Source organism: Amblyomma maculatum, chromosome 1 (assembly GCF_055883805.1).
Source record: "Amblyomma maculatum isolate TAMU_Amacu chromosome 1, ASM5588380v1, whole genome shotgun sequence".
NCBI classification, from domain to species: domain Eukaryota; kingdom Metazoa; phylum Arthropoda; class Arachnida; order Ixodida; family Ixodidae; genus Amblyomma; species Amblyomma maculatum.
The window spans coordinates 45,845,209-45,912,524 of record NC_139344.1 but is presented as its reverse complement, the minus strand read 5'-3'; the positions used below and the strand labels follow the sequence as shown (position 1 = coordinate 45,912,524).

Here is a 67,316-nt window from a genome sequence, read left to right as displayed (position 1 = left end):
ACCGACTCAGGCTATAAGAGACGCCGTAGTGGAGGACTCCGGAAATTTCAACCACCTAGTGTTCTTTAACGTGCACTGACATCGCACAGCACACGGGCGCCTGGCATTTTGTCTCCACCAAAAACCGACCTTTTCCGGTGGAGGCGAAAAACCAGGCGCCCATGTGACTAGCACGTTAAAGAACACCAGTCGAAATTTCCGGAGTCGTCAATGACTGTTCTTTGTTACTTTTCTCTATCTATCGTCTATTTTTTGTGTGTGCATGTGCTCTACAATTCTTACACCGTGCCTACAAGACATTCTACTCACTTATTTCATTCTCTCCGTGACTCGTTTTGTCAACATTTCATTTCATGTGTTTTTTGTTTGTTCTTCTGTGTTGTATCTGTGTGTGTAAAACTGCGTGTGCATTTTTTCTACTTATTTGTTCTGCAGCACACAAACCATACAGTCGTTCCTCCACACATTAAATAACGATTGATAATTATTATTATTATGATTATTATTACATTATTATTATTATTATTATTATTATTATTATTATTATTATTATTATTATTATTATTATTATTATTATTATTATTATTATTATTATTATTATTATTATTATATTATTATTATTATTATTATTATTATTATATTATTATTATTATTATTATTATTATTATTATTATTATTATTATTATTATTATTATTATTATTATTATTATTATTATTATTATTATTATTATTATTATTATTATTATTATTTCTCTCACTGTGTATATAAGTGATGCTACTCATTTATTGATAACTTTCCGTGATACTTTTCGTCTCAGTTTCATTTCATGTATTATTTATTTCTTCTTTTGCGTTCTCTCTGTGTGTGTAAACATGTTTGTGCATTTTCATTTTTGCTTTTTTTTTTATTATTTGTGCTGCAGCACGAAGACCATATGGTTGTTCCTGCGCACATTAAATAAAGATTGATTGATCGATTGATTATTATTAGCACTACTTCCTTCATTCCTCGCGAAGGCGTGCAAGTATGCTAACAACCCATCGTCTTGGAAACAGGCTAAGCAAAACAAATAAAAAAAAATGGAAGAACTCCAAAATGCGCAAGCTGTCGTCAACGAACACAGTTGTAGCCATTAGGGTTACTAAGGGGGATGGCATAATGTTTATCGTTATTAATGTAATTAGTTAATGCTTCAACGGCTTTATATTTGCCACAATGGTATCACGATGTGGGTTTGGGCGGAATAAGTTTAAACAGGGGGATATTATTGCGTTAGCGCAGTCTTTAATTTTGATCGATAAGTGTGCCAGAAAGTAAGCTGTCATATTCAAATCTCCGTTATGGTGGCTAGCTACCTTAGCTCCGTGTTCTCACAGGAAACATGCTAAAACCAAAGAATCAATTAAGATGTCTATCAAATGCCAAATGGCATTGTAATGAATGACAAGAGGAACACCAAAGGGACAGGCGTCACAAGGACACTCCTTTCTTCATTGCGCTTCCAGATCGTATACGTAGCACTCACCGAGCTAAGTGCAACCACGGTTAGTATCAGCGCATTAGGAGCATGTTCGTTCTTGTCATTAGAAAGGTTTCCTGATGTCAAATGCAGAGTGATAAACTATGTGTAAAAACAATTCAAACTTGTAATGAAGCATCACGTCCCGTCGTACTTTTTAGCTTAACTCCTTGTTGCATGCTGTCCACTACAGTGGACAAATTTCTGCGACTTTTGAAGAACGTTCAGCGCTTTACAGGTATACCATGTGCATACTGGCAACAACAGTGGATAAAAAAGCTGTGTTTCTACCGCTCTAGATAACGCTGAGACACCGCCGATTTTTGAAAACTTAGTTCTAATAATGGGTGCATCCTGCTCGAACGGATAAGTGACGTCTCTCTCCAATATTTTCTTATAACTCGCCTTTACTTATAAATTGAAGCATATATTTATATAAAAGTGATACAAGAGGCACTCAGAGACAAGTGCTATAAATACTGTGGCTGAGGAAAACGGAGATAATTTTCCATAATTTTTGTAAAATGTCCACTACAGTGGACCCCATGCATGGCGGGATAAACCGCTCGTACAGAGCATGGGCCGTATTCCGAGTGTGCGTCGTTATCGAAAGAGCCATGATCTTAGTGACCTCGAGTCATCCGATTGCTTAAAACGCCAGAGGCGCATTTTGCCAATTCGAAACCGGAAGTAGTGTCAACATCCTATTTCGTAGCTTCCGTAGCTGTTAGCAGCTTCTGCTGAAGTGAAACCAAGAACGCCTGTGAAATCAAGCACTGTTTGCAACGATGTACATGCTGTCTGTGTCATTTTTGCTGTCAACAGCAATATACTGCTCAATGATGTGATATGAGCGACAGAAAGAGCACGACTACGTATCTCTGCGGGAGGTGCAAGGTGTACATGTGCGTTGGCGAAAAAAGTGTCTCTTTCTGTTTTATGAGACAGAGCAACACCGCATCTAGCCTATTGCCGTCACGCCTCCGTGTGTGTAGCAGCAAACTTTGTCTGCTGAATAAAAAGAATACTGCTCGGAACTTTCGCCCGCGCAGCTCGGTGCATGATGTCCACTGTAGTGGACAATCTATACCTTATGGAATAAACACTTTGAAAGGAACAAAATTTTTTCTTGGTATTTTTTGGATACAAAAAGACGGAAAACACCAAAAATCACACTTTTCACACGTAATCTTTTATCATGCAACAAAGGGTTAAAAGCGTTAAGGGTCCGCAGTAAAATCGGTGTCGTGGTCGGACGTGAATAAAAAGAAATCTCGTGGAACAATAAAATTCAGAAACAGCTCCAAAATGTTCGGATTGATGTCAGATCACTGGGGAGGTCGCTGCAACTAACCAACAGCAATAATTAAGATATAGGGAGAAAAAATGAGCATAATATCTACTGCTACTACCCCGTTTCAAAGGGGACGCTCCTATATTCCACCCATCCTTCCATCCACCCAGCAATTAGCTGGTTAGAGAATGATGTCAATTTAGGCGAGGGTAGGAATCTTGTCAACTCGCACATCAACTACACAAGAAAAGTTTATTCTTTTTTTTTTTTTGCTCACAAAGCAAGGATTTGCACCTTTATCTACTCTTAATAGGTTGGAGGTGCTAGTGTTCTGAAATATTATTCTTATCGCGCCATAACCCCACAATAACAAGTAGGGTGTGGTTTCGCAAAGTATTACAATCTAGTGTCTATTTTACTTTTTCAATGACTGTAATGAGATTGGCGGTAAGGAAAAATAGTCAGACGTTCTACCAGTGACGAAGGACGAGGTCAAGAAAGCATTAGAAAATATGAAAAGGGGGAAATCAGCTTTACAGGATCAGCTAACTACAGATTTGTTGAAGAACGGGGGGGGGGGGGGGGAGGGGGGGCATATCGAGCTAGAAAAACTGGCCACCCTGTATACGCAGTGCCTGATGTCATCGACGACACCGGAACCATGGAAGAATGCAAAAATTGCCCTCATTCATAAGAAAGGGGACTCTAAGGGTCTCAAAGATTACAGAATAGTCAGCTTACTGTCTGTTACGTATAAGGTATTTACTAAGGTAGTCTCTAATAGCATCAGGACAACCGTAGACTGCTATCAAGCAAAGGATCAAGCAGGTTTTCGAAAACGGTACTCTGCTAGCGATCATATCCATACCATAAACCAGGTGATAGAAAAATGATCGGAATATAACCAGCCCTTATACATAGCATTCATTGATTACGAAAAAGCATTTGACTCAGTTGAAACCTCAACGGTGATACAGCCATAGCTAAATCAGGGGTTAGACGAGCCGTACGCAAAAGTGCTGGTAGATATATATAGTGGCTGCACAGCAACGATAGTTTTGCATAAAGAAAGTAACAAAATTCCTATAAAGAAAGGAGTTAGGCAAGGAGACACAATCTCCCCAGAACTATTCCCAGCTTGCTTACAGGAAGTATTCAGAGACTTGGAATGGGGGCAGTTAGGGATAAGGGTAGATGGAGAATACCTCAGTAATCTGCGATTTGCTGATGACATTGCCTTGATAAGCAACCACGGGGGATCAACTGCAAGTAAGGATCGATGACCTAGACAGGAAAAGTAGAAAGATAGGCTTGAAAATCAATATGCAGAAGACTAAGGTAATGTTCAACAGCCTCGGGAAGGAACAGCAGTTTACGTTGGGTAGCGAAGTACTGGAAGTAGTAGGCGAATATGTCTACTTAGGACAGGTAGTAACCGCAGATGCGGACAATGAAAAGGAAATAACAAGAAGAATAAGATTGGAATGGAGCGCAATTGGCAAGCACTCGCAGATTATGACTAGCAGCTTACCGGTATCGCTCAAGAGGATACTATACAACAGTTGCATCTTACCTGTACTCACATATGGGGCTGAAATGTGGAGGCTAACCAGGAGCGTTCTACTTATATTGAGACAACCCAGAGGTCTATGGAACGAAAAATTGTAAGGGTAACATTAAGAGATAGGAAGCGTGCAGAGTGGGTCAGAGAAATAAATCAAGTTACCGACATTCTAGCGGAAATTAAGATGAAGAAATGGGCTTGGGCATGACATGTAGTGCGAAGAGATGATAACCGATGGTCGCTTGGGGTAACAAACTGGATTCTAAGGGAAGGAAAGCGTAGCAGGGGGCGGCAGAAAGTTAGGTGGGCGGATGAGGTTAAGAAGTTTGATGAGCTAGCACAGAACCGGGTTAATTGGAGAAATATGGGAGAGGCCTTCGCCCTGCAGTGGGTATAGTCAGGTTGATGATGATGATGAAGTTGGTCGGGGCGGCCCAAATGTTTTCATGGGATGACATCACAAGCACAAGGATGAAATTGCCATCGCAATGTACACGACAGAATGACTGACACAGTGAGCAGATAAAAAAAGAATTCAGACTTCTAAACATAAATGTGCGGAGCATTGTCAATAAAAGCGAACAGCTTGACTCTATTCCTCTTGATTACAATCGCATGTTGTTGTCATCACGGAGACGTGGCTACGCGAGGAAATAGAAATTAGACATTTTTCCCCCATCTTATCAAGTATTTAGCCGTGACACATTATCAAGAAGGGGAGGAGTGGCGGTCCTCGTTAAAAAAAATATTCAGACGTCTTTAACTCGACAATTCGAAGATCACGAAAGCATCTCGCTCTAGCTACTTTTTTGGGGCCGTTCCATCTTTTTTATTCGTGGTTTACCGTGCTCCAGATTCTCATAAGTTCTTACACGATTTGTCGGATCACATGTCATCCTTCCAACAAAATAACGTATTTCTCGTTGGTTATTTTATCTTACCCGGTATTAATTGGGATCTAGCTTCTGCTGTCTCACGACACTTCGCACACTCTGGCCATCTGTTTGATATCATGCTGTATAACAATTTAAAACAAATATTAGGACAAGCTGCACGTATCTAATTCCGTTCTTGACATGATTTCTGTGAGCCGTTCTCTTTACACATTTACTGTTTCGATCCATCAAAGATTGTCTGATCATGAGATGGTGTACATTACTTGCGATTTTGTTGCTGATTAACTTGCCGGACAGTCGAAAACCGTACTTGTAAAAGATTTCTCGCTTGCCAGGGCTGAGAGCGTACTAGACTATTTAGATCTGTGTCTTAGCAGCTTTGAAGGAAATGACCCGTCTGTTCCGTGGTCTAAATATAAACACATGACCACACATTGTATCAAACAATTTATTCCATCAAGAATAAAAAGAACTGGAAAATCTAATCCCTGGATTACGCGAGATATCTTGCATCAAAAAGGAAGACTCAAACGCTTAAGAGCACGTGTTCCCAGCAGTAGCGGCTGCTAAGCGCCATTACTTCCAAACTATTTTGCTGAAGTTTATACATAATGCCGTTCAGAAATTCTGGAAATTTCTCAGCAAACAGAACACATTCCTACCTTCGATGAGGCACGAGGGGGCGCTACTCAGCAACACGACAGATATTGCTGAAAAGTTTAATTTATATCTTCACAGCTTGTTTTCCACACATGCAGATAATTTTGTAACTTCTGTTTCTTGTTCACAGCCCATACATGATCTTGTGTCTCAACCTGGTGTGTTTGCACTGTTGTTGAATCTTAAAACAAAAGCAAGTCGTGGCCCTGATAATTTACCTAATTCATTTTACATCGTTATGATGAAATGATTTCCCACTTCCTTACGATCATTTTTCGAGCTTCTCTCTTGTCTTCAAGTCGGCCTTCCGACTGGAGGATGGCCCGTGCAGTACCCATACATAAGAAAGGCGATGCCGCATTGTTTATTATCGCCCCATATCGTTGACCGCATCATGCTGCAAACTTCTTGAACGTATTATAGCTAATTACATAAAAACCTTTCTTGACGACAACAACATATTGCCGCAATGTCATCGTACTGGCGCCGCCATGTGGCGAGCTCGAGAGACTGGCACGCGCTCGTCTTCTTTGCTCTCGGTGCTCGCCCGCCAGTCGGTTCCGTGCCTGATCTTGCCGGTGCTTTTACTTAATCCTAAGTAAACCTGCTGAACCAGTTTCACTGGCTTCTGTGACATTTTTGGTGGAGGTGCTGGGTGCCAATTGTTCAGGCGCAGGGGTACGCAACACGGCGCTGTACGTCGTGATCTGTGGCGCAGGCGGCTGGGGTGACGGTACTGATGGCACTGCTTGGCGGAGCTCTTCGCGCACAATATCCGAGATGCCCCCAACACGTGGATGTTGTTCGAGAGAGGGCAGCTTTTGCAGCTCTTCGCGCACGATGCTTTGGATAAGCTCGCGAAGGGCTTCCCTGTCATTCCCGGCCATTGGCAAGCGGAAGTCTACAGCAGCAATGTTCGCAGAGCGATCGAAATGTACAAATCGCTGATTCAAGGCACGCTCGATGCTTGTTGCTTCTTTCGTAAAATCAGCAACAGTACGTGGAGGGTCACGTACAAGGCCAACGAACAGCTGCTCCTTGACGCCTTGCATAAGGTAGCGCACCTTCTTTACCTCCGACATGGACGGATCCGCCCGGTTGAAAAGCTGAGTCATTTCTTCCACAAACATGGCGACGCTTTCATTAGGCCGCTGTGCTCGGGACTGCAGAGCGAGTTCGGCCATCTCTTTTCTTGCATCGTTGCCGAATGTTGCGAGCAGCTGCCGCCGGAAATCCTGCCACGTAGAAATGGTAGCCTCATGGTTTTCGAACCACTTCTTGGCGGCGTCTTCTAGTGCGAAATAAAATTCTGCAATTTTCACTCCTCGTCCCACGCATTAAACACAGCGACCCGGTCGTAGCTGGTCAGCCAGTCCTCAACGTCTTCGAACTTGTCGCCATGAAACGGCGTGGGCATACGTGGAGTATGGCAGATCAGCTGCTGTGCACTCACGGGAAACTGAGTGGTGGTCTGAATTGCCGCTGTAGTCATCGTGGTTCGCGGTGGGGAAACAAGAGGACCACACTCGGGTGCTAAGCCTCTCAAGCGACGGCTCGCCTTGTGCGCAGGTGTCGTGTCCGCGGTGTGTATATGGGCGTAGGGGGCAGCCAGAGGCTCTTCGTACATGGAATCTACCCAGAAGCTCCACCAAAGACACTTACCGTGACTGCTTTGCCGTCAGTTCCAAAGTGAAGCAGACGTCAGTAACCAAACATCGAATTATAGTTGATCCCACCGAGCGCCCTATCCGCCAACACCCCTACCGAGTATCGCCGAAAGAACGAGAGGCTATTCGGGCGCAAGTTGCAGAAATGCTCCGCGATGATGTCATCCAGCCGTCCACAAGTCCATGGGCCTCACCAGTTGTGCTGGTCGCTAAAAAGGACGGAGCACTCAGATTCTGCGTCGACTATAGGAGGCTTAACAAAATTACGAAAGAGGACGTCTACCCATTGCCTCGAATCGATGACTCGTTCGACCTACTTCGCCACGCCCGATACTTTTAATCGCTCGATCTACGCAGTGGGTACTGGCAGATCGAAGTCGATGAACGTGATCGAGAGAAAACCGCATTCATTACTCCTGACGGACTGTACGAATTTAATGTGCTTCCATTCAGTTTGTGTTCTGCTCCCGCAACCTTTCAAAGAATGATGGACACTGTCCTAGCCGGCCTGAAATGGCAGACGTGCCTCGTCTACCTTGACGACGTTGTCATTTTCTCTTCGACTTACGAAGAGCACCTCAAACGATTGACGGCCGTGCTAAATGCCATCCGCGGGGCCGGACTCTCACTAAAACCAGAAAAATGCCACTTTGCATTCCAACAGCTCAAGTTCCTGGGTCACGTCGTGAGTGCTGAGGGAATTAGCCGTGATCCAGAGAAGACGGCTGCCGTAGCTGCTTTCCCGACCCCCACTGATATGAGTTCCGTGCGTCGGTTTTTGGGCCTCTGTGCATATTACAGGAGATTTGTGCACGACTTCTCCCGAATAGCGGAACCATTGACTCGTCTAACAAAGGACGACCAGCCTTTCATCTGGGCCGACGAGCAGCAAAGGGCCTTCGAGGAGCTTCGCAAGCGCCTTCAAACAACGCCCGTACTTGGCCACTTCGACGAGGAGGCCGACACAGAATTGCATACCGACGCCAGTAACGTTGGCCTCGGTGCAGTTCTCGTTCAGTGGCAAGAAGGCGTTGAGCGGGTGATTGCTTACGCCAGCCGCACCCTGTCTCGTTCCGAAGCGAATTATTCTACTACCGAAAAGGAGTGCTTTGCAGTTGTGTGGGCGGTAACAAAATTTCGGCCGTATTTGTATGGTCGGCCGTTTAGAGTGGTCAGCGACCACCACTCACTCTGTTGGTTAGCGAACCTTAAAGATCCTTCAGGCAGGTTAGCCCGCTGGAGTCTCCGCTTACAGGAGTTCGACGTCACTATTGTGTACAAGTCCGTCAAGAAACACAGTGACGCTGACTGCCTATCCCGAAACCCTATCCCGTGCTCTTCAAGTGAAACAGATGACTCCGCCTTTTTCGGCGCTCTCTCGACGCCAGATCTCGCTCAACAGCAGCGAGACGACACCGAACTGCGGCCCCTCATCGATTACCTCGAAGGAACCGCCTCATCGCCGCCTCGCCTTTTCACGCGTGGCCTGTCGTCATTCTGCTTGCGTGACGGCGTCCTCTACAAGAAAAACTACGCTTCCACAGACATTCAGTATCTGCTGGTTGTCCCAACGCCGCTCCGTACCGACGTTTTGCAGGCATGCCACGACGAGCTTTCTGCCGGAGATCTCGGTTTTTCGCGCACCTTGGCACGAGTACGACAAAAGTACTACTGGCCCAAGCTTGCCGCTATGGTTCAGCGCTATGTTAGGACGTGCCGAGATTGCCAACGTCGGAAGATACCACCTGTCAAGCCGGCCGGCCTGCTGCAGCCTATTGTTCCTCCGCGAGTACCTTTTCACCAAGTCGGTATGGACTTGCTCGGGCCATTTCCTACGTCATCATTGGGCAACAGGTACATTATAGTCGCCACAGATTATCTAACCCGCTTTTGTGAGACGAAAGCTCTTCCCAGCAGCACGTCTACTGATATTGCGAACTTTTTCATCTTTAATCTGGTCCTTCGTCACGGTGCCCCTGCGATCGTTTTAACTGAGGCACGGCATTTACTTCAGCTCTGACCCAGGAAGTGATGCGGCTCAGTGGCACTTGTCATTGCAGAACAACAGCTTACCACCCTCAGACGAATGGCCTTACTGAGCGACTCAATAAGACCATCGCCGATATGCTTTCTATGTACGTCAACGAAGATCAGAAGAACTGGGACCAGATACTACCGTATGCAACATTTGCTTATAACACCGCCGTCCAGGAAACGACCCGCTTTATACCGTTTCGTTTGGTGTACGGTCGCGAAGCTGTCACCATGCTGGATGCAATGCTACTGCCAGATATTGCCCAACCATCGATTGCCGGTGCCGACCAATTCGTCCAGCATGCCGAGGCCGCTCGCCAGCTGGCTAGACTGAGAGTCCAGACACAGCAAGGTAAAGATGCTCGACGGTATAACCTTCGTCACAGGGAGGTAATTTACAACCCTGGCGATCAGGTTTGGGCGTAGACACCTGTTCGCCAGCGGGGTCGCTCCGAGAAGCTTCTGCGCCGCTACTTCGGCCCGTACGAAGTACAACGCAAACTCAGCGACGTCACCTACGAAGTGACCCCGCAAAGAACTGTTCGCTCATCCCGACGGCAAGCACAATCGAAAGTCGTACATGTCGCCAGGATGAAGCCCTTCTACTCCCGCTAGGTCAAGCTACATGTGTTTTTTTTTCTTTGCTTCCTTTAACTACTTGATGTGAACGCGCATCCTCGCCGACTACGGTTATCCTCGACCTCGCCACTCGGCATCGGGACGATGCCTTTTCCACCGGGAGGGGCAATGCAATGTCATCGTACTGGCGCCGCCATGTGGCGAGCTCGGGAGACTGGCACGCGCTCGTCTTCTTCGCTCTCGGTGCTCGCCCGCCAGTCAGTTCCGTGCCTGATCTTGCCGGTGCTTTTACTTAATCCTAAGTAAACCTGCTGAACCAGTTTCACTGGCTTCTGTGACAATATTATCGCCATTTCAGCATGAATTTCGGAAAGGCTTTTCCACAGTCACCCAGCTCACATACGTCGTTCACAATTTTGGTCAGGTTCTTGAACATTCTGGTTAAGTAGACGTCATATGTCTAGATTTTAAGAAAGCCTTTGATTTAGTTCCGCACAGTAAACTAGAAACTATTGGTCTACCTTTATTTATTATTAACTGGATTCCAGCTTATTTATCCGACTGATTTCAATATGTCAGTATCGATGGTCACTGTTCCAGCCAACTTCCAGTAACCTCCGGTGTCCCGCAGGGCAGTGTCCTTGGGCCACTACTCCTCCTTATCCATATTAGTATTACCGACGTCATTACTCAACCTGTTCAAATTAGATTGTTTGCCGATGATTGTGTTCTGTATAATGAAATTAATGTTTCAGGCGACCAGATTTTACTTAATTCTAACTTATATTGTATTAGCGAATGGCCTAATAAATGGGGAATGGAATTAAATCCTGACAAGACAGTATTTATGCGGATTACGAACAAAAAGAACCGCCATTCTTTTTCATACAGTCTTCCCAACCGGAACCTTTTAGAAGTCGAAAATTACAGATGCCTCGGCGTAACACTAACGAATAACCTTAGCTGGAAGTACCATATTGACGCTGTATGCTCGTCTTCCTTCCGTAACCTTTGTTTCCTTAGACATAAATTAAAATAAGCTCCTTCCGACGTCAAACAGCTAGCATATAACACCATTATTAGACCTTAAATATGTACGCGTGCAGTGTTTCAGATCCACACACAAGAACTAACATTAATGTTCTCGAAAGAATTCCACGCAAGGCTGCTCGGTTTATATTTTCTAAATATCGCAGCACTGACACACCATTAGCCTAATGCTTAAACATACCATACAGTCCCACAAATCTCGGCGCAGAATGCAAAGGCTAAAATTCCTCTTTCTACGAAAAAATAATAAATTATCAATGGCTCCTGATTTCTATCTTAAACCGGCATCGTCTGGGGCAACAAGAAATACGCACACCGAATGACTAACACCTTACTTTGCCAAAACTAACATCTTCAAATTTTCTTTTTTCCCGCGCACCATAACCGAATGGAATAACCTGCCATTATCATCACTTCAGGACTTTTATTCTTTAGAACAGGCCGTGAATTGATTTGCTGTTTTTCTACATCTTGCTTGTACTTGCGTAAATTTTATGTTCATGTTTTGCACTTTATGCTTTTGTGCTTTCTTTTCGAGTTGTTGCCCCTCTTCAGGACTCTTCACTGGGTCTGCAGCATGATCAAATAAATAAATAGATATCTTGCACATATTTCACGCCCCCGTCAATTCTGAAAGCCATGCCCTGCATGGGCAGGGCATGTTGTACAAAGAGAGGATAACCGATGGCCACTTAGGGTAACAAACAGAATTGCAAGGGAAGGAAAGCGTAGCAGGGGGCGTCAGAAAGTTAGGTGGGGAGATGAGGTTAAAAAGTTCGCAGGAGTCCAGTGCATGCAGTTAGCACAGGACCGGGTTAATTGGAGGAATATGGGAGATGCTTCGCCCTGCAGTTGGTATACTTCAACCGATGATGATGATTAACATGTTAGGCAATGTTCCTGAGGTATGTTTGGGCAAAGGAGTACTTGGTGCGGCGATATCAATTGTGGAGATGAAATGTCACTTTGAGATTTTAAAGATAGATCTAATTTGTTTACGCGACGTTAAATATCAGATCCAAAGCATACGCTGAATATAATCATCACAGAGAAAATTTCTCATATAGCCGTTATTGCTCTCTCGCCACGAATACAAGAGAAGAAAGAAAACGAATGTCGTTTTGCAGTCTCGTGGCACTCACTTGTGCCGCTAGGTGAAAAAGAAGGCGGTTATCAAATATTAGTCATTCCCTTCGGACTTCGGATTCCCACTTTCTTCGCCACCCGGTTATTGGCTTTACTAATGCGCCGACACGAATGCTGGCGCACGTCATACAGGCCTAAAGTCGCAAGCGCCGGCAGGAAGACTGCTCTACTTCGTATCCATGCAGCTTTTTCAAAGCACGACCACCGTCAGGCTGCTGCTGTACCCAATGTCACTCCGCTCGCCGCTCATGGCGACACCGTGGGACCAGCGTACGGCGTCACTACGCCATTCTTAGCCAAGGAGCTTCATACTGAGGAAAGAGTATATGCTGGCACTGCGCGAAGGCCGCCATTTGGAGAAGGGAGCCTCGAAGTACTCTCAAGGACGCCATTGGGAGGAGGGAGCCTCGAGGTACTCACAAGCAGGCCAGGCAGACGTTCTGGCGATGCGGCTGTGTTCAGGCAAGAACACCGTTCGGCGGCTGCTATACCCGAGGCCAATCCGTTCGCGGCTCATGGGGCCGCCTTGGGACCAGCTTACACCGTCACTACGTCCGTCTTCGCTAAGGAGTTCAATCCTTCGGAAAGGGTATCTGTGTGCACTGCGTCAAGGCACCCACTGGGAGGAAGAGCCCTTTCAAGGCGGCTTGCTCAGCATCGGGGCAGTGCGGCTGGGTCGGGGCTTCTGGCTGCCGCAGCTGGTGCCACCGCCGTTGCGCGCGGTGAGATCCTGCCGGAGTCGTATAGAAGCATGGCCATTCTCTGCCTGCCGCTGAGCGTGGTCAACACGCCCGGGGCTGAGAACTGGGACTACACACATGTGAACGTCATCAATATATCCTTCATGTGGACGATCAACAGCTTCAGTTTCCGCCGAGAGAAAGTGGGACAAATTATCAAAAGCTCATCATTTTCTGCAGCGGCCAACGATAGCCTGAAGTGGTGCCTAAGGATGAACCCCAAAGGCCTGGACGAGAAGAATAATGATTACCTATCCCTCTACCTGCTGCTTGGGGGACAGCAATAAAAGTAAGGTACCCGCTAGGTTCAGATTTTATATCTTCAATGCCAAGCCGGAAGAGACCAAGCTTATGGCGAGTAAAATGGCATACCACTTTTTCTACGGCAAGGACTGGGGCTTCAAGAAGTTCATTCGGAGAGTTGTCTTCCAGAGAATACGAACGAACTCCTCTTTGACGACAAGCTCACACTCTATTGTAAAGTGAGCGTTGTTTCAGACTTGGTGAATATTTCGGGGCAGAAGAACACAAAAGAGTTCAAGGTCCCTCAGTGCCGGCTGTCTGATGGCTTTAGTCACTTGTTTGAAAGCCAGAAGTTCAGCGATGTCGTCCTGAGTGTCAATGGGCGGGAGCTGTACGCCCACAAAGCTATCATTGCCGCTCGCTCTCCTGTATTTGCGGCCATGTTCGAACACGAGCTAGAAGTGCAGCGGAATAGAGTGGATATCGCCGACATGGACCACCAGTTTTTCCGGGAATCCTTTAATGTGCCCCGTGATACAATTTCTGAAAGCGGGAAAACAGCCTACCAAAACGGCGTGGGAACTGGCAGTGATTCGTTCCTTGCCATGTCGGAATTCTACCTTGCATCAATAGCTATCATTTCAGAAGGCCATTTTTATATTAAAAAAAGAGGCACTTGTATCGGTTCTGTGGTTGTACCTGTGTTATGCAAAATATTTTTATCCGCTGTTTACAAGCGCATTCAAGCCAACCTCTCTACCCTTATGTTGTAAAAGTTTTCAGATACGTTGACGATTTCTTAATTATTTTTAATCATCACGGAGCCGCACACAAATCATGCACGCATCGCATGGCCGATAGCAATCAAGATCAGTTCAGACATTCTTCAAGAGGCAAGTTTTCTCGTGGACGTCGTACTAGCAGTTTGTGAGAGTGTTTTGCAAAAACGGAGAGCCCCAAAGGGTCACTGTATTGAGCAGGGAACAGAAGCTAATAAAAACAAGACTCTTGTTCAAGTAATGCCATATTTTCATAGCTTTTCGCATAATTTCAAAAAGCTGGCAGCACGTTATAACGTAAACGTCGTTTTATCGGCCATATACAAACTTTCCCAGGTCTGCACTAAGGAAGGGAAAGAACAGGATGCTTGCACAATTCACGGTATGCAAGGCTAACGTTGTGTACACGTTCCTATCAGCTGTGGGCCTCATTACACAGTCCAAACAGGAAGATGCTTTAATGAAAGGGTGAGAGCATAGATTATGCGTATGTAATAAATCAGGAAGCAGCCTTGTCGACCACTGCAATGCACGTGAAACGCGGGGAGATAATGGATGCTATCCAAGGATAGATAATAGAGAATTTATAACATCCGCTTAAGGGAAACAGGGCGCGAAGTCATGGAGGAGTATTTCATAAGAAAGGCCGGGCAGATGTGGGTCAGCACGCCTTCTAATAATTTAATTGACTCCGCATCGAAATACATAGTTACAGATTCCCAGGCAACTTATAGACACTAGATGCGTGGCAGAATCATACCACTGGCCTGCAAACTTCTGAGTCAATGTAGGACTTCAGCTGCACAGAAGGAGCTAATATGGGTACCAGGTCACCAGGGAGTTGAAGAAAACGAGCGCGTACACGCTTCGGCCCGAGCTTTTGTTCCCCGGAATCCTTCTATGTCCTCCCTTGATGATTTAGGCTCCTCCTCTCCGTTAACAACATATTCAGAGATATTACAGAATTTGCGCCTTGAAAGGCAGACATTCCGGAAGCCCGCTAAGGGTCTTAGTAAATCAGAAGAGTGTCACCTTCAAAGGTTACAAACTATGTCATTTAATAATCCAGCAACACTTCACGCCATTGAGCCTGAATCCTTTTCGGCGCAGTGAAAATTTTATGGCCAGAAGACAAAGTTTTTACCATATGGTATGGGCTTGTCAACAAAATACCAGCATTGATATAATAAATCAGCCAACGTGGGAAGGCTGGGAGGCGGCCCTCTCCGACTCGGACCTCGAGGAACAACGAGCCCTCGTCGAAACAGCACGGGCAGCGGCTTTTACCAGCGGTGTCCCGGACTAGGGACCAGACCAGCCTGCCTTTAATCTAAGCCAATGTCAATAAATGTATTCATTATCATCATTGACAGTGAGGTTCAATTCTTGGATGGACATCTGTAGGTGTTAACCATTTCATCAGTGGTGTTTCTCTCGAGACATATTCCTGTTGTATTTGAACTAGGATTGTCTTCACTTTTCTTTCTCGTATTCAAAGCTTTTATTGCGTTACAATTCATGTTTTATAGCCGTTACGTTTCCCTTTTCTTCTTAATCTCGTTAAACGCATGTCTCATTCTACCCTTGGCGGTTTTGTCCCCTTGGCACCATGATTTTCTTATTTTCTTTCTTTATTTTCTTTTCCACGCGCTGCCATCCTGATAGTGCTATTCTTTGCGCATGCTCGCTGACTTATAGTGGGGATTATGAGCTCCTATGTTTTCGCGTGGTTGTTTTTTCTAAAATAAGGTTGCAAGTTAGCGGCTGTCCCGTTACTTCTGTGTCTGCGTGTCATTTTTGCTCTATGTTTTCGAAACGTTATTACCAACTATCTCAAGCTAAGCATCTGGTGAATATAATGTGCGCTGAAGCCGACGAGGATATGCACATAGTGGCAGCGCACCTCTCCTCCCATAATCAGCCGTCGTATGCCGCTTGGACACAGGGACCGCATCATCGTTCACTACTAGACTCCATTACATCTGCCAACCGTTTTTCATTTATTTGACCAGATCCTTCATCCTTCATATTATTCCTTTTATGCCCGGAGGCAATAAACATCGCAAAAAAAAAATGTGCGCGCAAATGCGTTGTCTCTTCTTTCTGGCCAAGAGATAGCGAGGCTACATTTGAGACCGAATTTTTTTAGCCTTTGCAGAACTTGGAATTTGTTCAGTATAGTGAACTACAGATTACACAAGTAAATAAACTGCTTTACGTGTCCTCAACATTTCAAAATCAAACATATTTCCATTCTATTCTTTGTGACTCGCGGTAACCAAAGCTATTGCTTTCGCATTTAACGCCCACTGAGCGCTGATGTCCGACTGTGACACCATGTCTCTAAATCCATAAGTACTTGCACTGCGAGCAATATATGTATATATATATATATATATATATATATATATATATATATATATATATATATATATATATATATATATATATATATATATATATATATATATATATATATATATATATATATATATATATATACATATATATATATATATATATATATATATATATATGTATATATATATATATATATATGTATATGTATTGAAAGGGGTTTTTTACTGTGCTTTAACAAGGATAATAGCCCTGCCGAAGTTTCACGGCGAACCACACAAGAACACAGCCAGTCTCAGTCTCCACAAGCGAGCACGAGCAGCGCAGCGGCACTTCGTCGTCCTTATCCTCGTCTTCGTGTTATTCTCGCCTACTTAATCCTCGTCTTCGTATATCCTCGTGTAGTTCACTACAATTTCCCCCGGAGCGAGGAGGAGCCATCCTGGCGACCTATGGTGAGGGCAAGAGGAGCGGATCGTAGTACGTTTTGAGGCGGCTCACGTGCACAGTTTCGCGGCCGCGATGACGCATGTCCGAAGAGGTAGTGAGTGGCTCCACGATGTAATTCACAGGGGAGGTTTGACGGACAATGCGGTAGGGGCCGTGATACTCGGTTCGAAATTTTGATGACAATCCCGGTGGGGTGCCGGGAACCCAAAGCCAAACAAGGGATCCTGCAGGAAAAACGTGTGGCGTCTGATCTTTGTCGCGGTGATGCTTTTGGCGGCCTTGAGATTCCGATGTAAAACACCGGGCCAACTGGCGACATTCCTCCGCATGTTTGGCAACGTCTGAAAGGAGAGTACACTCGGAGGAGTCGGGACGATATGGTAAAATAGTGTCCATCGTGGACGACGCCTCACGCCCATAAAGGAGGAAGAGGGCTAAATCCAGTAGTTGACTGCGTGGCGGTGTTATAAGCGTATGTCACGAAAGGAAGGACAGCGTCCCAGTTAGTCTGATCGGCGGCAACGTACATCGTCAGCATATTTCCGAGAGTGCGATTGAAGCGCTCAGTCAACCCGTTTGTTTGAGGGTGGTAGGCTGTTGTGGTCCGATGTATGATGCGACATTCGGCCAGTAGAGATTCAACGACGTTGGAAAGGAAGACGCGTCCTCGGTCCCTCAGCAGCTCTCGCGGCGCGCCGTGGCGAAGAACAAAATGATGTAGCAAGAACAGGGCAACTTCACGGGCAGTAGCGGCGGGTAAAGCGGCGGAGAGTGGGCAGAACGAAGCAGCGGTGGCGAGTAATCAGAAGACGCAGGCTCGGCCATGCGACGACGACATCGGCGGGCCACATGTCCAGCGAAACCACAGTAGTAGCAAATAGCACGATTGTCCGAAGTACGCCAAGGGTTGTAATAGCGCGCAGTGGGCGGATGAAGCGGGGCCGTTTGAGAAAGCGGTGCAGGGCGTAGAACAGGCTGCATGGGTTGTGACAGCTCAGGCGGTGGCCGCGCAGCCACAGCCGCGTAGGTCAAAGGGGCTGGAACAGGAGGTTGACTATACTGGACTGGTGCTTCGACGTATGTCAAAGGAGCAACAGAAGGAGCTTCAGGAAGCGTGGGGAGCGCTTCCGCAACTTGTTGGCGGATGACTTGCTGCAGCTTTGGCACTAAAGGAGTGGGAGCGTCAGGACGTTGGCGAACGAGGGATAGTTGACGGGCAACTTCTTCGCGAACGAACTGCTGTATTTGTGGCAGCAAGGTGGACTGGTCTGCTTCAGGTGCTAAAGCTGCAAGCGGCGCGGGGTTTGAGAGCGAAGAGCGAGTGATGTTACGGCGCTTGCGTAATTCATCAAAGTTGTGGCATGCGTTGATAACGTCGACGACGGTGGCTGGATTTTTAGCCAGAAGCATCTGGAACGCGTCATCATCAATTCCTTCCATAATGTGGTCAATCTTGGTGCTCTCTGACATTGAAGCGTCCACGCGCTTGCAGAGGTCTACGACATCTTCAATATAGCTGGTAAAATTCTCACCAGGAAGCTGTGCACGGCCGCGCAGGCGTTGCTCAGCGCGCAACTTGCGCACTGCAGGCCGGCCGAAAATATCGGCAAAACTAGCTTTGAAAGTAGGCCACGATGTGATATCGGCCTCGTGGTTGCGGAACCATAGGTTTGCAACGTCCGTTAGGTAGAAAATGACGTTATTGAGTTTTTGGTTGTCGTCCCAGTGGTTGTGAATACTGACCCGCTCATATGAGGCCAGCCAGTCTTCCACGTCATGGTCGCCGGTTCCGCTGAAGATAGGAGGATCACGCTGGCGCAAAGCTCCAGCGCAGAACACCGCGGATGAGGAGCCGGTTGGACTGGGGGTAGTAGCGTCGGTCATTGCTTCGTGATATTCTCGCCTACTTAATCCTCGTCTTCGTATATCCTCGTGTAGTTCACTACAATATATATACATATATATATATATATATATATATATATATATATATATATATATATATATATATATATATATATATATTCGCGTTTTTATCGGCCGATATCGATAAAATTAACATCCAGGAAAAACTTTTATGTTCGAAATAAGAAACTCTAGGCAGAAAGTGTTAATGTGGAGTTTCTGTTTACTGCCTTATTCCCTCCCTGCCCTCGCATTTTAGGGGAAACTGAGGATAAATTGAAATTACTCTTTACGAATAGAGCATTGCTTGCCAGTAACTAGGATGCTGCGTTCACTGAGATAGTGGCAGGTTGATTGGAACAGTATCCTGCCGTTTCTCATGAATGGGACAGAAGCTTGGAGGTGGAGGATGTGTCAACTTAAAGACAACGCAGCGGGCTATGGAACTGTATTACACTGTCGTATTGCATATTACTATGTATGTTTTTTTTTATTCTCATATCTGACAGCATAACTCCTTTATGTTGCACGTGTGGCCAATTCCCATCGTGGGTGTGTGCCGTTATCTGAGGGCACAACAACAACAACTGAAAATGATAGGTGTTAAATTAAGAGGCGGGAAGAGAGGAAGAGTGAGCCAGGTGACAAACTTCATTTAAAGAGACACTAAAACGAAAACTGAAGTAGGCTTGCATCGATAGAATGCCAATTCCTGACTACAAAAAACCCACTCTTACTCAAAACAGAGCTGTTATAAGGTAGTAAAGAGGAAGAACAGAAATACAGGTATCGCCGCCACAGCTGAAACTCGCAACTACAAATCACGTGACACGCTAGGGATCCCGGAGGCTGACAAGTGCGAATTACGTTGCCCGTTTGAATGCGGTCGTAGGTTATTTTGTGTCGAATATGATAACATGCTTTTATGATACGTAAAAGACGGCGAAAAGACAGCGTAAACGTTGCAAGGCAAATACAAAAATATTCTTGGAGGCGCCACACGCGCCCACTTCAGTTTCGGTTATGTTCCGGCGTAGGCACTTCGTGCGTGCTCAGATAGTTTCGTTTTGGACCTGCAACGCCTGAATTACGAGCTTGGAGCAGCAGATGCCTGGCCTTTTCACATTTGAGCATTCGGAGGCGCGAGCGAGCGAAATCCGCTGCCGCCGATACGCTCCTTTGTTCACAGTTATGAGCCAACATCGGTAGAACATCCGCCTCGCATGCAAGAGGACCGGGGTTCAAATCCCGGTGCCGCGCAATTCTCCACCGGATGAAAAAAAAAAAAAAATCCGCGTGTCGATGGAATTGCATAAACAGGTTTGGGGTGCGACCTGATGCCGGTGAACACCTCCGGCAACGCACTCCCTCACCAGAACAGGAGTTGGCCACCCTGGTGCAGTAATTGGCCACAACCTCCTAAAGAAAGCCATCAACGAATTAGCGGTGAGGGGGAGGGCAGAAGAGTTCAGGATCTCACTACAAAATAGGTATTCAGCTCTAACTGAGGATGGTGACATTACCCTAGAGGCAAGGAACAATAATTTCAGAGATATCATTACTGAGTACGCGGTAGAAATAGGCGGTAGGATAGTTAGAGAGGATACCGGTAAGCTGTCTAAGGAGACGAAAGATTTGATTAAGAAACGCCAGAGTAAGAAAGCTTCCAATCCAACAGACCAGATCGAATTGGCCGAGATATCAAAGCTAATCAATAAGCGCAAGGTGGCCGATATAAGGAAGTATAACATGGAGAAAATTGAGTATGCTGTAAAGAACGGGGGAAGTCTTAAAGCGGTAAAGGAGAAATTGGGCATAGGGAAAAACCAGATGTATGCGATAAGGGACAAGGCGGGCAACGTCATCACTAATATGGACAAGATAGTCAAAGTAGCCGAAGAGTTCTATACAGATCTCTACAGTAGCCAAAGTAGTCAGGACCGTAATGAGATTGGCGGTAGGGAAAAACAGTCAGACGTTCCACCAGTGACGAAGGACGAGGTCAAGAAAGCACTAGAAACTATGAAAAGGGGGAAATCAGCTGGAGAGAATCAGATAACTACAGATTTGCTGAAGGACGGGGGGGGGGGGGGGGGGGATATCGTGCTAGAAAAACTGGCCACCCTGTATACGCAGTGCCTGGTGTCATCGACGGTACCGGAACCAGGACCTCAAGTGGCGCTTCTTATCACCCACCGTATTGCGTAAATTGTCTACTTGCTTGGGCGCAATGAGTCTCTGCACGTGTACAGCCACGCGGAGCCATGTTCCTGATAAGTGTGATTGACACTGTACTGAACTTCTATAGATTCGCAGCGGGCGGAGGTGGCCAATGTAATGAAAAGATGTTTCGTAGGTACATACTTTTTGCCGTATTTTCTCATTTTAATTCTGTGGAACTTAGTCACATGTTGTTTCTAAAGTATTTCAAGCATTTTTTTCCCCTTGAGATTCATGAAGACATTTTCAAATATTGTTCTGAAGACAGTATGCACGCATTTATCTTTGTGTACACAGTGTGATGAAGATGCGCGATAGGGAAGGGCCTACCCCTCTTAAGTTTTGAGGAATGTTTTACACTAAAGAAAAAAACAAGGAGGGGGGGGGAGGTAGCTTTTAGAAATGCTATACTTTCATATTTTGTCCATAGTAAAAGTTGAATGTAAACGCTCTAGCTGTGTTGACACATCTATGCCAGCAAAAGATGTGAGAAATTGAATTTGAAAATTTTCCAGCTTCTATATTCCAATTCGCGACATCAACACCGTCATGGAACCCTTTCGGAAGATAACAGTGCTTAAGGATAGGCTCAGAGACCCGCACCGAAAACTTTCTGGGCGCACAGCAGTTAGCTTGCGAGAACGGCCAGTGATGGTGAAAATTTTGTGCCCATTTTTGGACTATTCCTACAGCTTATCCTAAGCATCATCAGCACCGCCACCAGCCTAATTATGTCCACTGCGGAACAAAGGCCTCTTCCACGTCATTTCAGGAAAGCCTGCCCTGTGCACAACTGCAGCCACCTCATCTACGCGAACATCCCGATATTACTCGCCCACCTGAGTGTCTGTCGTCCCTGTGCCTCTTGTCTTTTCCTGGAATCCTGTCCGTCGCCCTGAACGACCATCGGTTCTCTTTCCTACGCAGTAAAGGAACTACACCTTTTCACTTTTTTCTTGGTTATCATGTCATTAAAGGGACACTAAAGACATCCAAAGATGCTATGAAAATCTAATAAACTACATTTGGTGACACTGTCGTCGCATATCCGGCAGCAAAAAATCGTATAATTGCTGAGATATTGCGATAAGAAGTTAAGGTTTTTTTTCTTTTTCCCGCCGGTCGAATTCAAACCGTTTCCTCCGACTACGTAGTCGGGGTAGAGTGACGCACACTATGACGTAAACGGAGACTCCGTGATTGCTTGCGAGCCGGCGCGGCCCGCGGCGTCGCATTCCTCAGGGGCCAACATGGCAACAGCGTACTCGCAATCGACCATCGGCTCACAATAAGTGACGGCCACAGCCGAAATAAGGCAATTTACCTAGCGATGGGCCCATAAAGGAAGGAAAAAAAAAACATAGAGCGCTTGTAATGCACAATACTTTGCATGTTTCTCAATCTTTTGCGCTCCTTGCACTGCGTATAAACAAACCGAGCCCTCGGTCACCGCAACGCTTCCCGAAATGTTTACATACAAATAAGGTTTAGTTACCAGCAAAATAGTGTCCTCGCTGCTGCCCTTACCAGTTTTGAAGCTTCGTCGCACTTTTTTCCTTCAAGGTTTCTGCTACAGCTCCGTGTTCAGCGAAAATTACGTCGGTAGCAGAGCATGACCGAAGAGGCAGCGCCCTTAAATTTGCCAGCGCTGTGAAATTCGGCATGTTATAATGGTTCCAGTGCCCAATATAGTGAGCATAGGTATCCAAAACATTAGTTGCAAGTCGTGAGAGCAGGCATCATGCTCTGATCACCAAGAAGTTCTAATTTTCAGACCGGCAGCAATGGTCTGTACACCTCGAAACATGTTCCATTTTAAATGCGGCCATGACAATATACAGAAATACTTCCCAGTTCCCTGAGGCAGCGGCGTAGTCGGGTGGTTAGCGCCGAACGTTACCGATCACGCTCTGGTGAGTTCGAATCTCGCTGGTGGTAGTGGTTTGTTTCCTTCTACAAATAACGTTTTCTATACATTTTTTATGTATTTGTGCTGCTTTATTATTTTTAGTTATTACTTTTTACCCGAGGCCCTCTTTTCACGGCATACGACGGCTGATTATGGGAGGAGAGGTGCGCTGCCACTATGTGCATATCCTCGTCGGCTTCAGCGCACATTATATTCACCAGATGCTTAGTTTGAGCTAGTTGGTAATAACGTTTCGAAAACATAGCGCAAAAAAGACACGCAGACACAGAAGTAACGGGACAGCCGCTAACTTGCAACCTTATTTTAGAAAAAACAACCACGTCGAAAATATAGGAGCTCATAATCCCCACTATCAGTCAGCGAGCATGCGCAAAGAATAGCACTATCAGGATGGCAGCGCGTGGAAAAGAAAAGACAGAAAGAAAATAAGAAAATCACGGTGCCATGGGGACAAAACCGCCAAGGGTGGAATGAGATATGCATTAAGGAAGAATAAGAAGAAAAGGGAAATGTAACGGCTATAAAACATGAATTGTAATGAAATAAAAGCATTGAATACGAGAGAGAAAAGCGAATACACTCCTAGTTCAAATAACACAGGAATATTTCATGATGGAAAAACCGCTGATGAAATGGTTAACACCTACAGATGTCCGTCCAAGAATTGAACCTCACTGTCAATGATGATGATGAATACATTTATTGACATTGGCTTAGATTAAAGGCAGGCTGGTCGGGTCCCTAGTCCGGGACACCGTTGGTAAAAGCCGCTGCCCGTGCTCTTTCGACGAGGGCTCGTTGTTCCTCGAGGTCCGAGCCGGAGAGGGCCGCCTCCCAGCCTTCCACGTTGGCTGATTTATTATATCAATGCTGGTATTTTGTTGACAAGCCCATACCATATGGTAAAAACTTTGTCTTCTGGCCATAAAATTTTCACTGCGTCGAAAAGGATTCGGGCTCAGTGGCGTGAAGTGTTGCTGGATTATTAAATGACATAGTTTGTAACCTTTGAAGGTGACACTCTTCTTATTTACTAAGACCGTTAGCGGGCTTCGGGAATGTCTGCCTTTCAAGCCGCAAATGCTGTAATATCTCTGAATATGTTGTTAACGGAGAGTGGGAGCCTAAATCAGCAAGGGAGGACGTAGAAGGATTCCGGGGAACAAAAGCTCGGGCCGAAGCGTGTGCGCGCTCGTTTTCTTCAACTCCCTGGTGACCTGGTACCCATATTAGCTCCTTCTGTGCAGCTAAAGTCCTACATTGACTCAGAAGTTTGCAGGCCAGTGGTATGATTGTGCCACGGATATAATGTCTATAAGCTGCCTGGGAATCTGTAACTATGTATTTCGATGCGGAGTCAATTAAATTATTAGAAGGCATGCTGACCCACATCTGCCCGGCCTTTCTTATGAAATACCCCTCCATGACTTCGCGCCCTGTTTCCCTTAAGCGGATGTTATAAATTCTCTATTATCTATCCTTGAATAGCATCCATTATCTCCCCGTGTTTCACGTGCATTGCAGTGGTCGACAAGGCTGCTTCCTGATTTATTACGTACGCATAATCTATGCTCTCACCCTTTCATTAAAGCATCTTCCTGTTTGGACTGTGTAATGAGGTCCACAGCTGATAGGAACCTGTACACAACGTTAGCCTTGCATACCGTGAATTTCGTTTGATGTTTCATTGTGCAAGCATCCTGTTCTTTCCCTTCCTTAGTGCAGACCTGGGAAAGTTTGTATATGGCAGATAAAACGACGTTTACGTTATAACGGGCTGCCAGCTTTTTGAAATTATGCGAAAACCTATGAAAATATGGCATTACTTGAACAAGAGCCTTGTTTTTATTAGCTTCTGTTCCCTGCTCAATACAGTGACCCTTTTGGGGCTCTCCGTTTTTGCAAAACACTCTCACAAACTGCTAGTACGACGTCCACGAGAAAACTTGCCTCTTGAAGAAGTCTGAACTGATCTTGATTGCTATCGGCCATGCGATGCGTGCATGATTTATGTACGGCTCCGTGAAGATTAAAAATAATTAAGAAATCGTCAACGTATCTGAACACTTTTACAACATAAGGGTAGAGAGGTTGGCTTGAATGCGCTTATAAACAGCGGATAAAAATATGTTGCATAACACAGGTACAACCGCAGAACCGATACAATTGCCTCTTTTTTTAATATAAAAATGCCTTCTGAAATGATAGCTATTGAAGCAAGGTAGAATTCCAACATGGCAAGGAACGAATCGCTGCCAGTTCCCACGCCGTTTTGTTAGGCTGTTTTCCCGCTTTCTGAAATTGTATCACGGAGCACATTGAAGGAATTCCGGAAAAACTGGTGGTCCATGTCGGCGATATCCACTCTATTCCGCTGCACTTCCAGCTCGTGTTCGAACATGGCCACAAATACAGGTGAGCGAGCGGCAATGATAGCTTTGTGGGCGTAGAGCTCCCGCCAATTGACACTCAGGACGACATCGCTGAACTTCTGGCTTTCAAACAAGTGACTAAAGTCATCAGACAGCCGGCACTGAGGGACCTTGAACTCTTTTGTGTTCATCTGCCCCGAAATATTCACCAAGTCTGAAACAACGCTCACTTTACAATAGAGTGTGAGCTTGTCGTCAAAGAGGAGTTCGTTCGTATTCTCTAGAAGACATCTTTTCGAATGAACTTCTTGAAGCCCCAGTCCTTGCCGTAGAAAACGTGGTATGCCATTTTACACGCCATAACCTTGGTCTCTTCCCGCTTGGCATTGAAGATGAAAAATCTGAACTTGGCGGGTACCTTACTTTTATTGCTGTCCCCCAAGCAGCAGGTACAGGGATAGGTAATCATTACTCTTCTCGTCCAGGCCGTTAGGGTTCATCCTTAGGCACCACTTCAGGCTATCGTTGGCCGCTGCAGAAAATGATGAGCTTTTGATAATTTCTCCCACTTTCTCTCGGCGGAAACTGAAGTTGTTGATCGTCCACATGAAGGATGTATAGATGACGTTCACATGTGTGTAGTCAAAGTTCTCAGCTCCGGGCGTGTTGACCACGTTCAGCGGCAGGCAGAGAATGGCCATGCTTCTATACAACTCCGGCAGGATCTCACCGCGCGCAACGGCGGTGGCACCAGCTGCGGCAGCCAGAAGCCCCGACCCAGCCGCACTGCCCCGATGCTGAGCAAGCCGCCTTGAAAGGGCTCTTCCTCCCAGTGGGTGCCCTGACGCAGTGCACACAGATACCCTTTCCGAAGGATTGAACTCCTTAGCGAAGACGAACTTAGTGACGGTGTAAGCTGGTCCCAAGGCGGCCCCATGAGCCGCGAACGGATTGGCCTCGGGTATAGCAGCCGCCGAACGGTGTTCTTGCCTGAACACAGCCGCATCGCCAAAACGTCTGCCTGGCCTGCTTGTGAGTACCTCGAGGCTCCCTCCTCCCGATGGCGTCCTTGAGAGTACCTCGAGGCTCCCTCCTCCCAATGGCGGCCTTCGCGCAGTGCCAGCAGATACTCTTTCCTCAGTACGAAGCTCCTTGGCGAAGAATGGCGTAGTTACGGCGTACGCTGGTCCCACGGTGACGCCATGAGCCGCGAGCGGAGTGACATTGGGTACAGCAGCAGCCTGACGGTGGTCGTGCATGGAAAAAGCTGCATGGATACCAAGTAGAGCAGTCTTCCTGCCGGCGCTTGCGACTTTAGGCCTGTATGACGTGCGCCAGCATTCGTGTCGGCGCATTAGTACAGCCAATAACCGGGTGGCGAAGAAAGTGGGAATCCGAAGTGCGAAGAGAATGACTAATATTTGATAACCGCCTTCTTTTTCACCTAGCGGCACAAGTGCGTGCCACGAGACTGCAAACGGACATTCGTTTTCTTTCTTCTCTTGTATTCGTGGCGAGAGAGCAATAACGGCTATATGAGAAATTTTCTCTGTGATGATTATATTCAACGTATGCTTTGGATCTGATATTTAACGTCGCGTAAACAAATTAGATCTATCTTTAAAATCCCAAAGTAACATTTCATCTGCACAATTGATATCGCCGCACCAAGTACTCCTTTGCCCAAACATACCTCATGAACATTGCCTAACATGTTAATCATCATCCGTCGTACTATACCAACTGCAGAGCGAAGGCATCTCCCATATTCCTCCAATTAACCCGGTCCTGTGTTAACTGCATGCACTGAACACCTGCGAACTTTTTAACCTCATCTGCCCACCTAACTTTCTGCCGCCCCCTGCTACGCTTTCCTTCCCTTGGAATTCGGTTTGTTACCCTAAGTGGCCATCGGTTATCCTCTCTTTGTACAACATGCCCTGCCCATGCCCATTTCTTTTTCATGATTTTCGCTAGAATGTCAGTGACTTGAGTTATTTCTCTGACCCACTCTGCACGCTTCCTATCTCTTAATGTTACCCCTACCATTTGTCGCTCCGTAGCCCTCTGAGTTGTCCTCAACTTAAGTAGAACCCTCTCGGTTAGCCTCCACGTTTCAGCCCCATAGTTGAGTACAGGTAAGATGCAACTGTTGTATACTTTCCTCTCGAGCGATACCGGTAAGCTGCTAGTCATAATCTGCGCGTGTTAGCCAAATGCGCTCATCCCAATCTTATTATCCTTGTTACTTCCCTTTCATGGTCCGGATCTGCGGTTACTACCTGTCCTAAGTAGACATATTCGCCTACTACTTCCAGTGCTTCGCTACCTTACGTAAACTGCTGTTCCTTCCTTAGGCTGTTGAACGGTATCTGAGTCTTCTGCATATTGATTTTCAAGCCTACCTTTCTATTTTTCCTTTCTAGGTCGTCGATCATTATTTGCGGCTCATTTCCTGAGTTACTTAGCAAGACAATGTCACCAGTAAATTGCAGATTACTGAGGTATTCTCCACCTACCCTTATCCCTAACTGCTCCCATTCCAAGTCTCTCTGAATACTCTGAATGCTTCATCTAAGTACTGAGAAGATCGTGTGTAACACCTTTCTTTATGGGAATTTTGTTACTTCCTTTATGCAGAACTAAGGTCTGTGCAGCCACAACATATATCTTCCAGCACTTTCACGTACCGCATGTCTACCCCCTGATTTCACAATGCCTGCATCACCGCCGAGATCTCTACTGAGTGAAATGATTTTTCGTCGTCAATCACTGCTATGTATAAGGGCAGGTTATAATCCGTTTTTATTTCTATCACCTGGTTAAAGGTATGTATATGATCGACCGTAGACTGCGCTTTCCGAAAGCCTACTTGATCTTTTGCTCTGTTGCAGTCTAAAGTTGTCCTGATTCTGTTAGCGATTATCTTGGTAAATACCTTGTATATAATAGACAGTAGGCTGATTGGTCTGTAATTTTGTCAAGTTTTGAGTGTCCCCTTTCTTATGAATTAAGATAATGTTTGCGTTCTTTCGTGGTTCCGGTACCGTCGATGACACCAGGCACTGCGTATACAAGGTGGACAGTTTTTCTAGCATGATATCCCCCCCCCCTCCACCGCCGTCCTTCAACAAATCAATAGTTACCTAATCCTCTCCAGCAGCTGTCCCCCTTTTCGTAGTTTCTAATGCTCTCTTAACTCCATCCTTCGTCACCGCGGAACGTCTGACTGCATTTTCCCTACCGCCTATTTCATTATTGTCCTGACTTCTTTGGCTACTCTAGAGATAAGTATAGAACTCCTCGGCTACTTCGACTATCTTGTCCATATTCGTGATGGCATTGCCCGCCCTGTCCCTTAGCGCATATATCTAATTTTTGCCTATGCCCAATTTCGTCTTCTCCCGTTCTTTACAGTATGCTCAATTTTCTCCACGTTATACTTCCTTATATACTTTGCGCTTATTGATTACCTTTGATATATCTGTCAATTCTACTTGGTCTATTGGATTGGAAGCTTTCATAGTTTGGCGTTTCATAATCGAAGCTTTCGTCTCCCTAGCTTACCGGTATCCTAACTATTCTACCACCTACTTCTACAGCGCTCTCAGTAATGATATCTCTGAAAATTGTTCATTACTTCTAGGCTAATGTCCTCCCATGATTAGTACTACACAGCCTCGGCCTTCAATTAATCAACACCGGCGGCGGAGCAGCTGACCACGGTGGCGGTCAGACCTGTGACGCAGCGGGGTGTGCAAAGAATCTCTGGCTCCGCTGGACAGGCCGCCATTGGAAACTGAACCTGGCAATGTTTAACTCTAGACCTCCAGCTAGTGAAGCTGGTTTAGCAGTGCTATTGAAAGAACTAGAGGTTATATGAAATGGGATGGAATATGGCACAGTGAGGTTAGGAGGTCGAATGAGCCATATACTCAACTGAAGGACGGGTATGTACTGTGTTATCGAGATTTAAGCGACAATTAGGAGTAGGTTTTCTTACAAAAAGTATACAGCTGGTAATATAGATGAATTCTATAGCATTATGAGAGGGTGGCAGGCCTCGTAATTGAGCTTAACAAGCTGTGTAAACTAGAAGTCGTACATGACTACGCACCTTCATGTAGTCACAAGGACCAGGCAGTTTGAAACTTGTATGAAGACGTAGAATTGGCAATGCGGAAAAGAAAGACGCAGTATACTGTATCAATGGGCGAGTTCAATGCCAATGTAGGGAAAACGCATGGCAGGAAACCAGGCAGTAGGTGACTATGGCATTGGTTCTAGGAATCGCAGGGGAGAGTTACTAGTTGAGTTTGCAAAGCGCAATAACTTAAGAATCATGAACACCTTTTTCAGCAAACGGGAGAACCGGAACTGAATATGGAAAAATGCTAACGGGGAGACAAAATGAAATTGACTACATAGTGTGTTCTAATCCCTCCATTATGCAGGGTGTAGAGGTAATCAGGAAGGTGCGATGCAGTGAGCACAGGATGGTAATGTCTCAAAGTCTAAATCTAAAGAGGTAACGAAAAATATTAGAAGAAAGAAGTTCGTCAAGCGATTAGCGGTGAGGGGGAGGGAAGAAGAGTTCAGGATCTCGCTACAGCATAGATATTTAGCTCTAACAGAGGATGACGACATTAGCCTAATACGCTATTTCGAATCTAATTTGCTCGTGTTTGATGCAATGTTCTTTTTACAATGTACCCAAATCAATCATGTCGATGAAATTTTCGTTAGAGACAATAAGACTGTCTACGTGGGAGAATACAAAAAGAAATTCCATATTTGTGTGGCCTGAATTTCCTTGGAACATTTGTGAATTGATTAGCATTCATTGTTATATTGCGTTTGTGTGTTTGTTGCACAGGAAACCGGCGATATTCGCTCCTTCTCGCTAAAAAGCGACCAGAGTTTCCTAGTTTTGCACAGTCCGGATGTAGCCATAATCAATTCGAGGTTTAATGTACAGTTAGTTCAAGCTTTGCTTCAGTGCGTTCAGTTCTGTAAATATCAATTGCTGTGGCACAGAGACAGACGAGGTAAGAAGTGGCTTGCACAATTCATTAGAGGGATTGGTTGGTGGATGGGGGGAGGAGGGGGGGGGAGAAAAAGGGAAGTGCAGGAGACTGATCACACGCGAGATCCTGAAAAAGGCAAAATAAGGCGTCACAGGCTATTCAGCGGAATCTATATCATATCTAAAAACTTACATTCTTTTCTAAGGATCTTGCTCGAAGCCGTGCTAACGCGGGCACTCCCACTCTTGTAGTCCTCTAACAATTCGCGCGAGATTGTGTCTTTACTCTTGCGGACATTGCTAGTTTCTTCAGGCTTGCGTCTTCTTTTCTTCCTTCCCGCATTCCTTGTTATGAAGCGGCCGAATTGAACCAGTTCTATCGTTCAAGTGCAAATTGTGCTCTCTGAAACCTTCATTGATATAATGTCTCGTTTGTCCAACGCAAATTTTCCCGCACGCTAGTGGGTTGCTATAAACAACCCCAAAGCACATTCCCCAAATGGGTCCGCATATTTGGTTTGAAACACTTTTTTTATCTTTTCCGGAATTTATCATTCGGCACAATGAAGCGAGCTTCCTGCGGACAACAAAACTCGGCGGGAACGTTATACGTGGCCGCCACATGCTTTAGATTATGCGAAACTTTCTGGGACTATGGAATTTCCACTGGCTTAGTTCTCTTTTACGGCGCTTTGCTTTCAACATTGTTGCTTTTTTCTTCAACTTTCTAAGTAACTCCTCAGTGACAGAGCTTAAAACCGAAGGAAACAACCTGTTCTATTGCCTCCGAATCTGGCCCTCAAAGTTTTTCTGTAGTTTGTGACTGCACGATACTCAGAGAGGATTCTTCATCAATGTCTAAATTCTATGTCTATATCGTATAACTGCAAAGAGTGTACCCTAGGCCGAACTTTAGCGCTCTTGGCGTGGCCCAGGACTGGTCGTCCGGGTCGCTACTGGCGAGAACAAGTTCTCATTTTTCATGCGAAGTTGCTTTGACCATATCGAGCGGAGGCGGATCCTCCGCGCCATCCCATAATGTATGGTCTAATGTGGCAGGCTCGCCGCACAATGTGCTGAACGGGGTTGCTAGGTCAGGACAGATATTCGAGTAAGTCCAGGGGTATGGCTGCAAACGCGTTCGGGGGCACCTGCAGGTGGTAGCCTGTTCTCAGCTGAGCGAAACGTGAGGAGGAGGCAGGGTTGCTCTAAGCTTCTTTTCATCATCATCATCAGCCTGGCTGTACCCACTGCAGGGCGAAGGGCTCTCCCATATTTCTCCAATTAACCCGGTTCTGTGCTAGCTGCATCCACTCGACCCCTGCGAACTTCTTAACCTCATCCTCCCACCTAACTTTCTGCCGCCCCCTGCTAAGCTCCTTTTAATAGTTCTTATGTGGATCGGGAGCTTCCGGACGTGCAAGCTGGGTTTCGCAGGGGCAGAGGAACTAGAAACCAGATTGCCAACCTTCGCTGGATCATGGAAAAGGCAAGAGTGTTCCAGAAACCCATCTACTTCTGCTTTATTGGTTATGCGAAAGCGTTTGACTGCGTAGATCACAGCAGATTGTGGCAATCTCTCCAAGAGATCGGAGTTCCAATTCACCTCATCTGTCTCCTCAGGAACCTGTATGAAGGGCAAGAGGCCACAGTCAGAACTGGGCATGGTCTTAGTGATTGGTTTCCGATCGAGAAAGGAGTGAGGCAAGGCTGCATACTGTCGCCCCGCCTATTTAACCTATATGCAGAGTGCATCATGAGGAAGGCCGGTCTGGACGAGTCTTCAGCTGGAGTGAAGATTGCTGGAAAACGTATCAACAACCTTAGATTTGCGGATGATACCACTTTAATGGCAGAAAGTGAAGTGGAACTCAAGAGACGTCTGATGCGCGTACAAGAAGAGAGTGAGAAGTTTGGGCTTAAACTGAACATTAAAAAGACAAAGATCATGGCGTCTTGCCCTATCAAGTCCTGGAGCATCAATGGGCAAGAAGTGGAAGCTGTGACAGATTTTCTGTTCTTGGGCTCCAAGATTACCCCTGAAGGAGACTGCAGCCATGAAATTAGGAGACGCCTGCTTCTGGGAAAGAGAGCCATGGCTAGCCTTGACCGCGTAATAAAGAGCAGAGACATTACACTGCCGACTAAGATCCGTATAACTCGGGCTATGGTCTTTCCAGTTGTGATGTATGGATGCGAGAGTTGGAGTGTGAAGAAGGCTGACCGCAGAAGAATTGACGCGTTTGATTTGTGGTGCTGGCGGAGACTCTTGAGAGTTCCTTGGACGGCCAGAAGATCAAATCAGACGATATTATCGACCATAAACCCTGACTGCTCATTGGAGGGTCATCTTTGGTCATCTGATGAGAAGAGAGGAGTCGCTGGAGAAAGGTTTGATGTTGGGAAAGGTTGAGGGTCACCGGAGAAGGGGTAGGCAGCGAAAGCGATGGTTAGATGGCATCCTCGAGGCGCTGCAGATGAAGTTATGTGATGTTAGGAAGATAGTGAGAGACCGGAAAGCGTGGCGTGATATGGTCCATAGGGTCACGAAGAGTCGGACGCGACTGAACGACTGAACTGAACTGAATGGCCTGGTACGTATACAGTGCTTTACCTGTATGGCACCCGTTTTCTAGACCCCCAACCGACTCTGCTGACAAAGCCTCCAGCATAATCGGAAAGCGTGGCGTGATATGGTTCATAGGGTCACGAAGAGTCGGACACGACTGAACTACTGAGCTGAACTGAATGGCCTGGTACGTATACAGTGCTTTACCTGTATGTCACCCGTTTTCTAGACCCCCAACCGACTCTGCTGACAAAGCTTCGAGCATAATGGTGAAAGTCCCGTTATCCAGGACGCCGCAATGAAATGGGACTCATAACAGATCCACACCCGCGCTTCTGTCTTTTGTCGAGCTGTATACTGATGTAGAGGTTTTGTTCCCCCCTTTTTCCTGAGAACTTCTACTAGGGTGTAATCTCTCTTGGCTCCATATGCTGCATCGCTGTAATGTTCCTGCGAGCTAGCAATGCGGCGAGTAAATCGTGCTTCCTCACCACACGAAACTGATGGTATGCCTTATAGTTGGCTAGTGAAACTAGCCCCCTATCATCCTTTAGTGCTATTATGTCAGGTTTCGACTCAGCATTTCGAATGTGCAGGTGTCCCTTATTTCTTCCGAACCCCGGTTCTACTGCTACATGCTGATTCCCAATTTCTAACAAATTAGCTGCGTAAAGCTCATTGAAGCTGCCGTTTATATGCATAATTCACTGATAAATTTTGGTCTGTGGGGTGGTGATCCTGGCCTCCGTAGGTTTGGCTTGATTTGGTTTATACGGTGTAACGTCCCAAACAACTCATGCTATCAGGGACGCCGTATGGGAGGGATTACAATAATTTCGACCACCTGTGGTTCTTAAACGCGCGCTAAAGTTGCACAGTGCTTGGGCGCCTTATACCCTCTTTACACGGCCGGCTTAACCATGGTTACGCTTAACCGAGGTTACCAAACTTATTCACGGTTAACCGCCAATTGCGGTTAGCTGTGCTTACACAGCACGCCGCCGTTCTCGGTTACGGCCGCCATTGCCCATAAAGTACAACCGAAGCGACGCGGTGATCTGCGGAACGGAGCAGCATTTACAAATATCTTATTTATAACGTAGTTTCCGGAGTGCCGTTCGACAAGGCGTCAACAGCGCGGTCAAGCCCCGCACGATGACAGCACCTCATCGACCACCGTAAACACCGCCGCGTTGGCCCCTCCTCCTGCAGACCGTACGCGAACGACACGGCGGCTCGCTAGCGCCGACGTCAGATATAAAGCGTGCTAAATTTATTGGCATCTGGAATACTGAACGAACATCAGGATTGAATCACTCTTGAGGATCAGCTGACCAGCGGCAAATCGCTGGCATAACCGCGATACTATCAAGTTTCTGCTGAAGCCAGCTGCCGCCGGTGCATTGCGGCTCACCGCTCTGCTTATACTAGCTCTGCGATTAATGCGTCGCCAAAGTTAATCATATCGTTATTTTACGGCGGCAAAATAGGATTCACAATAAAGAAGTTTCATGAGTACACCATTTCGACAGCGTTGATCAGTTCCAAACCGCCGCGGCTTGGAAGAGAAATAATTTAGGCCTATGGACGAGTAGGGGGTTACGCACCCCGCCATCGTTCGCCGCGCTTTCACGCTTCACCGCCGCGGTAATGTACCTCAGCCTGCTCGCAGCATTCCGCGCTGTAAGCGTTGCGAACTTGTGCATTATCATGATAAAGCTAAGACCGCACATTTTTTGACGTTCCGCGCTCAGCACCAAGCCGCGCAAACGATACTGCAGACACAGGACGGGGCTTCAGTACACAGACGCTTGGCTGTAGGCCGTAACCGAAGACGCCGGTCGGCACAGTAGACACTGCCTATTCAATACGGGCAAATTAGTAAACTGTTGAAGCAGACGCGCTCGTATGCTTCGCGCACTCGGGTGCAGACGAGGTGCCTCCGTCAACAAACGCCGCCATAACCTCTGTTAACGACGCAAACCGAGGTCGCCAAACTCTGTTTGCGATAACCGCGGTTAGGGGTGTAACCATGGTTTGGTCTACCGTGTAAATGGGCTAACCACAGTTTCGCGAAACCCCAGTTACGCTAACCGTGGTTAACTCTGCCCGTGTAAAGAGGGTATTAGGCTTTGCTTCTATCGGTACGCCGCCACCGCTGACGGGATGGAACCTAGTTCTCCAGGCTCAGTAATCGAGCGCTCTAAGCTCTGAGCCACTGCGGTGTTGTTAATAACGATACATTTGGAATTATTTCTGTAACTATTTGATACTTTGGGCCTTACTGAGCGCGGATGTTTATTTTATATATTGAGAATATTTTGTGTCCTCTCCTCTCGATGAAGTGTTTCAGTGCATTAGCACTAGGGGTCTAAGACCACAAGCCGTTGTTTGTGCGTCCGTCTGAAAACAGCTAGACTTGCCGAAAAGAATAAAAAAATGGCCACAGACACTTAAGGCAACTTACGCGCGCAAAGCATTATATTCGCGCGGGTGAAAATATTTTCAAGTGAAGTTTGCGACATACATTAAAGTTCATTTCTGCTGGTATTGTATTGGCTGTGAGAGTTTGCGGTTTCGGCGTCGGCTACAGTGCACCAAGTGGCGTTTGGAAGCCGTAATCGCCGATACACTGGCTTCAAAGCGTACAATCGGTGGGACAGTCTTTCCGAAAACCATACAACCCAGGTAGTTGGCTCCGAATCCATGTATGTAACAGGGCACGTGGCGGCACTCCTAGAATACCTATGGTGAAGAAGCATGAGGAAGGGTTTACTCGTCAGCTGCAAGTTTCGGAACGCTGGAGGTGCCCACGAGCCATGTTAATACGCTTAGAAGCAGGTCCCTTGTTCTGTATTTGTTTTGTGTTTGTGCTTTTGACAAATACTGTACGTGTACCGTCAGTTCCAATCCCTCTCCCCACCTAGAAAATCATACGATATACTCCCCGCGGAGCACTTATACTACAAGCTGTTCAGTCACAGTTTTGATAATAAATTCGCAAAATTGCAGCCACATGAAGTTAACTAATGGCAAGTATATACCGGTTGTTTGAGCGAACACTTTTGAGAATTCATACAAAAAAGACGTTCACTAAGAACCAAATATATGCAGGAACGAGCTCTCAGCCTCGCCGTGTGCTATTTTCTGCAAAACTATTTTATTTACACAACAAAATATATAAATATCTAACTCTTTATTAACATACTTCGATTGTTAGCGCCATTAGGACTTTGTTTGAAACCGTGGCCAAGACGATGCCACGTTAGTTTTTGAAACGGTAAATAAAAGAATGGAGAAAACATTTTTCTAAAGCACAGCAGCGCTATGAAATACAGCGCGTTTTTTTCCGCACGAAAGCGAAACAGCGCATAGGGCGCGCACGATATATCTGCACATTTGACGTCCGCTGTTGACGTGTTGCAAGACAATAGCGCCCAATTTGAACTGCTCCATCTGCCATGCCGTGTCATATGAACTTAATTTCGTACCGTCACTCTCAAAAATAACGACCACGAATTTACGGTGAATTTCATTGAGCATGGCGCGAAGCTTAAAGCTCTACTCGAGGTGGCACGATGCCACTTGGAGCTCGAATTGAGCGCTGTAGACCCTGCGTCGCGACGCCTACTGACGTCGCATTTCAGGGCTTCAGAAAGTCATTTTTTTATAGAAAGTTGGGAAGCAATATGCGCGCTGTTTCGGGCCCATGCAAATGGCCCGCAAATACCGTTTTCAAAGCTCGCACGCGAGACGTGTATTCTGTCCAATGCACATGTACCCTTGCCGAAAGCATCGTCAATTTCTCTTTCCAGAAGTCATATGCGCTTCCATCGAGAGTGGAGTGAGACGCGGGCAAAGATGAATAAAGAGAACATGAAAATCGGAGGACAGTCACTCCTAAGTGGCTAGAATACCAAAACTTGAGAAAGTAGAACGTGACGTTTCAAATCTCTCTTCGTGCCACATGAGAGCTCGCTTTTTAAGCTCGTTTAATCGCTTTCTCACCACTAAATTCATTAAGGCAAGTCGGAGGAAACTGGCTCTAAACAAAGCACACAAATTAGAGACAATCCACTTAACTCGCACTAACAGCTAGTAGTTTAATTCCAGGAACGCAGACTATCTGCAGCCAAGTGATAAACATGAAAGGTTCCCATCATACATGTATCGTAAGAATACGCGCGCCGTTCGTGCAATGATCACCAGAAACGATAACTCCTTTGCTGATAACGATACTGATGGGCTGCTTATGCAATATTTGTCTCACTTTCTGCTTTCAACTGCTTCAAGTATTTTTAGTGCGATTTTATTTTGAGCCCTTTCAATGCACAATATTAGGACTCGTTCCGTCTGTCATTTACACATTTTCCCGTCTGCCCATGTGTGTTGTGTCCAATTTGTCCTTTATCAGCGACAGTTTCCTCAGTCAGGTTGAACCAACTTGTCGATAACACATTCTCTGTGCGATGTCAGTGCACGTTAAAGAACTCCAGGCGGTCGAAGTTTCCGGCGTCCTCCACTACTGCGTTTCTCATAGCCTGAATATGTTCTGGTTTTTTAATTAGGTGGTGCGAGTGTGGGTCCCGGACTGTCCATGCATATTCTACACCAGAGCGTATATTAGTGATATAGAATGCTTATTTGAAGTTAAGAAGTGCAGTTTTGAAGAATTTCGCTCAAATAAATGCAATAGAGTACTAGCTTTGTTAGCCAAGTAGTCTACATGTATGTTCCATGAACAGTCGGACGTGAAGTATACGCCTAAATGCTTGAAATTACCAACACGGTAAAGGGAGTTGCCATTGTTGTTGTATTTTGAGAGGAAGGACTCTCGTTTTCGTGTAAACGGAACACGACATTTTTTGATATTGAGGTGCGTATTCCACACATCAAAGTGTGATGCCACATAGTTCAAACCACTTTCCAGAATGCCTCCATTACCTCCCTCCTCCTCCAGAACCTCTCCTCTAATACTCTACCTTAATTGTTCTCAGTGAGCACGCCGCAGGCACCGAAAACATGCGTCTGAAACGTCCGTTTCTATTCCGTGTGCAGACGAGAGACGATCGTCTAGTTCACTGTTGTAAAAGTAGCGATATGCATCTTGCTTGATCCGTGCCCACGGCGTGTTTTCCTTGTTTTCCTCCCCATACCACTTTTTAATCGATCTGATGGCTTCATGTGGTGATGTTGAGTCTCGTCCCCGCCCAAACACAGCAAAGATGATTAAGACAATTATGGAAGACATGAAGGAACTCAAGGAAACAGTAAACCGTCATCGAAATGAAGCGGTGGAAAAGCTTAATTGTATTGATAGCAAACTTGATCTTTCATCTACCGTTCTCAACTACTTAACGAAGTTTGACAAGCTGCAAGAACAAGTAGACCACCTTCTCTTAAATATAGATGATCTAGAGAATCGCATCAGAAGGGACAATCTAATTGTTTACGGCATCAAACAGGGCACTGGCGACAGCCGAATAGTTTCTAACGACATTTTGAAGCACAAGTTGAAAGTTTCCAACGTTCCCATAGAGCGTAACTATCGCCTCGGAAAAGCCGCAGGAAACAAATGCCGCCCTGTTATATTTTAATTGCAGGGTGGAAGAGACAAGGGAAAATAATAATTGTGACAGACGGAAATACGCATATTACAGCATATCGGAGGTTTTTTTGTCTCGAGTTCAGGCCATAAGAAAAAAACTGTAGACGAGTACGAAAAAAAAAAAACAGACAAGGGTCATAAGGTTTTCTCTACGTTTATTATCGTTAAAATAAATGACATATATTCCGAATGGAATGATGCTCGGAACGTGCTGGTACCTCTGCATCGGGAATAACCAACTATACCTGCAGGTTACGCTGAAGTTCACAAAAGGACGTTGCGGAGAGGGCAGTGGCAGCTGACCCTGGCATGAACAATTCTCTGTAATGGTCATTAATGCTAGCAGTTTGCGAACAAAACAGATGATCTTCGATGGTTATTTATTGCATATGATCCAGATGTCACCATCCTTTCCGAAACATAGCTGCATGACGGTATTCCTGATGAAATATATATACCCAAATCACACGAAATAATTCGCCGCGACCGTAATTCAAGAGGCGGTAGTGTCGCAATTGTGCGAAGGAAAGACATCAGATACGCACTGATACCGCATATATCACCAATGTTGAAATGCTTAGGATACTTGTTCATTTATGTACTCGCAGTATTTGAATTGGCGCAGTGTACAGGCCGCCAAATGCTATTGTTTCTGTATTGAAATCGTTGCATAATTTCATGCTTGCGCACTGCAAGCGTGGCTCCCATATTTTGTGGGGTTATTTCAATATACGCAAAATAAACTGGAGCGCGTTTAAAGCGCCTTGTCGTCATTCTCAACTGACGCTAGATGTCGCATTTTCTCTCAGTTTAATACACGCTGTCGAAACATCCTCACGCAAGACTTCCAACACGAGCTCAATCCTTGATCTCGTTTTCATTTCCGACAAAATGTCTGAATTGGACTACTCAATAACTACTATAGCTGGAATATCGGATCAATAAACTGTTCTTTTCGCCAGCTGATGAAGCGATCTGCGACCCGTAAGAATTCCCAGTTATTATTATTTTTTTTTTAATTTCAAAAGCCCCCAAGATGAAAGCATTCTCGACTTCCATAGAAGGAAACTTCGATACTTCTGAGCAGAACCAAACAGCTGAAATTGCGATTGCTAATCAGTTGGGACTTTTTTCAGACCACCGTACATGAGTGCATCGAAAGATATGTAACTAAGAAACAAACAAAACATACAAGGCACAACCCGTGGATCACGGCTGAAATCCTTAGCGTAAAACGTCTGCCACGCTCGGGCAATAAAAAGGCAGCGATAATATTCAGCACCTGCGCAGTAAATGGCGCTCGAAGGTTATAAGCTGTATATATACTCTTTTTTTTTTTTTAAACGTCCCTATGCACAATTTGCTCAAAACTGACCCCAGACAGTTTTGAAGGTATTTCCTCAGAAATTGATGATGTATCTAAACTAAGAATTACCGACTCTGTACAAACTGACTATTCTATATATGTTGCCTTTAACGCCTACTTTTCGTCCATGTATCGTCCTCGCAATCCCAACGTCAATGTATTTGGTCGGACGGAATTTGAAATACCCAGCCTTACAATCACCGAGGAAGGTGTATTTTCAGCCCTACTTAAAGGGGTCATGATAGCTAACATTTGAGCATAAACTGGTTATTGCGTTTCACTCCACCCACCCTAAATTATAAATCCTCGAAATTTGAACTCAGTCGGTGCAGTAGATAGTTTTAAAATGAATTATTTTATTAATATCGAAATCAGCTTTCTGGTGTGGTAATCATTAGCCGCTGACGTCACGAAGAGATCTTATCCCCGTGTCGTCTGCTATTCGCGGTGTCAGCTGCGCTCTCCATGCAAGCGTGCCGTGGGCTGTGGACACTGAGAGCTTTTTTTTTTCCTCAGGAAAAATATTTTATCCGTATATTCTTTTTTTTTTTACAAGCCTTCAGTATAATCTGCGACCTTGGTGACCCTAGGACTTGTTTTAGGCTTCGTCTAGAGATTTTTGGGGGGCCGAAATCAGTAGCCTCATGCTGTGTTATTTAAACATACAATCAGAAGCACATTATCGTTCTTATGTTATGAGAGTTAGCTTGTTCACCAATAAAAAGCTCCCGCCTATAAAAAAGGCGCATATTCAACGTTTCCTTCCGCCTTGTGCGCAGCGAAAGGGGGGGAGGGGTTAGTGTTGTGTTGCTGATTGCTGAGCTAAGCCCGTCGCTCTTTCAGTCCAAAACTAAGAGGAAATCCCAAACAAGTATACTTTGACGCGAGAGCATACCTTACGATATTGGAGAGGCAGACAAAACTTTTGAACGAAGCGGTACGCCTTGAGATGCTGCTATATGCGTCCGTTAGTCAAACTTACTTATTTTCTGCTGGTAAGAGAGAGAGAAATAACATTGATTGCACCCGTCAAAAGGTTGGTGAGGATCCGAGGCGAAGCTCTGTCCCAACCATGTCCTCCCTCTCAGCCGTCGACCTGGATCCCTTGGATCTGAGCAGCGGCCAGAGCAAGACGGATGACTTCTCGTTGCCCTTTTTCGTCCTGCTTGAGAAGTAGTGCCTCCAGGACTCATAAGTTCTGTCAGGTTCTCCAAATCTAGGACACGTCCATATCATATGGATCATGTCCGCTATGCCATCGCAACGTTTGCACCTGGGGCTAAAAATTTCCGGGTGCCACTTGCTGGGGGTTCGGGAATACTCCAGTCTGTAGCTTACGCCACATAACCTCCTCGCTTTTGGTTAGTTGCTTACACGCTTTTGGTAGTACTGATCTGCCTAATTTGTAATGATTTAGGATATCTTGGTAGGCTTTAAGGTCATCGTCCAACTGTAGGTGCTCCTCATCGCGCAAGGAGTACGGGGTTGCACATAAGTCGTCACTGGGATCCCGGAATGTAGCTAATTCTCGGGCCAGTATGTGCGCTTTCTCGTTCCTCCTCAACCCCTGGTGCGCCGGTGTCCAAATGAGCGCGACCTGCTCTGCCGGTGGTGGACCACTGGCCAACATTCTTGCTGCTATGGCCGAAATGCGGCCCGCGTCAATGTTTCTAATCGCTGATTTCGAGTCTGTAACTATAATTTTGACCTGTTGTTGTGTTAGAGCTAGCGCGATGGCCACCTCTTCCGCCTCCGTTGTGGTCGAATTTCGGGTGCTGCAGCAAACTACCGAGCCCCCGTCTTCTCTAGTTGGTACTGAAACATGTCCCCTACCGTTCGCGCATTGTGCGGCATCTGTATATAAGACGTCCTGTCTTCCCTCAAAACGGGCTTGCAGCGCTGTTGCTCTATCACTCCTCCGGCTCTCATGGTAAACGGGGTGCATGTTTTTGGGGAGCGGAGGTATTTTTAATTTGTCCCTAACCTGTCTAGGTACTTTTTCTGTACGTCTGGAGCATGCTTGCGGCTCATACCCCAGTTTTTACAAAATGCTCCGACCAGTACGACTGCGCAACAGTCTCTGGTATTGCGAAGTCCTTGCAGCTTCAATGAGCTCTTCGAGGGTATTGGAAAGCCCTAGTTTCATAATCTTGTTTGTCGATGTATTGGGTGGTAAACCTAGTGCCGTTTTTATCGCTTTACGAATGAGAACGTCAAGTTTCTCCTTTTCTGCCTTGTGAAGCCGTAAATACGGCGCCACGTAGACTATCCTACTGATTATAAAAGACTAGACTAGCCTAAGAAGGTTAGCTTCTTTCATGCCCGCATGTTTGTGTGCGATCCGCTTCAGGAGTTTACAGGTTTGACTGGTTCTAGCGTCTAGCCTCTGTATCGTTTCCGAGTTCTGCCGTTGGCCTTAATTCGTAATCCCAGAACACTAATGGTTGCCACCGTTGGTATAACGTTACCGTTGACCTTGAGTGTGGTTTCCAGGTTATCTTGCTTTATACGCCGACGATGGGGCGATCACATCGACGTGAGAACGAGCGCTTCCGATTTCTCGGCCCAACATCTGAGCCCGATCGGTTATAAGTACCTTTCTATAACTTCAATTGCCCGCTGGAGTGTCTGTTCAGTTTCACCGTCACTGCCCCTGCACATCCACAGAGTCAGGTGATCTGCATATCATGTATGGTGTAGCCCTTGGATTTCCTCTAGTTTTGCGGGGAGATCAATCATGGCGATATTAAACAGCGTCGGGGACAACACCGATCCCTGTGGTGTGGCTTTGTTTCCCAGTCGAATACCTTCTACTGCGTGTCCCCCCATACTGATAGTTGCCGTTCTATCGCTGAGGAAGTCGCGTATGTAGTTGTACGTGCGAACTCCAACATCTAATGCACTGAGATTCTGTAGAATAGCCGAGTGCTTCACGTTGTCAAAAGCTTTTAACACGTCTAGACCAACGATCACCCTGGTGTCTACTGTTGAATTGTATGTGATCTGTTCTTTTAGCTGCAACATGATATCGCATTGATGCAGGCATTGCGAAATCAGGGGGTAGACGAGCCGTACGTGAAAGTGCTGGAAGATATATACAGTGGCTGCACAGCAACCATAGTTCTGCATAAAGAAAGTAACAAAATTCCCATAAAGAAAGGTGTTAGGCAAGGAGGCACAATCTCCCCAGTACTATTCACAGCTTGTTTAGAGGAAGTATTCAGAGACTTGGAATGGGAACAGTTAGGGATAAGGGTAGATAGAGAATACCTCAGTAATCTGCGATTTGCTGATGACATTGTCTTGCTAAGCAACTCGGGGGATGAACTGCAAATAATGATTGATAACCTAGACAGAAAAAGTTGAAAGGTAGGCTTGAAAATCAATATGCAGAAGACTAAGGTAATGTTCAACAGCCTCGGGAAGGAACAGCAGTTTACATTAGGTAGCGAAATACTGGAAGTAGTAGGCGAATATGTCTACTTAGGACAAGATCCGGACCATGAAAAGGAAATAACAAGAAGAATAAGATTGGGATGGAGCGCATTTGGCAAGCAATCGCAGATTATGAGCAGCTTACCGGTATCGCTCAAGAGGAAAGTATACAACAGTTGCATCTTGCCTGTACTCACTTATGGGGCTGAAACGTGGAGGCTGACCAAGAGAGTTCTACTTAAGTTGAGGACAACCCAGAGGGCTATGGAACGAAAAATGCTAGGGGTAACATTAAGAGATAGAAAGCGTGCAGAGTGGGTCAGAGAAATAACTCAAGTTACCGACATTCTAGCGGAAATTAGGAAGAAGAAATGGACATGGGCAGGACATGTAGTGCGAAGAGAGGATAACCGATGGTCGCTGAGGGTAACAAACTGGATTCCAAGGGAAGGAAAGCGTAGCTGGGGGCGGCAGAAAGTTAGGTGGGCGGATGAGATGAAGAAGTTCGCAGGGGTCAATTGGATGCAGCTAGCGCAGAACCGGGTTAAGTGGAGAAATATGGGAGAGGCCTTCGCCCTGCAGTGGGTATAATCAGGCTGCTGCTGCTGCTGCTGCTGCTGCTGCTGCTGCTGCTGCTGCTGCTGCTGCTGCTGCTGCTGCTGCTGCTGCTGCTGCTGCTGCTGCTGCTGCTGCTGCTGCTGCTGCTGCTGCTGCTGCTGCTGCTGCTGCTGCTGCTGCTGCTGCTGCTGCTGCTGCTGCTGCTGCTGCTGCTGCTGCTGCTGCTGCTGCTGCTGCTGCTGCTGCTGCTGCTGCTGCTGCTGCTGCTGCTGCTGCTGCTGCTGCTGCTGCTGCTGCTGCTGCTGCTGCTGCTGATGATGATGATGATGACATCGCATGCGGCCAAATGCGGTCTAAATCCTATCATGGTGTTCGGGTAGATATCGTTGTCCTCCAAAAACCGGTTCAGCCGGGCCTGAACAACATGCTCCATTAGTTTCGCCACGCATCACGTGAGCGACACCGGACGCAAGTGTTCGAAACCCGGCCGCTTCCCCGGCTTCGGGAGGAATACGAGGTTTGCGGCCTTTGATGTCGCTGGCAGCCGACCGGCCTCCCAACACTCCTGCATGAATGCTGCGAGGTGTCGGATCGACGCGTTGTCCAGGTTTCTTAGCATTCGATTGTTGACTCTGTCCGGACCTGCAGCAGTCTTTGTTCTCAGTCTATTTATTTCTGCCCGGACTTCGGCAACCGTTATCGGGCTATCTAGCTCCGGGTTTTCTGGCCCTTGTAATCAGGCATTTGTTGACCTATACCCTCTGCACAGTTCAAATACAAGTCTCGGTCTTGGGCTATGAGAGTAGCCGCGTTCCCGTCAGAGGTATCTATTAGCCTGTGAATTTGCTGCCTGGCCTCCAGTTTAGATATGTTGGGATCTAGAAGATGCCGAAGTAAGTGCCACGTACTTGCCTTCCCGATATTCCTGTCCAGTTTTTCACAAATGCTGCCCCAGTTTTGCCTCGTTAAAACGAGCGCATGTTCTTCAATTTCTTTGTTAAGCACTGCCGATTCTCTGCGCAAGTTCCTATTCCCTCTTTTCTGTGTGAATCTCGTTTCTAGATCCTTCTTCTTACGCCAGAGACAGACCATGTGACGGTCTACTCCTGCAATGTCTTCGTCAACCTCCACCTCCTCCGTTCCTTCGTTGACCGACTGAATGACCTTTTTATTCCAATCGTCAATGTTACTTATGCCTTCCTCGTCACCTGTGCGGCCATTTCAGAAAGCCTCCCAGTTCACCAACGTTGCCTTTTTGGTGCGGACGACGGGTGGGCCGTTATCTACTAAGATTTCTATAATTTTATGGTCGCTGCCTACATTTTCACCTGTGTTGCACCACGTGGCGTAAATGCAGCCTCCGGTTAGAGTTAAATCCGGAGATGTGTCTATCGAAACGCTGTTACCCTGGCGGGTTGGTTTCAGGGGATCCGTCAGAAGCAATAAGCCATTCTGCTGAAAGCTGTTCCATAGTTCGCGTCATTTTTTACCTGCGTGTATCTATACCCCCATGCCGTGTGATGCGCGGTAAAGTCCCCTAATATCAACAGGGGTCCTCCTTTCGCGATCACTCGCGCTTTGGCGAATAGCTCATTGAAGTTGCATTGACGTTTTTGTCGAGGCGGGCTATATACATTGAATATGAATAGACTTTTGAATTTTCTTTTTTGTGGGATTATCTCGATTAGTATATGGTCAACATTTGTTGTCCCGGTATTATGCTGCAGCACCGTTATATTCCTTTTGACAAGGGTGACCACTCGCGTGTTGTCATCTCGTCCCGCGTATGATTTGCAACTCGCTAGCTTAGCGTGCTTACTGCACTCCTGCAATGCGATTACTTCGGGTTTGTCAATGTTGGTCAAAAAAGTTTCTAGAACCGCGCGTTTGCGACTGAAGCCCCTACAGTTCCACTGCCAAATGGTATTTCTACGGTAATGCAGAGCCATTTTTAAGGTTATGAATCTCCCGGTAAACCAACTGAATTCTCTCGTCTCTCCTCGCCATTTCGACCCGCATCTCTGCCATAGCACTGTTCAGCGTTCTAACGCGGTCATAACTTGTTGTTGGAAAATTTTGTCGTCGTTTTCTTTTTTAGCGAATCGTTTTTCCAATCCTTGGACGCGGGTTTCGAGATCCGGCTCGGGACCTCTTTTCTTTTTTGCTGCAGGAGGATTGTCCCTAGGGGTCCTTTCCTGTTCCTTCTGCGGTGCCTCCGCTACCGGCATTTCGGTCTCCATTGGAATGAAATTTTGCCTATCCCAATGCTGCTGCTGCTGCTGCTGCTGCTGCTGCTGCTGCTGCTGCTGCTGCTGCTGCTGCTGCTGCTGCTGCTGCTGCTGCTGCTGCTGCTGCTGCTGCTGCTGCTGCTGCTGCTGCTGCTGCTGCTGCTGCTGCTGCTGCTGCTGCTGCTGCTGCTGCTGCTGCTGCTGCTGCTGCTGCTGCTGCTGCTGCTGCTGCTGCTGCTGCTGCTGCTGCTGCTGCTGCTGCTGCTGCTGCTGCTGCTGCTGCTGCTGCTGCTGCTGCTGCTGCTGCTGCTGCTGCTGCTGCTGCTGCTGCTGCTGCTGCTGCTGCTGCTGCTGCTGCTGCTGCTGCTGCTGCTGCTGCTGCTGCTGCTGCTGCTGCTGCTGCTGCTGCTGCTGCTGCTGCTGCTGCTGCTGCTGCTGCTGCTGCTGCTGCTGCTGCTGCTGCTGCTGCTGCTGCTGCTGCTGCTGCTGCTGCTGCTGCTGCTGCTGCTGCTGCTGCTGCTGCTGCTGCTGCTGCTGCTGCTGCTGCTGCTGCTGCTGCTGCTGCTGCTGCTGCTGCTGCTGCTGCTGCTGCTGCTGCTGCTGCTGCTGCTGCTGCTGCTGCTGCTGCTGCTGCTGCTGCTGCTGCTGCTGCTGCTGCTGCTGCTGCTGCTGCTGCTGCTGCTGCTGCTGCTGCTGCTGCTGCTGCTGCTGCTGCTGCTGCTGCTGCTGCTGCTGCTGCTGCTGCTGCTGCTGCTGCTGCTGCTGCTGCTGCTGCTGCTGCTGCTGCTGCTGCTGCTGCTGCTGCTGCTGCTGCTGCTGCTGCTGCTGCTGCTGCTGCTGCTGCTGCTGCTGCTGCTGCTGCTGCTGCTGCTGCTGCTGCTGCTGCTGCTGCTGCTGCTGCTGCTGCTGCTGCTGCTGCTGCTGCTGCTGCTGCTGCTGCTGCTGCTGCTGCTGCTGCTGCTGCTGCTGCTGCTGCTGCTGCTGCTGCTGCTGCTGCTGCTGCTGCTGCTGCTGCTGCTGCTGCTGCTGCTGCTGCTGCTGCTGCTGCTGCTGCTGCTGCTGCTGCTGCTGCTGCTGCTGCTGCTGCTGCTGCTGCTGCTGCTGCTGCTGCTGCTGCTGCTGCTGCTGCTGCTGCTGCTGCTGCTGCTGCTGCTGCTGCTGCTGCTGCTGCTGCTGCTGCTGCTGCTGCTGCTGCTGCTGCTGCTGCTGCTGCTGCTGCTGCTGCTGCTGCTGCTGCTGCTGCTGCTGCTGCTGCTGCTGCTGCTGCTGCTGCTGCTGCTGCTGCTGCTGCTGCTGCTGCTGCTGCTGCTGCTGCTGCTGCTGCTGCTGCTGCTGCTGCTGCTGCTGCTGCTGCTGCTGCTGCTGCTGCTGCTGCTGCTGCTGCTGCTGCTGCTGCTGCTGCTGCTGCTGCTGCTGCTGCTGCTGCTGCTGCTGCTGCTGCTGCTGCTGCTGCTGCTGCTGCTGCTGCTGCTGCTGCTGCTGCTGCTGCTGCTGCTGCTGCTGCTGCTGCTGCTGCTGCTGCTGCTGCTGCTGCTGCTGCTGCTGCTGCTGCTGCTGCTGCTGCTGCTGCTGCTGCTGCTGCTGCTGCTGCTGCTGCTGCTGCTGCTGCTGCTGCTGCTGCTGCTGCTGCTGCTGCTGCTGCTGCTGCTGCTGCTGCTGCTGCTGCTGCTGCTGCTGCTGCTGCTGCTGCTGCTGCTGCTGCTGCTGCTGCTGCTGCTGCTGCTGCTGCTGCTGCTGCTGCTGCTGCTGCTGCTGCTGCTGCTGCTGCTGCTGCTGCTGCTGCTGCTGCTGCTGCTGCTGCTGCTGCTGCTGCTGCTGCTGCTGCTGCTGCTGCTGCTGCTGCTGCTGCTGCTGCTGCTGCTGCTGCTGCTGCTGCTGCTGCTGCTTTTTTTCGTCCCTAGACGCTCTAGGGAATCGCTAGGAGCCCCCGCTCTGGCAACGCGCGCGATTCCGGCATTCGGTTCGTGGATCTCGCTGCTGCATGACACCGGCGCGTTCGGTCACCGAGGTGCTCGACGATGGCGGGCCTGCGCGTTTACGTCAATGCGCTTTCGGCACGCCGATCCGTGCTGTACGTTGGGCGGAATGACGTTGATAATGACCTGCGGGAGATCGCAAGCACCGTCAAGGTAAGTATAAATTGCGCAAAATTGTCTCTCATTTTGCTTATTTATAAGTGCTGTGTCACTTGTCTCTCCCCACGTGCTTCCAGGACCTCGTGCAGCAGCAGCTCGTGGCATGGATGCTCCTCGTGTTCAAAAAAAAAAAAAAAAAAAAAAAATCGGCCACGGCTATGGAGACCTCCACGAAAACATCCGCCGTCGGCAACTAAGCGCTGCCTGACTGCTATGCTGAGGCGCACGTCTGCCGTACGCATTCTCAACCCTGATTGAGGTACAAGAACGCAGATTTCTTTGTCGAAGGTTTTGTAATATGTTGCGCATTCATCAAATCGCTATGTTCATAATGCAACTTTTTCTACTCTTTTACAGCACCGTTTCCTGTATGCTGCGAAGAGGCCGAGGATTTTCTTTGTACGCAGCAGCCCATGTCAGGGATCGCGGCATCGATCAGCTCTCCAAGATCATCGCCGCAACCCTCGTAAATGTCTACAGTAGAAGCATCGCGACAGCATCCAGGGCAGCATATAACCATGGCACTGTGTACGACGTAGTGCACCGCTGTTGACGGTGCACGGCAAAGGGCCACGGACGAGTGCAGGGCGTTGTGTTCGCCACGCCGTCACGTCGCTGCGCATCCAAACGGCCCTTTTCAGGGCCACCCCAATGTTTCCTGGCAGACCGCAGACCTGCACCTCCCGTACTCCTCTTCCCTCCCTACGTTGCACGTGGCTTCGTATCAATCGTCGCGGCCACCAAAATAACTTGCGCGCTAGGCCTCTTTACCAGGCTATACGTAAATACACGCATGCTTAATCGTGTCAAATTTGATTTAATAAAGTGCTACAGTGCTTATTACCTGCTTCCCTCACGCATTCTTCCGAGTCTTCGTGCAGCAGCTGCAGAACACGTGGCAAGCGTCACTCTACTGCCGCGACGAACGCTAACTAAGCCCACACAACAGGCTTAACAGCTAGAGTATTCTGCGGCTTTGTTCAGCGATGTTAATGGAAGTATCGACATTTTATATAACAACTGCATAATCGTCTTGAATATTGCTTCATAAAGTACTGTACTGCTTAATTCTCACTTACCTCGTGCATTCCACAGCTGCTGCAGCTAGCACTTGGCCAGCGTCGTTCTCTCCAGTGCTGCAGAGACGACAAACTAGGCCTCGCGATAGGCTACAATATACACCGCGGCTTTGTGCCGCTGTGTATTTTTTTTTTTTTTATAAATGCATCACATTTCGAAGGTTATAGTCGCCATCCAAGGATCACTTAACTCGAGAGCACGGGAAAAGGCAGAAGTGTACGGACCTGGATTCGATGCCATGTACAACGCCGTTTTTTTTTTTTTTTCTTTTTTTTTTCACGAAAGCATCCTACGCGCTAGGCGTCCTAGACAAGGTTCAAGTGCAGTGTGCCTTTGTATAGTAACCATGTATGGGGTGAGCAGTTGCCATGTTTTCAGTTCACTTTTGTTGGCTGTTTCTTAAATAAAAATGGTCTCTGTGTCTGTCACTGTGTCTAAAGAGCTGCTCTAGCCGAACCACGTACGTAGCGATGGATTGCACCGCGGCAGTATGGCTTTGTTCCAAGTTTAACAAAACAGTTGAGGCCAAATCAAAATCGGAAATGACCATTTCCAACTGGATATTGGCCCCCAGTCAACAATTTGGAGTCCAAACAATGGCAACAGTTCAGCTCTGTGCCAACATTTCGTACAATTAAGGGAGTCGAAATTATGGAAATGGCATGCATTTGTGAACATCAAACATGCTTCACATCCAATTAACATGTCATGCAATGCTAATATAAAAGCTCAATATTCTATCGGGGAACTCTATGAAATCTGCTAGAGCATGGAGCACACGTTCGTAGAGATATTTTTTTTAATTACCAGCACTCGCAAAGGTATTGGAAATAATTGAATCAAGTCCCATTCAAGGAATCAGATGAACAGTAACAAATCATCCTTTATATTTTGTTTAGTACCTCAATGAAGAGTATTAGGCACACTTTTGCTGAATTTGTACATAAATGACATAATTCATATTGACAACAGTGCTCAGCTCATCATGTATGCTGATAATAGTGTGTTTATTACTGGCTTTGATCTCAATGAGACTGTTTTACATTGAAATTATTTACTTGAAAAATCGTTTGCCTGGTCCAATTTCATGAAGAAATAAACACAGAAAAACTATTTTATTTTGAGTATGAAATAAGAAAATGATGTAAGAGATGGCTACCAATCTATAATAAAAATATTGACCTTGTAGAAACTCGCATGTCTTGTGTGATTTTTTTTCATTTGAGATAGGAAATTCATATAAACAACACTGCAAAAAAAAAAAGATTTCTTCAATGAGTGAGCTTTACCTTGATGTGGTACTGTCCTTGCCTTTAATTATACAAGTCCCCACAGATAAGGTATTGCAGTTTTATGTGGGCAAGCACCACAAGAGCATATATCAATAAAATGATAATTCTCAGTAAATTAAATGTGTGTTTCTTACATAACAGATATTGACTGCCGGTTTACGACATGACACCTCCGTGCAGAATACAGTATAATTATCTTTAACTATGAATGCCACTTGTTGCATGTTTCCTATTTTTCTTGGCGGGACAATAAAAGCTTTCTTTGCTCGATGGCACTGCTGCAATTTAGAGCCACTCCGTTTTTAACTCAAAACTCCAACCTCTGGTTTCTCCCGCACTTTCACACTTGGTGCAACCTGCAATCAATAAAACACAATCTAATGGTCTCACTGAATGAACTTAAACAGGTATTCCTGAAATTGTGAAAACAGCTATGAATACACTTTTTAGGGTTGTAAAATCAGAAATGTTGCAAAGTTAAAGAGCACTGCAGAATCTGCATTGGAGCAATGCAAAAGAACGGATGCTACTGCAACATTACATCACCCTCCGTCGATTGACACCACTCATTAACCTCCACCACTTCTCAATTACAACTGCTGCGGACATGATTTTGCAGACACGTTCTGCGGACGTGGTCTGCGGACAGAAATCTGTGAAATCTGTGCGTTTGCCAGCGCTGTGTTAATGTATTTTATGTTATCACTTATACTACTTGAGAATTCATTTAGTGTTCTATCAGTGTGTTGTGTTACCTTGCTAACAAGTTTCCTTATATCTTCTTTGCATGTGTTATTGTATGTAGTTGTATCCCTCCTGCAATAATGCCTCATGGGCGCTGTAGGTACTTACAATAAATAAATAAATAAACATAGCGAAGTAATACTTTCGCATTAATAGATCTTCTAGACATAGGGTCTCTAATTCTTGCACTTTTTTTTAAATAATGTGTAAATTTTTTTATCCTACTCTGCAGCTACTCCTTTGTAAATGGGTCCAGCACCTAAGTGCATGAGTTGCTCTCTGAAACATTTAATTTAGCTCTCGAGACTATCTAATATGCTCGAATTGAAATCATTGACTCCAGATTGGACATTGAAATTAGTTGCAAAATTTTTAACTGCAAAGCCTATTGAAATCTAATATGTTTGGCTGTATTTTTACTAGGGAGCAAAATGCACCAGCTTCCTTTAACATCTTAGCCAGCGCACACACAATGCATCATTGAAATGTAGTTTGAATTCCAGTTTCACCATGCATAACAATTGTCCATTCAGTTTGGATGGTCATTAGGAATATCAATTCTAATCCGTAAGATGACCATAACTTAGCAGCCCATAATAAAAATAAATTGCTTCTTTATAGAGAGTTAAAACTATGCAGTTGGGACTAAGTACTTATTCCAGCTGGGAGGTCATCTGGAAACTGGAAGACATTTGATTATGGAAATTCAATTAGGACTAAAAATTCTAATTGGAAAGAATGAAAAGATGCCTAAATGGAATGAGGGCTTCTAGAGAAAGTGTAAATTCTGGAAACTCAATTGGATAATACAAGACTCTTTAGCAGGATCTAGAACACATCTTTTACAAATGAACACTTGAAACTTAGAGCACTGGCTGATGCTCACCGCCGCAGCTCTCAGAATAACGGACAGCATGGGCAAAACTACAGTAGGTGTTAGTGCAGTATACACCAGTGTTGTCACTGCGAAGTGAAGAGCCACAAAGCAGAGGACTGCCATCCTTACTACTGCCAATATAAAAGTCCTTCTCAGAGCCACCCCATTGTTTCCTGGCAGATCATGGGCCTTCAACTTCATTGTCATGTTTCCTCGTTTTTAGTCTTTTGTAGGATGTATTGGGCCTTCAGTGGTCTGTCATGCAACACTGCATGACTAATCCACTGAGTGCAAAGCCGTTAACCAACAGAGATATCTTTTCACTTCATGTGCGGCACACAAACATCATGCATAAAACAGGCCACATGTCACTATTCCATCTTTCTTTACACTTTCTTTCTTTAGCACACTCTAAAACCATTCCTGTAAAAAGCTAGAGCTTCTTTTACGCAAAGTGACATGGCAAGTATTGTAGCTTGAAACATTTTCAAAACGGAAAAATAAATGCATGAGGTGGCTCACAACCATTGTTTTTTTGTAAAATTGTGTTGCTTCATAGGCAGTAACTTGAACAACACTGACAACATTTCTACATTACTTTGAAACAACCCAGGCAAAAATCCTAACTGATGTAAATGGTTTAAGGAACAAACTTCCAGTTCATACCAGTTGGATAACAATGGATCCCTAACTGGAATTCAACTGGGATCAACATTCATGCGTATAAGGTACCCGTTGCATGCGAGCCTTGCTACCTGTTGATGGTTTACAACTCCAAAAGAACACAAAAACGAGGGCACAAGTGCAGATAAGGCGCATGTTTGCAGTCTCCATGACCGGTTGTATTCGTTCCTCTGTATCCCATGAAAGCACTCCATTTCTAACCCCCAATGGCGTAGGTCTGCGACATCCGGTGCAATAATGTGGGGCAACCGCCCCCCCCCCCCCCCCCCCCCTTCTTCATGAACACACCTGAGCGCAATACCATCAACTACTTTGTCGTCAAGGCTTTCTTCGATTGGGGAAGTTCGTTTTTTGTATCGCACAACATTGTGCAAGCCGAGGCATTTTTTTTCCTTCATTTCTTAAGACTTCAACGTAACAAGCATACCCCACAACTGATAATAGCTATATTACGAGGGGCATATGTCATATTTTTTCTTTTCTTAAGAAAGGTGCATTTGTGAAGAATTAAGTAGAGGTTTTTGACAGATGAATTTCTAGACTGGGACCACTCAAATAAAAGGGCATATAAAAACCACAAGAATTGCAAACTTTGAGCATGTAGAAATACTTGGTAACACGTACAGTAACTAAAAAGTGGCAAACTGGCAGATGCGACCAGGATTATAACACGGTGCCATTGTGAACAATTTCGTTTACATCAGGCATAGCGCAGTGCCAGCAAAAGCCTTGAGAACTGGCCAATGTGCTGTATTGTAGTTCATATTTTTTATGCTTCCACAAACTCTCCATAAGGACTGTTGAAAGCTTTGAACATGCACAAGACAACTGCAATTACATCGGCCACAGTGACAAAGAATAAAGTAAATACGAACCAGCTAGAATGTTAGACTGAGCGTTCACATGCAAATATGGGCGTAGAAATGTCATTTCAGAAGTAAGCATGCTAATAGTGAAAGGACAACTCGAACACACAGAAGAGAAGTGAAGTTACAAAAACAAACAAGCAGTCATAATTGAGGCCTTCAACAACTGCGCTGTAAAAGACAAATTTTGCAGAGGGACAAGTGCATAATTAATCCTGCCGCACAAATGAAATAAGCATACCCCTCGATCAATTATAGAAATCGCTTGTGTACAAAAAGTGGGAAACACTGAAGTCATCTTGCTTTGAGCAACTAATTTCAGATATTATAAATCTTGTTTTGAAAGCTGGTATTGATCTAAAGAGCATAAAGCAAAAAAAGACCGACATGCCAACATTTTCATTTTCCGGTCTTTAAGGCTTCAAAGCTGCTACTCGATTTGTCAAAATCAATGTTTTTTGCCAGCTCACCTACGAGAGATGATAATGCCAGATCTGAAAGCGTCCACTGACCCATCATAGGTCCTCTTCCTCACAGGACACAACCTCCTCCTCTCACAGGATACAACAGACACTCATATATTAGGAATAGTTGCAGGCTGGGAGAGGCTCTAGAAAATCTCAATCTGGGGAACTCCAATGCTGCCCAACCGTTTTCCTCTTCGAGTCCAATGCTTGCCACTTTAATTTGAGGTGTCTCCTCAGCCAAGGCATTTTGATGAAATGTGTTCTATCAGACAGCTTGTTGTAGAAGGATGTAAGCTTCGGAATACATACTTTAAGGCTTGAGAGGTCCCTCAGTAGAATAAAGAAATCTCTTCACTTCAGGACCAGATATGTTCTGCGGCTTCTAAAATCGCTTTTGATTTAATGCAGAGCTCAGCATAAAATCTACCAGTGCAGTCAAGCATCGCCCCTTTTATTTTCTTCCTGCAATGAAAACCCTGAACCTCAGACACATTCTCCTACCATACTCTTTTTGAACTTCTGGTGCCTGTCTACTGATATTCTGAGCTCATTTGATTTTATGAATTTCTGCTCAATAGCCTTGCACACTGTGGCCACACATCATCTTTGAGAAAGAGCTTTAAATCATCCATCTTTGCCACTACTTTGTCAAGGTATAGGTGCTTTGTCTGCAAATGAAATTGTGCAGCATTTACTACTTCAGGTACTGCATGCTATAGGTGCAAGCAACATAAAAAAGCAATGGCACAGACTACCGTAGCCTCCTTGCAAATAAAAAAGGTACCAATGAGCAGTGATGCCTTGCTAACAGAATACATTTAGTCTCAAAGTGGTCTTCAGCAGCGGAGTGATAGTGGGGGTCGTCAGGTTTGATTTCATGATGGACTGACGTGTATCTCTCATTTTAACAATAACCTTCTCTTACAGCAACAAAAGAGAGAAAGCATTCTCTTGAGGAAAAGAACTTAAGGCCCACAGTATTGCAGCATGTGAATTGCCTTGCATATATTTCTCTAACTGCACTCTTTGCATTACCACCCTCTCCCCCCCCCCCCCATTCCCAGCCACACTTTCCTGAGCACTGCACCCAGTGCAGTCCTCACACCCCTATAGGGCCCGCAAGGTTTCTAACCCCTCCTTTATGCTAAAAAAATGCCTTTTTATATCCTGAAAAGCAAACCCACAATGTCTGGACAGCCCGAAATTCAGCAAATACTCGTTTTACTCATCTTTGCACCTTAGTAATGTATAAGAAAGGTTTTTTTTTTTTTTTTTTTTTTTGCTGTTGACATATTAGATGCATAAAAGGTGGCATATGCCCAGAAACTTTTGTTAAAAATTGGCTATAGTGCATGCTACCTTTCTCTTTCATAAGTTTTTTGCAAACTGAAGTGGTGGACCACATTAACTTATTCTTCATTGCATTATGCCATCATTGTGCAATTAAAAAAGTGTCCACTTAGATATATTCACAAGTGCTGTTTGATAAATAATTGTCTTTAAACTCTGAGGTTGTGTGAAAGAGATACTAAATGGAAGGAAAAATAGTGTAGCACATATATAACTTTAAATGTGTTTATAAGTGTAAGGTATAGCCAAATAAGAATGTAAAGAATTTCTGGACTGCAAGCAATCAATGTAATGAATGACAAACATTTACTCAAGGCAATGAAAGTTATTAAAGCATTTCAATGTTTTTATGAACAAAAATAAATGCAGTGTTTGAATATATAACAAACAAATTTGTGATGGCAGTCAGCAGTCTGTTTCAGGCTACAGGTCCAGTTAAAAATCACAATTGACACATATGACGGATGCAAAACTTGTTGCTGTGAAAGAAATGCAGAAGACGTAAGATGCTGCTTATTACATATTAGACATGCGAAGGCATGACAAGCTGAAATGGTCCATGCGTTGCATTAGAACAAGCACTAAGTCATTAAAAGATGCATGCATCACATGGATCTCAATTTGACAGCAAACATATGCTGACACTTAGAAAACATACAATGCCATTACTCTTCATGTGATATATACGCTGCAATATTTTCATGTTTTCTAAAGGCTACGCACAGTTCTGTACTACTTAAAAAAACACATCTTATAATGCTCCTATAGTTACCCATATATAACATGACCTCCTTAGTAACAATGTAGTACAACATTTCTTCTTGTTGGCCTGAAATCCTGAGGCTGAATGATCTGAAATCCGGTTGTAATAATTGCGACTTTATGATATGCTCCATCAACTTTATTTGAGGTATGAAGGCATTATGCTCCAAGTGCAAGATGGGGATTTGCTTTATTAAACTTAATCTAAAACAAGCCCTGATCAATGTGAAATGACTTACATAGTTTTATAATAATCATAGCCCAAATGAGAATAGGGTATTCATTAGGCGCCTAATTGTTTTTAACAACAGGGTAACCAAAACAGTGAGAGGTCATCCTTTAATACTACAGCTTATTTAGTTTTTTTTTTTTTCCTAATCAACATATCACTCCCAGCACCACAATTCTGACCTAAAAAATTTGTAGAGTCGAATGACCTAGTACGCATCTCTATTCCCTTTGTCCTCAAAGCTTTTTCTTTTTTTTGCCCCCTACAGTCATCGACTAGCTAGTTATTGCAGCTAGGATGTGCTTATAATAGCGCCGGCGCCGCGGTGTTGCCGGCCCGCATCATTTGCATTCGCCGGCGCATTAGTTTGGAGTGAGGAAATTAGGCCCTTTTTAGCCAATAAGAGCGGTCACCGAGCGCATTTCTGGTTAAAACAATTCATAATGAACTATTTCGCTTAGAAAAAGACCGAATTATATCGGGACGCGTGGCAACGGGACGGACGACCGTTGCCGACAGCCTGCGCGCCTGAAAGACATCGCACCGAGAAAGCCATTTTGCAAGGAAACGTGTTGCAAATATACGAAATGTGCAGAAGAGCGGAATCACCGCAAACATGTGTCACTGGAAAATTCGCCCGGCCAGCCTACGAACAGGTCACACTGCGTTGGCGAACCTCGATTGTTTTTGTCGCTGAAAGGTCTCACACAGATCTAGATAAAGGAAAACCAATTAAACTGTGATTTCCCCGGCAATTCGTGTGGTGCGACAAGCTGGTTCGGAAACCTCTTCGCGGCTCGAAGCGTGCATATGTTATTTGACGTCGCTGCCGTTTCCACAGTGTCCGCACTGCATGCAAGCTAGGCCTCGTGCCTCTCCGCCGACGGCCATCGACTAGGCAGCTGCCGTTTGCTTGCGGCGTGCCGCCGACACCGTGTCACCGTCGGCCATGCTGCCGCGCCCGGGCGCTCTGAAAAGCATGGGGAATCCAGGGACAGTCTAGGGAAAACACGTGCGCCCTACATCCGGACATGACATCATAAAATATCACGTGACCCATGACGTTGTTTGTGACGTCATATATGACGTCATACATTTTGGGCCAATCAGCGTTTCCAGCCGATCTACCCCTAAACGCTTGTGCTGCTGCTGCTGCTGCTGCTGCTGCTGCTGCGGCTGCGGCTGCTGCTGCGGCTGCTGCTGCTGCTGCGGCTGAGGCTGAGGCTGAGGCTGAGGCTGAGGCTGAGGCTGGGGCTGGGGCTGAGGCTGCGGCTGCGGCGGCGGCGGCGGCGGCGGCGGCGGCTGTTGCTTTGGTCGAGAGCCCACCATTATCGTCTTGGACGACGGCGGCTGCAGTCGCAGGAACGAAGAGGAACGGGTTCTTGTACGGCTCTGGGACCGGTTGTGGGACTCACTACGCCCATCGCGACGACTAAAGCGGACCTGTTGCATCTTCTTGGTCTCCTCCTCGGCGGCTAGCTTCTACTTGGCTGCCTCCTCGGCGGCTAATTTTGCTTCCCACTGTCTCTTCTTGATATCGTAGGGTGTACGGAAGAGGTCTTTGCATCGTCTGTCTCGCGTTAGGTGGCCCTTTCCACATAGGCGACATTAGGGAGTGCTCTGGTGATCTTCGGGAGGCGATACCACCCCACAGCCACGGCACTTAGGTTTTTCACTATCTCACACATCTGAGCGATGACCAAGTTCCCCACATCTGAAGCAAACTTCATATCTTTTTTGAACAATCGACATGGCATAAGCATTCCTTCAATCCTGACAAATCTTGGGGCTTCAGGTTCCAAAAAGGTTATAATAATAGTGGAAGCCTTCCCCATCCGCCGCACCCGAGCGACCGTTGGGTTCTGTGGATCCTTCCTCAATGCTCTGAACAACTGTCCTTCTGTGAATGTATCACAGATCCCATGGACGACTCCTCGGCCGCAATCCTCCGGTGCGATCAGATTGGCCACCACTTCATGCTCCTTATCATCGAGTTTAAAGCAACGGATTGCGGCTACTTTCACGCCTCGACTAAAGTCCAAGGAATGAAAGAGCACCGTACCTTGCTTTCCGTTGACACACCATGAGTCCAGCTCCGACCAGCTGATTCCGGCAGCCATGGCTAGGGCCTGACTAAGCAGCGGGCCCGACGTGCGTTTAATGACGGCTAGACCTTCACGAGGCCTAATAATCACCTTGATACCTTCTTCCGGGAACCTCGGAAGATTCATAGCTATTGACCGTTCAGCCAATTTTCTTCTAGCTGCTTTAGCAGGCCATGAGCGCATGAAAGCATGCACCGCCACCGCCGTTTCAGTACCATCGTCGCAAAACCCTACGCGATTCAAATGTGCTTCATTGCCCGCACCGAACAAGAGCCTCCCATCTGCCGCCATCTCCGTGTCTAGCCTCCACCGCAGCCGCGCGCGCGACTGCGACCGACACTCGGTCCAAACGACGTCTCGTGAGTGCTTCAACCTAAACACAGCAAGCATACACCATTTAGTATTCAGTGTGCGAGCCCTAAACTCTCGCAGGAATGCGCCGACTCGCGGATTACGACTGCGCCCCCAGCTTGTTTGTTCACCCACCAGTGGCGCCGACCGCTGCCGGCTCTAGCGCTCGCCAGACAGACATAGACAGGCTCACATAGACGCTTCCCGTTCAATGTGCACGCGCTTTGTGATGTAAGCAGTTGTGGATTTGGGGTCACTATTGTCAGAACTACACTCCATGGCCGTATGCAACCGCTAAAGCTTGTGAATGTGCCACCCGTAATCGCCAAAACTCTAGACCTGAACCCCGTGCACTCGCGCTAGGCCTACTCGTCGCGGAACGGGCCGGTAGTTCGGCGCCGACTAGCAATGATCTTGGCCAGAAATGTCTGGCCAAGATCATTGCTGATGACAGGGGGGAACGTATAAAGAGTAGCCGCTTGATTTCCTTTTTCTAACACAGTTAAGCTACAGACAAGCGCAGCTGTCCAAGCCGTTAACTCATCGGGTATGTCAAGTTCTCGCCGGTCTCCGATCGCGGTCCGACCAAAACAGATCGGGCGACCGCCCGCTATCAGTTCCGTCGGCATCGCGGGGCCGAAAACCGCCCACTACGGTTACAGGCGACCGTTGATCATGCTGGCGTCCCTGCCGGTGTACGTATCGTGCGTAAATAGTTTTCAGGCCCAAATGGCATACTGAATATTTTCCTTTACCGATACGTAGAGTGGTGCGCGAAGTATCTTTTTTGTTTTATTTAACGAAAGTATGCGAAAAGCAGAAATTCCCACAGATTGGAAAACCGTTAAAATAGTACCTATTCAGAAATCAGGCGACAAACTCAGTGAAACAAGTTATATATACCGGTCTTCTTATTATGCTGTTGTAGCAAAGTTATGGAACATTGGAAGCCAATGACTTCCTTTCTAACGCTCAACATGAGTTTTGCCGCGGTCTGTCGACGATAGCACAACTTATTCATACCACAAATGAACTGACGGAGCTACTGATAAAGGTAAGCAAATTGGCATGTTTTTGTTCGACTTCGAGAAAGGTTTTGACCGAGTATCACAAAGGAACTTATTATCAAAAGCCTCGCAGTCTCCTAAAAATGACGAAATCACAAACTGTATCCAAGCGTATCTCGCACAACTCCACCAATATGCTTAGTTAAATAATAACCTTCACATCTAGTATTAGTTATTTCCGGGGTTCCTCAACGCTCGATACTTGGCCTGCTTCTCTTTCTTACCTACCTTAATAACCTGCAGTTTAATTCACATGTCCGCTGTCGATGTTTTGCCGACGATCGCCTAGCTAGTGTACCTAAGGATACAAACTTCTCCTGAACAACTCGTCCTGAATGATTTCTTGAACTTAACAGTTGGTGTGATAAGTTGTACATGAAACTAAATACTTCTAAATACACTCAAATGACCCTAACTCGCAAAACGAACAAGCTAGCCTATACTTACAAAATAAACCATGATCCACTTAAAGCTGCCCCTGAGTTCACATACCTGGGAATACACATTACCTCAACTCTAAACTGAAGTCGTAACATTAAGCATATTGTTTCGGTGGCTTCTAAGAAGCTGTGGCTCTTGAAATGTCACCTGCAACATTTCACATCTGACACCAAGGTGTTAGCATACATATCACTGATAATACCTTTATTGGAATATGGCGATATTATCTGGGACTCCTCACAAATACTGCGCTGATTAGTTTTACACGAACAAAGGAACTGGGCAAACGCTGAGGTTAAGCGCAATAAGTGAGGCTGCGCTTAACCTCAGCGTTTGTCTAGTTCCTTTGTTAGTGTAAAACTAACCAGCGCAGCATTTGTGAGAATATGTTCCAACTAGCTCAATCTCAAGCACATATCTGGGATCCACACACTAAATCAGACATTAATTCCGCTGAAAGTGTACGGAGAAGGACCATAAGATTCATTTACAAAGCTTGCGGAAGGCATATATTGGTTAGTAATCTGAAGGGAAAGAAATGGCATTCCAACACTGGAAACGGGACGTAAGATCCATCGGTAGCAGATGCTCCGCATCATAATGAACAATAGAACAAAACTGGATGTTAATACCTGCATACAGTTTAACAGAACCCGACCAACCAGAGGAAACCTGATATAACAATAGTTATACCACTAAGTAGAATCAAAGCGCACCGCTTCTTCTTTCCGCGAACCTTAGCAGAATGGAATGCACTTCCACCTGAAATTGTGAGCATTCCATTAATAGGCTCATTTTTAACTGGTCTGCAAAATCATGTTAGATAACTCGCTCTATCACTGCCTTATTATTCGCGCACAGCAGTATCACTGAAAGTGCTTCTTCCGATAACTGCGCAAAGCGATGCCTGGCATTCGAGTATACTTCTTTTTTTTTTTCCTTTTTGAATGTGTGCTTGCTTGTGCATGTGCTTTCTTCGTGCTGTATCACAATTATTGCTGCTCAGATTTGCTGCTCTACTGGCAGATCTACCATGTGCTCTTTAACTTATTTTGATGTTATTCTGATGATGAATATTGTCCATTTTGAAATTTCATATGAACGCCAAAAGTGTATTTTTATTGTATTTTGCTTGTACCCAATCCTGCATTGGCCGCTGAAGGGTAGCCGGTAGAATTTGATAAATAAATAAATATAATAAAGACGTAGGTGTTGTCCCTCGTTTCATCAAACACCTTATCAAATATGAAGGCCTGATCATTGTTCGGCCTGACAAGGCCCCCGCAAGATCTCTGCCTATGGAAGTAGAAGGGCCCGCTTCGACCTTGGGGTCAAAGACTAGGCACCGTTCATCCACCACCCGCATTACACTGGCGGTCTCGGACTCGCGCTCGTGTAGAGGGCGCACGCTGACTGCAACATTCACCCGCCCGCTTGCTGATGTTTGGGCGCCCGACCTGCGGCGCTTGGGAGTCGTGGTGTTCGGGGCGGGCTCGTTGGATCGCCTCTTCCGAAGGGGGGGGGGGGGGGGGGGGGGGGGGAGAGAGCGGGAAATTGTGGCGGGGGTGGGCGCCATCTTTGACGCCATCCGTGCGAGGAGAGCGTCTCCCTCTACTGCTCTTGTGGTGGTCGCCACTCGCACACTTTGGAGCCCGTGAACATGGGATCAGCCAGCTGCGTGTCACTGCCTGTAGTGGTCCTTCGTTGCGAATCCAGTGAGTATGTGGCGGTAGCTTGGTCGCAGCTGCATACAAACAGCAAATTCTTGGTATCGGGGTACATCCGGGCATGGACTTCACGCTGACAGCATCACGAGCCCAAAATATTTATTCGCCCGCATTGCAATAAAGTATTCAATAGCCCCTGACATAATTTCTATCTCCAAGCAATGTGCTCATGCCTCTCTTAATTTATGTGACGCAAACAAGGTACGCTAGCCTAGCATAAAACATCCTCCGTCGTGTTTTCAGTGCGAGCGAGCGTCGATGATGCACTTAAGCGTAGCCCGCCTAAAAAGGCGTATCCGATAATATTTATTGTCATAAAAATATGTTAGACATTCGCAATTGGAACTGAGGTTACCGATTGAGAAATTAAGTGCTCAATACGTTGAGGAAATCGGCAATCTTTATATATCTTTCATTGGCTATATGTGTCTTATTTGCCGCTTATACACATTTTGCCCGATGACGGCCGGTTTTATACGAAGCTGGTTCTTCTATGCATACACAGAATCGGTTTAATGCATTTAGTCAAGCATGTGGGAGCTAAAGCGGCGCAGTTGCTTGTTCCGCGCCCTCGGGGTCCGAAGAACTAGCGGTGGCGGTTCACCCAGCCTTCTGCTCGGCACTCATTGCGCTCCTCGTACACACATGCGAAATGCAGAAATTCCCACAGATTGGACGCTCTGGACAGCATCAGATCTTCGAGCGCTCTGATGCCGCCCAGAACGGTCATCGCTGATACGATCAGCTCGCCAGCGACAGACGGCACGCTTTTCAATTCTTGAACACTATGGTACATACTTAGGCGCCGGACGGTGGACAGTGTCCCCCACTCTTCTAGAGTGAGCTGGCCTGGCTCCCGGAGAGGGGAGTGCACTGTGCTCCTTTGCCTTCGTTTTTAGGTGCCGACACCAGCAACGTTACTAGATTCTAGTAACGTTGAACACTACGACGGCTCGGCGAGACGTCAGCGCGTGATGAGAATAGGAATCGACCAATGATCGCCAGGGTGCCGCCCCGGGCCGCTTATTTTCACGGCAAGAGGTTTATTCGCACGTCAAGAAGCTGTTTACTAACTTTTTTTATCGATGTAGCGCGTGAATAAATTAACTAAAGCTTTAGGTTTTCAAGAAACCGCATTTCAAGTTCACAATCATCCAAAAAATTAAGAAGCAGCTACAGTTTTAAATTAAATGTGCTCCAGGGTAACTTCTGTTGCCGTGATCGAGGGCGCGCTGGCAGAGGTAAACAAACCTTACAAATGGTGCCCTTCGGTAAAACAGCTGATTCCACGTCTAGTGCCGGCTTTTGCGCATCGTCTGAAGTAAAGGTACTGTACGATGTCCCTAAATGCGCGGAGAAATAAGATCTCAAAGCAGTGCAATCGGGCCTTCGTTTATTTTTCTTTAAGAAACAGAAACGAAAGGAAGATCGACCGCGGAGCACGCTCCGTTGGGCAAAATAAACTTTTATGTCCGCACGAAAGTCTCACACACAAGTGCATCATTTAGAACGAGCACGGGGAAAAGCAACGTGGTTGAACGCGACACTACCAGCCGCGCTCGTTTTCATTCGTTTTGTACTGTATGTCGCCTCCGCCTTTTCTTTGGGTGCACTGCGGAGCCCAACCATTCCTCAGCACTAACATTGCAGCAGTTGAGTTCAGCCATTTGACGCACGTACTTGCTCACTGTCGGTTAAAAGAGGCCGACTACCTGCGGAGATCTGAAATCCTCCGGAGGCATAAAAAAAAAAAAAAGATCGGGGCACGCATGACACAGCCGCACCGACAGAGCGGTCGACTGCGAGCTTCGTCACAGTTCATCTGGGCATACGTCGCACCACCATGCCGCTTTGGCATTTTCAAGTCGAAATAGGCGTCGGAGCAACTCGCCGAGCAAGTAGAACGCATTCTCACACACCACCCTTCGTCGTTGCTCGCGCCGGCGTTGCCGCTTCAGCGCCGCAGCCACCATTCACAGCACTCTACCGCGGACGCCGCCGCCATTTTCGCTCTAAAACGTTTCAGACCGCCTCATCGCGCTCTACAAAAATAGTCTATAACCACGAGCATAATTAGGTGCGCGACGTCATCTGTTTTTTCGCCTCCGCGATGCAATCGCAGCATCCCGTGACGCAACTTTTCAAGATGGCTACGGCGACCAATAGAAGCGGGCGTTTAGAGTGGTCTCAATTGTAAAGCGGCCCGTAATTCGGCCCCTGGTCTTCCTGCGCGCCCCACGATCCACTCTCCGGTAGGTGCGGCCGTGTGTGGCATCCTTTGATCGGAGTGCAGTCACCGTCTTGTGATTGATTGATTGATTGATTGAAAGCACGTTTATTCCACTTTTCTTTTTTCTTTTGTGGCGAACGCGCTACGGTGGAGGGGGGGGGGGGTATTGTAGAGGAGCTGCGTAACGAGCGCAGCGTAACGAGCGCAGCGCTACGGCCACATCGACGATCTGGATGGATGCACGGATTGTAACGGGAAGCTAATGCTAGATTTCTGTGAGCGACACGATCGGGTTATAGGAAATAGAGAAACAAAATGTGAAGGCCAAATCACGTGGGAATTCCGCAACGGGCAGACGACCATTGACTATTATCTATGTCGCAGAAAATTTATAGCAAGGTCACAAAAATGGAAATAGACGAAGAAGGGGAGTGTAGTCTAGGAAGTGATCATAAACGTATTAGTCTGCAGATGGGGCCACTGATGAAAAGGGAAATGGAACTTAGGCAAAACGTAAACGCAAAATTAAACGACGATCAAATAGCGCAGATAGCAGCAGACATATAGGAAGCAATAGAGAAAAGCCCCATGGAAGACTGGGATTATGAACAGGTAGAACTACTCATAGGGAGGAAAATTCAGGAGGTTAAAGTAGCAAACCGCTGGAATGGAAAGAGGAAGCCACGGAGCTGGTGGAATAAGGAAATCAGGGAAGCTATTGAACAACGACGGGCTGCTTCAAGGGAACACCGAGTGGCAAAGACAGCACAGGTATCTCAGGAGGAATTCGGCCAAAAATGGGAATCATATCGACAAAAGAAACTTGAGGTACAGGCCCTCGTCCAAAGTAAAATAAAGCAGTCCACCGATCGCTGGATGGCTGACATACACGATGCCTCTAGAAGCGGAGCAAAAAAATTCTGGAACCATATAAGCTGGCTAGGGAAGAAGAATGAAAGTAAGCAGGATCGGATTCAAAATAACGAGGGAAATTGTTTAAAGGGAGACAACGCAGTGAACTACATTACATCAGTTATAGCCGAGTCATTTAAGAGCGACGATAGGGCAATCTCCGCAAATCAGGAAGCAACTCAAGGTAGCAGAATACAAAGCAGCTTAGAACTGACCAATCTAAATTGGAAAAAGGCAGAAAAAAAATATTCCTAAAAACACATCTACAGAAATAGATAGAATTCCGATCAAGCTGATTAATGAACTCGGTCCAAAAAGTAAGGAAACGTTGTTAAAAGCTCTGGAAACAGTCATAACGAATAAGCAAATTCCGGACAGCTGGCGGCAGAGTAAAATAAATTTTATGTATAAAGGGAAAGGAGACAGGATGCACATAAAATCCTACAGGCTGATTACCATAACATCTGTTACTTACAGGTTAGCCATGCAGTCGGTGAAATTAAAGGTGCAAGCATGGGTAGAAAGTAACAAGATACTCGGAGAACTTCAGAACGGCTTTAGAAATGGTAGGCGCTTAGATGATAGCCTGTTCGTGCTTACCCAATGCATCGAAATGTCTAGAGTGGAAAATAGACCTTTGTATTTGGCCTTCCTGGACATAAACGGGGCGTACGACAACGAAAGCAGGGAACTTCTGTGGAACATAATAAAAGAAGAAGGTATCGGTTATGAGATAATAGAGTTCCTACAGGAAATATACCGGGATAACAAAATTGAAATTACGTGGGAATGGATAAGAAGTACGGAGGGTGTCAAAGTATGCCAAGGATTAAGACAATTGGCTGTCCTCTATCACAGGTGCTGTTCATGCTTTATATGATAAACCTGGAATGGAGGATACAAGACAGTAACCTAGGTTTTAACCTGTCATATAGATTAGGTGGAAAGGCGGTAGAGCAGCGCCTCCCCGGTTTGATGTATGCAGACGATATTGTGCTGCTAGCTGAGAGTCTGGAAGAATTGCAAACTCTAGTTAAGTATTGCGGAGACGAAGGGGACGCTCTAGGCTTTAGTTTCAGCGCAGTTAAGTCGGGGCTGATGATATTCAACGGCTCAACTGATCAGGGCCTTAAAATACAAGGCCATGAAATACCTAGAATAGCTGAATATAAATATCTGGTGGTATGGGTAAACGAAGGATTGGCATACATTGGAAAGCATGATAATCACTTAAGGCCAAAGGGAGAAGGAATGCCGGGATAATTAAGCATAAGGCATTGTGGGGATGAGGTTTTGAGGGGTATTTGGAAAGGAATTATGGTGCCCGGACGTACTTTCGGAAATGCGGTTTTGTGCCTAAAATCAGAGGTACAGTCGACATTAGAAATAAATCGGAGAGTCGTCGGACGATTAGCACTAAAACTGCTGAAAGATTGGTGGCTTAAAAGCAGAGAAGTGACATAATGTTAGTAATGTAAGGACAAACATTTAATAAACAGAATGATGGTTTAGTTAACCATTCTAAATCAATAATTAAGATATACGGAGAAAAATTAGCATGATAGCTACTGCTACCACCCCGTTTCAAAGGGGACGCTCATATATTCCGTCCATCCATCCATCCATCCATCCATCCATCCATCCATCCATCCATCCATTCAGTCAAGTTATGTTGCACTGGTCGCTTTTTTGGATTGCCCTGTATTTACGCGATTAATTATTGTTTCTTCACATCGGCTTTTTCAGATCCCCTCGATTATTTTTTTTTTTTGTTTTTGCGCTATCGTGAGAGTCATGGCG

General features: G+C 46.3%; 1 long non-coding RNA gene and 1 pseudogene across 1 annotated transcript; one reads left to right on the top strand and one right to left on the bottom strand.

Annotated features, from left to right (window-relative positions):
- Positions 1-25,310: 25,310 nt before the first annotated feature.
- LOC146202264 (speckle-type POZ protein B pseudogene) lies at positions 25,311-26,666 on the bottom strand (annotated as a pseudogene).
- Positions 26,667-48,118: 21,452 nt separating this feature from the next.
- Positions 48,119-49,646, top strand: LOC146202263 (uncharacterized). Its single transcript, XR_014703677.1, has 3 exons — positions 48,119-48,326; positions 48,410-48,591; positions 48,690-49,646. It is a non-coding gene; the product is annotated as an uncharacterized LOC146202263 (long non-coding RNA).
- The last annotated feature ends 17,670 nt before the right edge of the window (positions 49,647-67,316 follow it).